Source organism: Tamandua tetradactyla, chromosome X (genome assembly GCF_023851605.1).
Source record: "Tamandua tetradactyla isolate mTamTet1 chromosome X, mTamTet1.pri, whole genome shotgun sequence".
NCBI lineage: Eukaryota > Metazoa > Chordata > Mammalia > Pilosa > Myrmecophagidae > Tamandua > Tamandua tetradactyla.
Window position 1 is genome coordinate 112,106,388 of NC_135353.1, and position 72,089 is coordinate 112,178,476.

At 37.3% G+C, this 72,089-nt stretch overlaps 1 protein-coding gene and 1 pseudogene across 6 annotated transcripts; one reads left to right on the plus strand and one right to left on the minus strand.

Annotated features, from left to right (window-relative positions):
- Positions 1-1,245: 1,245 nt before the first annotated feature.
- LOC143672013 (plasminogen receptor (KT) pseudogene) lies at positions 1,246-2,334 on the plus strand (annotated as a pseudogene).
- A 27,980-nt stretch (positions 2,335-30,314) lies between these two features.
- Positions 30,315-56,718, minus strand: NBDY (negative regulator of P-body association). Of its 6 annotated transcripts, XM_077146283.1 has the most exons (5): positions 56,394-56,718; positions 54,403-54,539; positions 43,717-43,785; positions 39,802-39,884; positions 30,315-30,556 (listed from the first exon to the last, which is right to left on the minus strand). In XM_077146283.1, exon 1 carries the CDS (start codon positions 56,627-56,629, stop codon positions 56,423-56,425), a length of 207 nt encoding a protein of 68 aa, XP_077002398.1. In that variant the 5' UTR covers positions 56,630-56,718; the 3' UTR covers positions 30,315-30,556; positions 39,802-39,884; positions 43,717-43,785; positions 54,403-54,539; positions 56,394-56,422. The 6 variants fall into 6 exon arrangements, with proteins under 6 accessions (XP_077002398.1, XP_077002401.1, XP_077002400.1 ...); XM_077146286.1 differs by lacking the exon at positions 39,802-39,884; XM_077146285.1 differs by lacking the exon at positions 39,802-39,884 and having other exon boundaries at positions 43,717-43,822.
- Between the last annotated feature and the right edge of the window lie 15,371 nt (positions 56,719-72,089).

The following is a 72,089-nucleotide window of genomic DNA, read 5'->3' on the forward strand; positions in this document are numbered from 1 at the left end:
TTAGATTCCTGTGGAACCACCACACTGCCGTCCAGAAGTGCTTCACCTCTCAGCTTCCCTGCCAACAGAGAATGGATATATCTTTCTGCACATTTTCTCTAGCATTTGTATCTCTCTGTTCATTGATAAACAGTTATACTCACACATCATACAACCCAACCTAAGTAAATAGACATGCCTTTAACACCATAATCTATATGAAGACATTTCCTATTCTTCCATAAAGATTCCATACCTCACTCCCATACCCCACCACTTGTAGACATTGAGTTTTGATATAATGCCTTTGAAATATTTAGTAGAATGTGACTATAGGCCTTATCTTGCATTTATTGTACTTTTACTATATAGCTTCCCATTTTCAACACCTTGCAATGTTGATATTCATTTGTTTTCCTTCATGTAGAAACATTTTTACATTTGTTCATTAAATCACCATCACTGTCCACTCGAAGCATTCTTAAGTTATACCATCTCAGTCTTTATCCCTTATCTTTCTTTCTGGTTTGGTACATCCCCCTAGTCTTTCTCCCTCAACCATACTCACGTTAAACTTCATTCAGTATGCTTCTATTATTGTACTACAATCAGGTAGCATTGTGCTATCCATTTCTGATTTTTACAATCAGTCCTATTGCACAGTCTGTATTCCTTCGGGACCAAATGCACTATATTTACTCTGTTTCTATATCCTGATAAACTATGTTCTTAATTTTAACTCTCAAATTTCTCTCATTATTGTCAGTTCACATTACTGAGACCATAAAGTATTTGTCCTTTTATTTCTAGCTAATTGCACTCGGCATAACATACTCAAGGTTCATCCATATTCTCACATGCTTCATGACTTTATTCCATTGTGTGTATATACCACAGCTTGTTTAGCCACTCATCAAATAATGGACATTTGGACTGTTTCCATCTCTTGGCAATTGTAATAATGCTGCTATGAACATCGGTGTGAAAATGTCAGTTTGGGTCCTTGCATTCAATTCCTATGAATATATGCTTAGTAATGGGATTGATGGATCTTATGGCAATTCTATACTTATCTTCGTGAGCAACCACCACCTGCCTTCCAGAGTGCAATTTGATAGAGTGCTGGTGTCCATCAGTAACCCTTGGAGCACCTTTTGACAAACATTGTCCATTTGACAGATAAAGTGGGAGAAAGAAATGAGAAGTCCATTTTTATGTTTGTTTGTTTGCATGGGCAGGCTCTGGAATCAAACCCGTTTTACCGGCATGGCAGGCAAGAATTCTGCTTGCTGAGCCACCATTGTACCACCTGAGAAGTCCATTTTTAAAACCATTTATTATAAACTCTATTATAGACTACTATACAGAGAAACAGAACCAACAGGACATATCGGTAAATATGAGATTTATAAAGATGTATCACACAGCCATGGGAAAGGAAGCGTCCAAAATCTGTAGGAAGCTGGCAGCGCCAATGAAGGGTCGCAACAAACTCCACAAGAGGCTCACTGGCTGAATAAACAGAAAAAAAGGACTCTCTTCTTTAATCATCTTCAACTGGTAGGATTATCTTGTTTTCAGGAGACACACCTGCCTGATCTAGGAAGGAATACTTCAAGCTTTCAACATTGAGTGAGATGCTAGTTGTGGATTTCTCATATATGCCCTTTATCATGTTCAGGAAATGTTTTTATGAGAAAATGATGCTGAATTTTGTCAAATGTCTGTATGTGTCAATTGAGATAACCATGTGGTTTTTTCCCCTTTGATATACTAATATGGTATATTACATTCATTGATTTTCTTGTGTTGAACTCCCCTTGCATACTGGGTTAAAACCCACTTGTAGCCATCCATGTAGCCATGGGCCTGGAAGACTCAGTCAAGATCATACCCCTTCACTTCCTCCACCCATTGCCCAGTCAAGATAGGTTTTATATTTTCAAAATCTATGAACAGAAACATGAAAATTAACAGGAGTTTATGCTTATGAATGCATGACTTCAGCTGGAAAGGCAGTTAATGATGCAAAATGAAATGAGGTAATGACAAATGGCCATGCGGATTGCTTGGCCTTGGGAATTCCTCAAATATTTTGGGACTTTCCTAGGCATTTCAGCCATCTCTTTAACAACTGGAGCAATAAAAAAGAATCCAATCTTCCTCATCCATATTGTTACCTTGGGCTATGGAACACTACTATAAAGATTGAAAGGTGAAGCAGATAATATATTGGAAACAGAAAAGAGTAAGTTGTGGCAGCCAAGAGGAATGATCAATTTTGAAAACCTTGAAATAGCCAGAGGGTAACAGGGTAAATTTTTCATAGAAATGAAAAATCACATTTATCCATAGAATCTCAAAACAATAAATTGTTGCCTTGAATCATGGTTTCTACAGTTTTTTAAAAGTGCAAGATTTTGATACAACAGATTTTATTTTGAAATATTTAAATACAAGGTGAGGTTGTTTTGGAGACAGTTCCAAGAAGATGGTGGAATAGGATAGGTTGAGTTCACACCTGTTCCGAGGAGCAGCTAGAGAAGTGACAGAAAAACTACCAGGAGAGTTATTGCAGGGTGTAAGTGACCTGGGAGGGTCTTCTACACCACATAAGGAGGCCTGTGTAAAAACAGAAGAATTCAGAGGCAGAGGACCAGAGACCATCCAGCTAGTGCAAACAGCCTAGCATGCCTATTTCCAAACACAGTCTTGGAGCCCTCAGGAGTGCAAGGACAGGGAGACAGAGACAAGGAAGTAAATCAAGCCATGTTCCTTGAATATGCTATCCACCCCATGACCACGACTTCCACACCATGCCACACACCTGAACCTCATCACCCAATTCCCACTGTGGTCTAAGCATCCTTATCCTGACACCCTTCCCCACAATACCCCAGCCCATACCCTTATCTCATGCATGAGCACAAGCCTGACCCAGCCAGCCCTATTTCTCCAACGCAAAAGCACAGTCTTACCTCACCCCTCCCAAGACCCACATAACATCGTCCAAGCCCTCCAAACCCCACCTCCCACTCCCAGCCCCCTGCAGGCAGTCACCTGTGCATCTGGGTTGCACCTTCATACCTGAGCCACACACACACCCATCTTGTACAGTTGCTCAACCCCACCCAACCCCCACAAGCCCTGCACATGCACACATCAGCATCTGGCCCACAGTTGAGTGAACACACATGCACCTACTCATGCCACACCTCCTCAGCTCTGGGAAGTGCTGACCTGCATATCCTGGCCACATCCACACCCAGTTGATGCAGGCACAATCCCATCTTACTGTCCCAGAGCTCTGTGTACATGCACACCAGGGACCTGTCCCCCAAGATCCACACACACCAGGGCCTTGCTCCCAGACCTATGCATTGGCACAACCACACCCTACCTGCTGGGTACCCACATATCTGTGCACTGACCTTTTGACCCCTGCACCCCACCACCCAGCCCCTCACATGTGCTCAACCTTTCCCCTACAGGGCACAAGAGTGCTTCTCCCAAACCCAGTAAGTGCTCTTGTGTACATCTGTGCCACATAGCATTTGCCATGCACAAATGGGCACCCCTACTCCATCTCCACATGTTAACACGTGTACCTGTGCCAGGGCACCACCCACCCATTATAAACCACAGCTGACTCACATTTCACAACCTCTGTGACCTGTGCCCAAACCTCACACACTTACTCATCTTCATCTTAGCACCCCTGGACACCAACCCCTGCACAAAAACTCACCTGCACCCTGCCCTCCATTGCCACAGATTATGTGCCCTGTACCCCTCACCCTGATATCCATGATCCACATGCATCAGGTATCCACCAACACCGTGCCAATGTGACAGCCTGTTTTAGTTAGCATTCTCTAGAGAAATATAATCAACAGGAAACACTGGCAAATATAAAATTCATAAAAATGTCTCAAGTAACGATGGGAATGCAGAGTCCAAAATCTGCAGGGCAGACCGTGAAGCTGACAATTCCAATGGACAGTTTGGACGAACTCCACAGGAGAGATTCACCAGCCAAAGCAGGAAGAAGAACCTGTCTCTTCTGAATCTTCCTTAAAAGGCTTCCAATGATTAGTTTAAGCATCACTCATTGCAGAAGAAACTCCCCTTGGCTGATCACAAATGGAATCAGCTAGGGATGCAGCTGACATGATCATGATTTAATTCCATGATATGTCCTCATTGCAACAGGCATACCAGCCCTTGCCCAAACAGACAAACAGGTACCACCACTTGGCCAAGTTGACACATGAACCTGACCATGACAGTTCACCCCTTGTCAACTTGGCAGCTATACATGTCACCTTAAACCATATATAATTTCTAAATAAAAAATAATAAAACACACATTTTTTTCTTTCACCTAACAATATTCAACTGTCCTGCACATAACTGGAAACACATTAAATCTCTCCAGAATAGGGTGAAAATCCTTGGGTGATACTCATTCTTAAGCTTGATATCTTACAACTTAAATAGTATAACAGGAACAGAACAGCATTACAGTCCTCGTTTCTGCAACTGATCATGTGGTCGAAGTTCATATTTATCACTACCTTCTTCCACTACCCATTCCATGTTCCCTTTACCCTCAGCAAGCACTTAAGCTGGTCATGGTTCCTTGCCTGGTGGAGTGATCCAAACCTTCATTCCTGAAGTTTCAGAGCCATTGGTTGTCCTGCCTGGATTTCGTTGTTGCAGTTTTCCATTGATTTTAATCACAGGGTATGGTAGTACTAAAAGGCACCCTAGGGGATCTCCTATATTCCAAGAAAACTCTTCTTTACCTCCATTGTGTAGTTGCAGTCCTATTTCCCCTTGAAAGTCAGGGTTAATCACCCCAGACAGTAACGCAATCCCTTTCTTGGTTTGTTGATCCAGGGGTATGAGTAGCCCAAAGTGACCAGGTGGCAGTCTTAGATTCCAGTTCAATGGAATCACTGTTTTTCTCCTGGAGGAAGCACTCCCCCTTTTGAAAATAAATCCTGTAGACTAGCAGAGCTCAAGGTCGCAGGGACAGGATGCAAAAATTTTCCTAGTGGATCACTAAGGATAATAGGGAGTGGTACCACTCCCATTTACACCCCTTGGTTCCTAGACCCATGGATCCTGGCTATGGGAGAAACAGCATCATACAGCAGATGCTAATTCAGAACATATACAGCTTCCTGGAGAACATTAACCCGGCCCTTCAAGGTATTGCCACCTAGTTGGCAACGTAATTGAGTTTTCAAAAGGCCATTTCACCTTTTTATCAATCCAGCTGCTTCTGAATGATGGAGAACATGGTAAGACCAGAGAATTCCATGAGCATGTACCCATCCCCGCACTTCATTTGCTGTGAAGTGTGTTCCTTGATCAGAAGCAATGCTGTGTGGGATACCATGACAATGGATAAGGCGTTCTGTAAGCCCACGGATGGTAGTTTTGGCAGAAGTATTGCATGCAGGGAAAGCAAACCCATATACAGACTATGTGTCTATTCCAGTTAGAACAATTCGCTGCCACTTCCATGAAGGGAGTGGTCCAATGTAATCAACCTGCCACCATGTAGTTGGCTGGTCACCTCAGGGAATGGTGCCATATTGAGAACTGAGTAGAGGTCTCTGCTGCTGGCAGATTGGGCACTCAGCAGTGGCTATAGCCAAGTCAGCCTTGGTAAGTGGAAGTCCATGTTGCTGAGTCCATGCATAACCTCCCTCACTACCACCATGACCACTTTGTTCATGAGCCCATTGGGCAATGACAGGAGTTGCTGGGGAAAGAGGCTGACTGTTATCCACAGAACGGGTCATCTTCTTCCCTTGATTATTAAAACCTTCCTCTGCTGAAGTCTCCTTCTGGTGTGTATTTACATGGGATGCAAATATGTTCACGTTTTTAGCCCATTCAGAAAGGTCTATCCACATACTTCTTCCCCAGACCTCTTTGTCATCAATTTTCCAATTATGGTATTTCCAAGTACTGACCATCCAGCCAAACCATTAGCAACAGCCCATGATTCAGTATACAAATGCACTTCTGGCCAGTTCTCCTTCCAAGCAAAATGAACAACCAGGTGCACTGCTCAAAGTTCTGCCCACTGGAAGGATTTCCCCTCACCACTGTTCGTCAAAGACACCCCAGAAAGGGATTGTAGTGTCCAGCTGTCCACTTGTGGGTGGTACCTGTATATCGTGTTAAACCATCTGTAAACCAAACCCGAGTTTTCACTTCCTCAGTCAATTCACTGTAAGTAACTCCCCAAGAGGTCACAGCTCTGGTCTGGGAAAAAGAAAGTAATGTGGCAGTACTGGAGACCATGGGTATTTGGGCCACTTCTTCCCATGTAACTTACTTGTGCCTCCAGGACCTGCTCTGGCCCTATCTCATATATACCATTTCCATTTTACAATAGAGTGCTGCTGCACATGCCCAACTTTATGGCTTGGTGGGTAAGACAACACCCAGCTCATGATAGGCAACTCAGGTCTCATGGTAACTTGGTGGCCCATGGTTAAGCGTTCAGTCTCTACTAAGGCCCAATCGCAGGCCAAAAGCTGTTTCTCAAAAGGAGAGTAGTTATCTGCAGCAGATTGTAAGACTTTGCTCCAAAATCTTAAGGGTCTATACTGTGATTATCATATAGGGGCCTGCCAGAGGCTCAAAACAGCATCTCTATTGCCACTGACACTTCCAGCACTATTGGGTCTGCTGGATCATACGGCCCAAGTGGCAAGCAGCTTGAACAGCATCCTGGACTTGCCGCAGAGCCTCCTCTTGTTCAGGTCGCCACTCAAAATTAGCAGCTTTTCTGGTCACTTGATAAATGGACAAGAGTAGCACACCTAAGTGACAAATATATTCTCACCAAAATCCAAAGAGACCAACTAGGCGTTATGCTTCTTTTTTGGTTGTAAGAAGGGCCAGATGCAGCAACTCATCCTTCACCTTAGGAGGGATATCTTGACATGCCCCACACCACTGGACACTTAGAAATTTCACTGAGGTGGAAGTCCTCTGTATTTTTGTTGGATTTATCTCCCATCCTCTGACATGCAAATGCCTTACCAGTAAGTCTAGAGTAGTTGCTATTTCTTGCTCACTAGGTCTAATCAATATGATATCAATATAATGGACCAGTGTGTTGTCTTGTGGAGGGAGAAACGATCAAGGTCCCTGCAGACAAGTTTATGGTATAGGGCTGGAGAGCTGATATACCCCTGAGGTAAGACAGTGAAAGCATATTGCTGACCATGCCAGATGAAATTGTTTCTGGTGGTCCTTACTAATAGGTATTGGGAAAAAAGCACTTGTGAAATCAACAGCAGCACACCAGGTACCAGAGGATGTATTGATTTGCTCAAGCAATGATACCACATCTGGAACAGCAGCTGCAGTTGGAGTTACCACCTGGTTGAGTTTATGATAATCCACTGTCATCCTCCAAGACCCATCCCTGTTTTCTGCACAGGCCAAAATAGGAGAGTTGAGTGGGGATGTGGTAGGAATCACCACCCCTGCATCTTTCATGTCCTTAAGAGTGGCAGTAATCTTTGCAATCCCTCCAGGAATCCGGTATTGCTTCTGATTTACTATTTTGCTAGGTAGGGGGAGATCTAGTGGCTTCCACTTGGTCTTTCCCACCATAATAGCCCTCACTGCATGAGTTAGAGAGCCAATATGGGGATTCTGACAGTTGCTCAGTATGTCTGTTCCACATATACATTTTGGAACTGGGGAAATAACTACAGAATAGGTCCAGGGACACAGTGGACCCACTTTGAGATGGACCTGAGCTAAAACTCCATTGATCACCTGGCCTACATAAGCCCCCACTCTGACTTGTGGACCAGAGTGATGTTTTAGATCCCCTGGAATTAATGTCACTTCTGAACCAGTGTCTAATAATTCCCAAAATATCTGATCATTTCCCTTTCCCCAATGCACAGTTACCCTGGTAAAAGGCTGTTGGTCTCTTTGTGGAAGGCTTGGGGGAAGATTAACAGTAAAAATTTGTGGCAGCGTAACAGGGTTCTCCCCCATAGGGACCTGGCCTCCCCTTCAGGGCCTCAGGGTCTGTAAACTGCCTCAAGTCTGGAAATTGATTAAGGGGCCATGACTCTGTGTTTTTGTAATTCAGGTTAGACTTCTATTTACTTGACCTAGAACTCTTTTGTTTATACAGCTCAAACAAGAATTTAGTAGACTCCCTTTCTATTGTATTTCTAGGTACCCCATGGTTTACTAGGTAATGCCACAAATCTCTGCGAGTCATATGATTTTGATGCTTGCTTTCAGTTTGCTGTCTATTATAATAGCCACGTTTACCTTGTCTTTGACAATCGCCAGTTGCCATCTGGCTTCTGCCAACTCAGGGTCCAGTCATTCCCATTGTGTTTAAGGATTCCAGCTCAGTGACATTAGTTCCCACAGTAATATCTGACCTACAGAGAAGTGCAACCACAAAGCTCTTCAGAGATGATGGTGCTAATCTCACGAAATTATTTCTCACTGTTCTGGTAAAAGGTGCATCCTCCGGACATTCTTGAAGTTTAACAGCAGGCTTTGCATGATAAATCCACCCTCACATTCCAATCTATCTAAGCCTCTGGATTCCCTTCTCTACATTATACCAGGGAAGTTCTGGCACTTCATCCTCAGGTAATGTCGGCCACCTTTTGATCCATGTTTCAGCCAATCATCCATACAAACTGTTAATGCCTTTTATAACCCCTGGAGCTATAACATTGAATGCAGCTATAACATCTCTGCTTAGTGGGCCCATATCAATAAATTCAGTCTGATCCAGCCTTATATTCCTCCCACCATTATCCTGCACCCTTAAAATTCATTGCCACACATATTTCCCTGATTTCTGTCTATATAAATTGGAAAACTCACTCAGTTCTCTTGGTGCATAATGTACTTCTTCATGTGTGATACTTTGTACCTCATCTTTAGGGGTTTGTTGGGACTTAGTCTAGTTATAGGTCTGGAAGAAATGAAGGGTGGTGGAGTGGGTCATGAAAAGAATTAGAAATATCTTCTAAGCCATTTGCTTCAGTGCATTCATTTGCAGTTTTGTCTGGTGAAAGAGGATTAATCACTCTAGGGTTAATCCTTTCAAGAGAAGGTTGGGTGGCCAACTCCTCAAAGCAGCCTGGAGGTGGGGTGGCTATGTCTTCAGGGAAGACTATTACATGGTTATCTAGAGAAGACTCAACATGACCTAGGTTTTCAACTTCACTCCCGACATCATTATGAATCCATATGTCACCATCCCATTTCTCAGGGTTCCACTTCTTTCCAATGAATGCCCTCACTTTAATGGCAGACACCATGCAGCATTGAGATTTCAGTTTACATTGTAAAGTTGCTACTCTAACAATAAGATTCTGAGTCTGATTTTCAGAGATCTCAAGTCCACGGCTACAGGAAATAAGATTTTCCTTCAGGGTATCAGAGAAACTTCTACATCTGTCAGACGGTGCTTAAGTTTCTCGTTTGAAGTCTTAAGCCCATCCCTTTCACTCCTTAATGTGGCCATGTATCTAACAACAACTAGCCAACATCTGTATACCTCTTATTTCCACAAAACTCCATAAAGATGTCAAAAACATTATCCCCCAGAGCCTGGCTTCATACAGTGAAGCATTAGGAGACTCGAATGGTGATATTTTGACTATCTCTTTTGCCAACTCACTCCATGAATTGGGATTGTCATTCTGATTATGGAAATCAGAGTCCTTAGTGCCTTTAAGTCCAGTCAGAGTAGAAAACCATTCATAAAAACCCACTTTTAAGATTATTTTTCTTAAGAACCACTCCTGGTACCAAGTTGTATTAGTTAGGGTTCTCTAGAGAAACAGAATCAACAGGAAACACTCACAAATATAAAATTTATAAAAATACCTCACATAAATGCAGAGTCCAAAATGTGCAGGGCAGGCTGTGAAGCTGAAGATTCCGATGGAGGGTCTGGATGAACTCCACAGGAGATTCTCACCAGCCAAAGCAGGAAGAAGAGCCTGTCTCTTCTGAGTCCTCTTTAAAAAGTTTCCAATGATTAGATTAAGCATCAGTCATTGCAGAAGACACTCCGCTTGTCTAATTACAGGTGGAATCAGCTGCGGATGCAGCTGACATGATCATGAATTAATTTTACAAAATGTCCTCATTTCAACAGACAGGCCAGCACTTGCCCAACCAGACAAACAGGTATCACCACTTGGCCAAGCTTACACAATGAACCTGACCATGACACAGCCCCAGCACATCTGCTAATCCCCCATCGGCATTTTGCCATACCCTACTTCTGTGGCCCCTCAGGCCACATCCTACTCCTGTACTCTAAGGCTTGCTTTAGCCACATGTCACGCACACAGCCGCCACACCCACCTCCATCATGCTGCAACACACACCCCACACTCATAGGGACCAACATAGAGTCCCCAAACCATGAATATACCTGCACTGCAACACATCAGGACACTGTTGTGCCACTTCCCACACTCTGCATCCTGCTCCACACCCATCCCACAAATACAAAGATTTAGACTACTGCAGGAAATCAACTTCCAAAGTAACATTATCAAGATATTTATATGCCATGAAGACAACAGAAGATCACTAAGTATATCAAGATGCACGCGGATATAGCCCAGTCTAATGACCAAACTAAAGCACCAGGGGAGACACAGACCTTGGAACAACTAATCAAAGATGTTCTTATAACTCTACTAAATAAAATCAGTGGAATGGTTAATGACATAAAGGAGATCAAGAAGACACTAGAAGAGCATAAAACAGAATTTGAAAGAATAGATAGAAAAATAGCAGATATTACAGACATCAAAGATGCTACAGACCAAATAAAAAATATACTCGACACACACAACAGCAGATTGAAGAGGCAGAAGAAAGAATAAGCAAACTAGTGGACAGGGCAGCTGATTTTGAACACAAAACAGCAAAGGAAAAAAATAGAAAAATTTGAATTGGACAAAACAAAGTGCAAAAATATAAGAATCACTGATGTCCCAGAAGGAAAAGAGAAGAGTAAAGGGATAGGAAGATTAGTGGAAAATATAATGGGGGGGAGGGAACTTCCAAACCTTTATAAAACACATAAATATGCAAATCAAAGAACCCAAAAAAACTCTAAAGAGAATAAATCCAAATAGTGTCTTTCCCAAGACACATACTAATCAGTCTGTCAATTAATCAAGAGAAGCAGAAAATCCTGAAAGTCGCAAGAGGAAAACACTATTCTACATACAAGGGAAACCACATAAGACTGAATTTGGACTACTCAACAGGCACAATGGAGATAAGAAGGCAGTGACATGATATATTTAAGATTCTGAAAGAGAAAGACTGCCAGCCAAGAATTCTGTACCAAGCCATATTGTCCCTCAAAACTGAGGGACAGATTAAAATTTTCATAGACAAACAAAGTGTGAGAGAATATGTCAACAAGAGATCGACCCTACAAAAAATACTAAAGAGGGAAAAAAATATATAGATCTCACAAATACAATCCAAAGAATAAGATGATGGATTCAAGAAATGCTGTTACAGTGATAATTTAGAATGTTAATGGACTAAACTTACTAATTGAAAGATACAGACTATATTAAGAAATATAATCCTGCTATATGCTACTTACAAGAGACTCCTCTTAGACACAAACATACAAATAGATTGAAGGTGAAAGGGTGGAAAAAGATGTTCCATGCAAGATGTAACAAAAGAAAGCAAGAGTAGCTATATTAAAATCAGACAAAATAGACTTTAAATGTAAAGACATCATAAGGAACAAAGAAGGACCCTATATACTAGTAAAAGAAACAATTAACCAAGAAGAAATAACAATTATAAATGTCTATGCACCCAACAAAGGTACTACAAAGTACATGAGACAGACATTGGCAAAACTGAAGGGAGCAATAGACATTTCAACAGTAACAGTAGGAGACTTCAACACACCACTCTCCTCTCCTCTAGAGGATCAACAAGGACATAGAAAACTTAATTTTATAAATGAATTAGACCTAACAGACATATATAGGTCTTTACACCCCAAAACACCAGGATATACATTCTTCTCTAGTGCTCATGGAAAATTCTCCAGGATAGCTCATAGGTGGGGATATGTTGTAGTTTGCTAGCTCCAAGAGTGAAATATACCAGAAACAGAATGGCTTTTAAAAGGGGGAATTTTACAGTTCTAAGGCTGTGAAATTGTTCAAATTAAAGCAAGTCTATAAAAATGTCCAAAATAAGGCACCAACAAGAGGTTACCTTCACTCAAGAAAAGTGGATGAAGTTCACGGTTTCTCTCAACTGAAAAGGCACAGGGCAGACATGGCAATGTAGCCTAACTGTCTCTCCAGGCTTCTTGTTTCATGAAGCTCCGCTGGGGACATTTTCCTTTTTCATCTCGAAAGTTCTCTGGCCAGTGGACTCTTGGTCTCATGACTCTGCTGTGGTTCTGAAGTTCTCTCATCATCCTCAAGCTTTCTACAAAATGCTTCCTTTTTTAAAGGATTCTCATAAATTGAGGAAGACCAACATGGAATGGGTGGAGTCATTTCTCACTCTTTTCAAAAGTTAATACCTATGATTGATGAAGTCACATCTCTGTGGAGATAATCTAATCAAGCTTCAAACATACAGTGCTGAATAAGGTTTAGAAGAAATGGGGATTCCCACAAGATTGGATTAGGATTAAGGCATGGATTTCTAGGGTGCATAAATACTTCCAAACCAGTACAGGGTAGGTACAAAACAGGTCTTTATAAATTTAAAAATATTAAAGTAATATTCAAACCACTTTTGCTGATCACAATGGAGTGAAGTTGGAAATCAATAATCACCAAAGAAAAAGAAGGTCCACAAATATATGGAGATTAAATAACAAACTGTTCAATGATGAGTGGGTCAAAGAAGAAATTACTAGAGAAATCAGACGCTATTTGGAGACAAATAGAAATGAGGTTACAACATATCAGAACTTATGGGATGTGGCAAAGGCTGCACAGAGATGGAAGTTTATATTGCCCTATATGCCTATATTAAAAAAGAAGAAAGAACAAAAATCAAAGAGGAATCACCTAGAGGAACTTGAGAATGAACAGCAAACTAACCCTAAAGCAAATAGAAGAAGACAAATAGCAAGGAATGAAATGTAGTTAAATGAATAGGAGAACAAAAAAACAATAGAAAGAATGAATAAAAACAAAAGTTGGTTCTTTTTGAGAAAATCAATAAAATCAATGTACCACTAGCAAGGATGACAAAGAAAAAAAGAGAGAGGATGCAAATAAACAAAATCAGAAATGAGATGGGGGTCATGACTACAGACCTTGAGGAAATAACAAAAAATCATAAGAGGATATTATGAACGACTATGCACCAAAAAAGCTAGACAACTTAGATTAAATGGACAAATTCCTAGAAATACAGGAACAAGTTGCACTGACTCAAGAAGAAATTGAAGATCTCAACAAACCAATCACAAGAAAGAGATTTAATCAGTCAACAGAAATCTGCCTACAAAGAAAAGCTTAGGTCCATATGGCTTTGCAGGGAAAATTATCAAACATTCCAAAAAGAGCTAACACCAGTCTTGCTCAAACATTTCTGAAAATTTGAGGAAAGTGGAACACTACCTAAAAATTTTTATAAGGTTAATGTCACTTTAATACCAAAACCAGGTAAAGATACTACAAGAAAGGAAACCACAGACCAATCTCCCTACTGAACATAGATGGAAAAATTCTCAGCAAAATACTAGCAAATTGAATTCAATGAAACATTAAAAGAATTATACACCAAGACAAAGTGGGGTTTATTCCAGGTATGCAAGGATGGCTCAACACAAGAAAATCAATTAATATAATACAGCACATTAACATTAAATATAGTTAAGATGTCAATTATATGCAAATTGATCTACAGATTCAATTCGGTACCAAACAAAATTCCAACAACCTACTTTGAAGACTTGGAAATGCCAGTTACCCAAATCACCTGGAAGGGAAAGAGACACCAAATAGTTAAAAGCATCCTAAAAAAGAAGAATAAAGTGGGAGGATTAACACTTCCTGATTTTGCAAGTTATTATAAAGCCACAGTGATCAAAACAGCTTGATACTGGCACAAAGATAGGTGTATTGACCAATGGAATCAAATAGATAATGAAATCTATGGTCAAATGATTTTTGACAAGGCCCCCAAATCCACTGAAGAGGGACAAAATAGTCTTCTTAATAAATGGGCATGGGAGAACTGGATATCAATAACCAAAAGAATGAAAGAGGACACTTACCTCACACCCTTGTACAAAAAATAACTCAAAGTTGGATCAAACACCTAAATATAAGAACTAGCACCATAAAGCTTCTAGAAGAAATGTAGGGAAACATCTTCAAGGCCTAGTAATAAGAGGTAGCTCCCTAAATTTACACCCAAAGAACAAGCAACAAAATTAAAAAATAGATAAATGGGAACTCCTCAAAATCAAATGCTTCTGTACCTCAAAAGACATTGTCAAAAAAGTAAAGTGGCAGTCAACTTAATAGGAGAAAATATTTGGAAATCACACATTCGGCAAAGGTTTGATATCCTGAATACATAATGAAATTGTATAACTCCACAACAAAAGAACAAACAACCCAATTATAAAATGGGCTAAAGGTATGAATAGACATTTTTCTAAACAGTAAATACAGATAGCTCAAAAGTGCATGAAGAGAAGTTCATTTTCCTTAGCTACAAGGGAAGTGTAGATCAAGACTACAATGAGATACTGCCTCACACCTATAAGAATGGCTGCTGTTAATGAAACAGAATACTATAAATGTTGGAGAGAATGTGGAAAAATTGGGGCACTTTTGCACTGCTGGTTAGAATGTACATTGGTACAGCTGCTATGGATGACAATTTGGCGGTTCCTCAGGAAACTGAATATTGAGTTGCCCTATGACCCAGCAATAGCACTACTTGGTATATCTCCAGAAAAGCTGAAAAGAGTGACACAAACAGACATTTGCACATCGATGTTCATAGCAGAATTATTCACTGTCACCAAAAGAGGGAAAAATCCAAATGCCCATCAACAGATGAGTTGATTAACAAAATGTGGTATATACATACTAGAGAATATTATGCAGCAGTGAGAAGAAATGACATCTTTAAGCAAATGACAAGATGGATGAACTTTGATGACACAATGCTGAGTGAAAAAAGCCAGGCACAAAAAAACAAAACAAACAAAACAAAATTTAATGTTAATGTCCCCACCCTTTTGCAGTGATTGCATCCTTGGTGATTGAGCCCATGGAAACAGAAGCAGTAGCATGTAAGAATATGTGTACCTGGGTGATGGTAGTGGAAGTGACATCATAAAGTGAAAGGCCATCCTACAGGAAGAGTGGCAGGCAATGCAGCCACATCATAGGCTCCTGTGTAACCACAAAGGAGAAGTAGGTTATTCAGTGACATGGAGAATTCCTGTGACACGTGACATGAGAATAGTCAAAAGCAGAGAAGTTTGCATGATATGCTTCCATTGTCAAAAAGACAACATTGTTGTGTGTGTGTGTGTGTTTGTTAAATCCGTATATGCATTTGTTAAAACAGTATATGCATGAGGACTTTGTCCATGATTGCAGGAGCCTGGAAAAATTTGGCTATCACTGATTACCTGGGAAGGAGGGAGGAGAGATGTAGGAAAAAATATACTAAAAAAGAAGAAGGTAAAGGAGCTCACAATAAAAAACAAGGTGTTTACGATGATTCCATTTATGTACTTGGGGGTAAACAGGGCCTAGAGGAATGTGTGAAAGAATGATTTCCAAAATGTGCATGGAGTGATGCTAAAGTAGTAAGATTTCATGCAATTTTATTTTTTTCTTTATACTTTTCTGTAATGTTTGAAATTTATACAATAACCATGTATTTGTAATAAGATAAAAAATAAAGCTAATTCATTGTGGAAAAGCCTTAAAAAAAAAAAAAAAAAAAAAAAAAAAGCCAGGCACAAAAGGATAAATATTGCATGATGCCACTTTTATGACCATGGTAAAGGTAAAATCAGGGGCTTATAGTACAGAATATAGGGGACTTAGAGATACATACAAAATAAATACTTAGAGATGGGTGGACTTTTAGCTAATGAGGTTAAACTTAAATTTAAGGGAACAGATAAAAGTGAAGGAGGTTCTTTAGTGGGTAGATAAATAATTTACCATACTGAAGGTGAACAAGATTGAAAGGGGTTGTATAGACCTATGTGCCCCAATGATTAACACTAGAAATATAAATTAGTACTTGCATTAACTACTTCAAAGTTATGATTCATGTACAAACACCGTTTAAGTCCAGGGCAAAGGGGGAAAACTTCTATTGCACTCTAAGAACTATGTTTAACAAGAGCTAAGGGAAGGTTTAGATTTCCTATTTTGTGAAGGTGTGTTTGTTGGTTATCTTTCTCTTGAGAACAATGAAATTATCTAAAATTGGAAGTGTTGATGGACTGTGGACTTTGGGTATTATATAAGCCGCCTAATGAATGAAGGTGGCTGAAGAATGCACTGACTGAGAAGTAGACTGGTGAAAGATGGTGGATACATATGATCAAATATTGTGCTTCTACAAAAAGGAATGAAGTTCTGAGGCATGCAACGATGTGAAAGAACCTGTGGGACTTTTGGTGAAGTAAAATAAGCCAGAAATGAACGAATAATTATTGCATGGTCTACTTTAGTAAATGTTTATAAGAAAATGGGAACCTAGGTTGTAATCCTTTATAGCAAACACATTTAGTCTGGAGTGGTAATTATTATTTCTGGATTTTGAGAGGCTGTTTTATATATCTATAACCTGGTATTCAAAGATAAGAATGAAGCTGATCAGGTTATGATTAAAGTAATTCAGAACACAGGAGTAATGAAGACATTGTTTATATTTTAGAACTGCACCTATTCTTTAAGACCAAAGGAAGAAAATTTTATTTTGTCAGGAACCTAAATTTTCCATAGCACATAATCTAACTCAACCTGTCTGTTTAGCTCATTTGAGTAAGTGAAACACAGGGAGCCCAGAATAAGAATGAAGGACTTTAATTCTGTATAGCTTAATGTAAAATGCCTGGATACATCTTACAATAGAGTAAGCAGATTATCAAATAGTATTGGCAAAGTCCCTTGAGGGATGGGAGAAAAAATATGGAACTATTAAACTTCACCATCAGGGAATACTCTGATAATGTGTCAAACATTAGGGACACCCAAATCAATAGGCCAAGCCCTTGATCTTGAGGCTTACTCTTGTGAAGCTTATGTAGGTAGCAGAGAAGCTTAGCTTACTTATAGGTGTGCCTAAGAATTACATCTGGAAGACCTCTTTTGTTACTCAGATGCGGTCTCACTCTCTCTAAGCCCAGCTCTGTAAGTGAAATCATGCTCCCCACCACCATATGGGACATGATTTCCATGGGTGAGTTTCCTTGGCGGCATGGGAGATGACTCTCAGGGATGAGTCTGGCCCTGGCACCATGGGATCAACAACTTCATCCTAACAAAAAGGGGCGGGGGAAGAAGTGTAACTAATCAGTGGCTGAGAGAGTTCAAATAGAGTCGAAAGACTACTCTGGAGGTCACTGTTACACAAGCTTCTGTTAGACATTGCTACTTACCATAACTTGCTAACCCCCAACCAAAACCATTCCAGCCAATTCTAAAGAATACCTCGGGCAATATGTAAGATTCCACAAAGGTTCCATGCCCTAGGGAAACTTTCCAGAAATCTATAACCTCCAATGGGTCCTAGACCAAATAATTCCTGAAACCAAGAGGACCCAGCCTCTCCAGATCATCAGCTAGTTCCATCTCCCTATTGCATATTATTGGCAGCTGCTTCCAGCATGAAAATGTTAGAATGGCCATAGCCCAAATACCCCTAAGGAGTGGGATAGAAAGATTGAAGGTGATGGTAGCATTATACAGAGAATGTAGGGTTTAACATATGAATGTGATTACTGAATCACTAAATTGATATTTCTCTTAGTCTCCAGTATTTTAGAGCAGAGAGAAGTAAGAATCTAAAATTGTGGAATTGTAACCCATGCCAAACTCTGAAATCTGTTCTACAAATAATTGCTGTCTTGTACTTTGAAATTTATTGTTTTTATGTATATATGTTATTTTTCACAAAAAAGTCAATTGTGATGATATAAGAATATTTTAGTATGAGACCTCCCACTTTATTTTTCTTTCTCAATATATTTTCAGCAAATTGGGGCACCTTATCCTTCCAAATAAATTTGATTATTGTTTTCTCTATGTCACCAAAATTAAGTTATTAGTGTATTAGTGGGTATTGCATTGAATCTATAAATAAATTTGAATTGAATTGACATCTTTACCATATGTAGTTTTCAAATCCATGATCATGGTATGTCCATCCATTTATTTAGGTCTTCCTTATTTCTTTCAGCATTTTTTGTGGTTTTCTGGTATATATATATATTTTTTTACATGGGCAGGCACCAGGAATCGAACCCGGGTCTTTGGGCATGGCAGGCAAACATTCTTACCTGCTGAGCCATCGTGGCCCGCCCTGGTATATGTTTTTAATGTCCTTGGTTAAATTTGTTCCTAAGAATTTAATTCTTTTAGTTGCTATTGTAAATACAATGTTTTCTTAATTTCATTCTCAGATTGCTCCTTACTGGTATATAGAAACATTACTGATTTCTGTGTATTGACCCTGTATCCTGTCACTTTCCTGTACATATTTATTAGCTCTAGGAACTGTGCCATAGATTTTTTTGGGATTTTCAACTTATATGTCATGTAATCTGCCTATAGTGAATATTTTACTTCTTCCTTTCCAACTGATACTTTTTTGTTTCTTTTTCTTGCCTAAATGCTCTAGCTAGAACTTCCAGCACAATGTTGAATAACAATGTTGACAGTGGACATCCTTATCTTGTTCCTGATCTTAGAAGTAAAATTTAAGTCTTTGCCCATTGAGTATAATGTTATCTGAGGGGTCTTCATATAGTCCCTTTATCATGTTGAGGAAGTTTCCTTTTATTGCTATCATTTGAAAGTGTTTTGATCAAGATAGGATGTTGAATTTCGTCAAATGCCTCTTCTGCACCAATTGTGACAATCATGTGTTCTTCCTTTTTGATTTATTGATGTGGTGTATCACATTAATTAATTTTCTTGTGTGAGCCAGGCTTTCATGCAAACTCACTTGGTCACAGTGTATAGTTCTTTTAATGTGTTGCTGTATTTGATTGCAGGTATTTTGTTGGGGATTTCTGCATCTCTATCATTAAAGTGATTGGCCTGTAATTTTTTTTCTTGTAGTATCTTTGTTAAGCTTTGTTCTTTTGGTGGTGTTGACTTCATAGACTGAGTTAGGTGGGTTTCCCTCCTCTTCAATTTATTTGAATAATTTGAGCAGGATTTCTACTACTTCCTTCTTGAGTGCTTGATAGAATTTATACGTGAAGGCAGCTGATCCTGGACTCTTATTTTTTGGTAGGTTTTTGATGACTGATTCAATGTCTGTACTTATTATTGTTTTTCTGAAGTCCCCTATTCCTTCCTAAGTTCATGTTTTGGTTCACACTTTTCTAAGAAGTTGTTCATCTCATCTAAGTTGTCTAGTTTGTTAGCATATTGTTGGACATAGCATCCTCAATTATCTCCTTAATTTCTGCTGGGTCAATAATTATGTTCCTCCTCTCATTTCCGATTTTATTTGCATCCTCTCTCTTTCTTGTTCAGCTTAGCTAAGAGTTCATCATTTTATTCATTTTCTCAAAGAACCAATTTCTAGTTTTGTGGATTCTCTCAAATGTTTTCATATCCTCAATTTCATTTATTTCTGCCCTAATTTTGTTATTGCTTTTCTTCTATTTGCTTCAGGGTTAGTTTGCTGTTCTTTCTCTAGTTCCTCCAAGTGAACCATTATTTCCTCAATTTTTGCTCTTTCTTCTTTAATATAGGTGTTTAGGGCAATAAATTTCCCTCTCACCACTGTCTTTCCTGCATCCAAAAAGGTTTTATATGTTGTATTTTCATTTTTATTGTCCTCCAGATATTTACTGATTTCTCTTGCAATTTCTTCCTTGACCTACTGGTTGTTTGAGGGTATTCTTTCATCCTTCCCTTATTTGTAAATTTTCCAGCCATCCACCTGTTATTGATTTCCAACTTAATTTCATTATGATCCATGAAAGTGTTTTCTATACTTTCAATCTTTTTAAAATTATTGAGACCTAATTTATGACCCAAAATGTGGTCTATCCTGGAGAAAGGTCCATGAGTACTTGGGAAAAATGTGTATCCTGCTGATGTGGGTTGCAATGTTCTATAAATGTTTGTTAAGTCTAGTTCACTTGCCATACTATTCAAAATCCATGTTTCCTTATCAGTCTTCTGTCTAGATGCTCTATCCATTGATGAGAGTGTTGTATAGAAGTATCCAACTTTATTGTAGATGTATCTACTTCTCCCTTCAGTGTTGTCAGTGTTTGCCTCATGTATTTTGGGCACACCAGCTCAGTGCATAAATATTCATCATTGTTTTGTCTTTTTTGATGAATTTTGCCTTTTATTAATACATAGTTTCTTTTTCTCTATTAATTCTTTTACATTTGAAGTCTACTATTTCTGGTATTTGTATAACTATGAATGCTCTTTTATGGTTGTTGTTTGCATGAAATATCTTTTTCCAACCTTTCACTTCACACCTATTTTTGTCCTTAGGTCTAAAGTGAGTCATTTTTAGACTGCAGTTAGATTATACCTGCTTTCTAATCCATTCTGCTCATCTATATACTTAGTTTGAGGAGTTTTAATCATTAACATCAGTGTTATTACTCTCAAGGCAATACTTTCTTCTACCATTTTTCTTTTGGATTTTATATGTCAAATCTTACATTTTTTTCACTCTTTTAATCCTTACCAATAATCTTCATTTCTATGCTCTTCTCAAGACCTCCCTCTCCCGTCTTTTCCTATCTGCCTGTAGCACTTCCTTTAATATTTCTTTTAGAGCAGATCTCTTGTTCACAAATTCTCTCAGTGTCTGTTAGTCTGAAAATATGCTAACTTTCCCTCATTTGTTAAAGACAATTTTCCAGATGTAGAGTTCTTCATTGGCAGTTTTTCTTTCTCAATATCTTAAATATATATCCTCCATAGTTTATGCTGAGAAATCTACGCATAGTCTTATTGAGCTTCCCTTCTATGTAATGGATGGCTTTTCTCTTGCTGCCTTCAGAATTCTGTTTTTGACACTTGACAATCTGATTAGTAGTGTCTAGGGGTAGGTCTATTTGGATCTAGGGAGTAGGCTGCACTACTTGAACCTGTAAATTTATGTCTTTCATAAGAATTGGGAATTTTTTAGTAATTATTTACTCCATTATTTTTTCTGCCTTTTCTTTTTTTCACTTTTCCTCTTCTTCTGGGACACCCTTAACACATACATTCATGCACTTCACGTGCACTGGCTTACCTAGAGGACTAACTAGATTTCACACCTCCCTATGCTGCCATCTTACCCTGGCCACCCTATGGCATTTAAGAAGCCTTTTTTTTTCTTGATTCAGCTATTGGTCTGTTATTGCAGTCCCTTAAATGTTTTCTGGAGCTTTTACAAGAATATTTCTTCCAGTTCTTGCTACTTGTTCAAAGCTCTTGTGGTGGTATGGAACCCTTTGGCATTTCGCTCCCTCATTTTATCTTTCTGTATATAATAAATATGCCTACTTTTTGGTACATCATCTTTATCAATAATTTACTAATTTGAAAGGATACCAACCTAGCTGCAATAGCATACAAGTTCTCGGTTCCTATATTCTTCTGTTTTCCCTTTTTATGTCATTTTTGTTCCACTTTACCTCTTTGTATTTTGCATGTCCACTATCAGGAAATATGTCTTCTACTTATTTAATTATATTCTGACTCATAGGAATAGAGTAGAGCTGTATGTTAAGGATAGAGTACTACTGGGTTTTGCATTTCCCTTTTAGTTGCCCTTACTGATAGTCTTCATTTCTAAACACTGCTCCAAGCCACCTTCTCTTGTCTTTTCCTTTCAACCTACAGACCTCTCCTTAATAATTCCTGTAGGGCAGTTCTCTTGTTAATGAACTCTCTCTGTTTCTGTTTATTTGTGAATATTTTAAACTCTCCCTCATTTTTGAAGGACAGTTTTTCTAGGTAAAGACTTTTGGCTTGCAGTCTTTCTCTCTCAATACTTTAAATTTAAATACCTTATTATCTTTCTCGTTTAATAAATACCTTAAATATCATTGCCTTCTCACCTCCAGGGTTTCTGATGAGAAATCAGCACTTGGTCTTATTGAGAATCCCTTGTATGTGGTGAATTGCTTTCCTCTTGGTGCTTTCGGGATTCTCCCACTGTCTTTGAATTGATTAGATTTGCTCGTACTTCTTTGTTTAGTTGTTCCAAATTCTGTGTCTCCTATGAAGTTTTCATTTGTGCCCTTGTCTGAGCCATATCTTCTTGTTTCTTAAGTATGCCTTGCAATTTTTGCTGATGTCTAAGTATTCAAATGTCTTAATGAGTTAACTCTGAATGTCAGTTTCTCCCTATTGTCTCAGGTTTTATTGTTGATTGGCTTTTTGTTAACGGTCTTCTTTGATGTTTGGTCCAACTTATTCTAGACCTTTATAATAGCCTGTGTCTCAACTCTTCTTCATCTGATTCTTGCCCTGGATATGTGGTAAAATTTTTATAATTGTACTTTTTGAGGAATTATTTCACATAGATGAGAAACTTCATTTACTCTGCCCCTTCTCTAGGAAGGAGCAGAGGAAATATTTTCTTTTGGTTTCATGCAGATTTTTATCCCCAGCCCCTATAATTTGTTTAATATCTCCCTCACTCAGTGTCCTGGTTTTGCACTCTTTTCAGTAAAGGACCCTCCTGTCTTACTGCAGTTCTGTTTAACCCCTGTCCCTGTTTTCTCTCTGTGAGGCTTTTCTTCCTCCAGTTTCTTTCCCATTAAGCTATCCTGACCTAGAAGCCAGATAAAGTTAATCAAGAAAGGGGAGTCATTCCAGAAAAGTTTGCTTTGCATTTAGGTGATCCTGTCAACAAAAGCCGTATTGAGTGGGTGCACCACTTTCCAGTCACGTTTTCTTTTTTTTTCTTTGGGGTGCGCAGGCACTGGGATTCAAACCCATGAACCCAGGTCTCCAGCGTGGCAGGCAAGAACCCTGCCTGCTGAGCCACCGTGGCCCACCTTTCAGCTGTGTTTACCATCATCTTGCTCTCTCTCTTTTTTTGTCTTTCTCAGGACCCTTTTGCATGCAGCACTCCACAGAGGCTCGTGCTCCTCCCCAGATTTCTGTGGACTTGGGCTCAGGTGCTTGCATATGCATGGGATTGTATCCCTGCTCTCCCTAATGCCAGGTTGAAGGGTTCTGGGCCACTTCCTCTGAGCAACTCCCAAGCCGTGTGAGGCTAAGTGAGGGAAAGAGAATGGGCTGTTGATTCTGAGATGGAAGTTTCTTACCTATTTTCCTTTTTCTTCCATTCAGTATTTGTGGAATCCTTCTCCAATCTCTACCATCCTCCAGAGTTCTAAGCAGCTTAGATTTGTCTTTTTAATCACTGAATCTCAGGGGAGGTTTCTTCAAGGGATGTCTTATGTCACCATGTTCACGACATTACCTGGGTCATGCTTTTTTAACCATTATGCTAATCTCTGCCTGTTGACTGGTGAGTAGAATCCTTTTACATTTAAGTAAATGTATGCAGGATTTTCTTCTGTCATTTTTCTATTTAGCTGTTGTAACTCATACCTTTTTGTCCTTCTATTCTTCTGTTAATGCTTGCTTATAAATTTATTTGAATTTTCAGTGCTGTACTATATTAAATACCTTCTCTTTTCTATCTGGGGATATTTTTCAAATACTTTCCTTGTGAATACCAAGATGTTCTAGTTTGCTAACTGCCAGAATGGATATACTAGAAATGGAATGGCTTTTAAAAGGGGGAATTTATTAAGTTGCTAGTTTACAGTTCTAAGGCCATGAAAATGTCCCAATTAAAGTAAATGTGTAAAAATGTCCAAGTTAAGACCCCAACAAGAGGTTACCTTCACTCAAGAAAGGCTGATGAATTTCAGGGTTTCTCTCTCAGCTGGAAAGGCATCTGGCAAACATGGCGACATCTACTAGCTTTCTCTCCAGGCATCTTGTTTCATGAAGCTCTCGCAGGGGCATATTTTTTCTTCATCTCCAAAGTCTCTGGCTGTGTGGGCTCTCTGCTTCTCATGGCTTGTCATTCTCATGGCTATCTCATCATTCTAAAAAGGGCCTCTCTCCAAAATGCTTCCTCTTAGAAAGGATTTCAGTAAACTAATCAAGACCCACCTGGAATGGATGGATTCACAACTCCATGGAAGCCATCTATTCAAAAGTTACCACCCACAGTTGGGTGGATCACATCTCCACAGGAACAATCAAAAAACTCCCAGCTAGCAATATTGAATGAAGATTAAAGGACATGGCATTTCTGGGGTCCACCACTGACTCAAACCAGCACATTACATCCTTTGGACCCCCAAAGGGTTCTTTCCAAATGCAAAATACATTCATTCCATCACAATATCAGAAAGCCTTAAACAATTTCTGTAACAATACAAATAAATACAAGGTTAAAACAGTACAAAACCTCATCAAAATCAGCTATAAGCATGGATGGTCCTAAGGCAAAATTCTCTTCTGGCTCTGGACCTGTAAAACTCAGAACAAGCTATTTGTTGCCAACATACAAAGGAGGAACAGTCATAGGATAAATACCCCCATTTCCATAGGGAGAAATTAGAAGGAACACAGGGGTCACCAGACCCAAGCAGTTTTGAAAATCTGGAGAGCAAACTCCATTACATTTAAGAGTATGGGAGTCATTTATCCTTGGGGTTTTATAAAGCAGCAGTCCCACCTTTTCCAAAGACCTATGCAGTGGCCCACCTCTCTCTGAATGCAACCTTTAGGGGCAATGGGGAGGGGGAGACCACCTTTTTCTTGGCTCCACCCTCTCCAAGCATCGGGGTCACACCTGGGCTCTCTTCCATCTGTGGGGCACATGTTCAACCCCTCCATGTCGTGGCAGCCAGATTCTCCCAAATCCCCAAAGAATGTGCTGCACCATCTCCAAGGCCTGAGGCAGTATGACTCTTCTGCTGCAATGAGGTGGAAGGCCCATTCTCTGCCTTTGGGGCAAACTCATCTTCTCCAAGTACTTGTGTGGGTCCCCTCTCCTGGTCTGAGGTTTCTTGACTTTAGACTTCAGCTTCCATATTTCTACCTCTGAAGTTATTTTTCCTCCAATGTGTCCCTTTTCTAAGCCCCCCAGCCCAGAATGGCAGTGGCTCTGTTTATACAGAGCCCACAGTATCTTGTTGGCTTTCTTTGCAGTAAGCAAGGATTGTGCCCATCAGACAACAGGAATTTCCACAAATCCTTCCTGGATAACACTATTTCCAATGCTGGCTTTCTCTGAAATAGTTTACTGGTTCCACATTTGGCCAAATCCTCATGTGGGGCACTATTCTCTGGAGTCTCCTTTCCTGGAAGCTCAGAATTTTCCAGAATATCAATTTCTGATTTCTTTGTACCCAAGAGTTCAGTTCTCAGATTATTTCTTTCCTGTCGCATTTCACTATAAGCTGTGAGGAGAAACCAGGTTGCACTTTCCACATTTAATTTGGAAATCTCTTGTACTAAATATGCAAGTTTATGGCTTTTAAAATCTGCCTTCCAGTCAAAGCCACTAGTCAATTTTTCCAGGTTATCTGCCATTTTATTTTATGTTATTTATTTTTGCATGGGCAGGCACCAGGAATTGAAACCAGGTCTTCAGCATGGCAGATGAGAACTTTGCCCACCCTATCTGCCATTTTAAAACAAGGATCACCTTCCTTCCACTTTGGCTGTGTGGGCTCTCTGCTTCAACAGTCTCTTCAAAGCATTTTAGGCTTTCTCTATCAAGCTCCTCACCATTCTTCTAGAATCTTCCCCTCTTCATTTAAAAAGCCATTCCAACATGTTTGGTATTTGCAAACTGCAGCAGCACCTCACTTCTCCAGTGCCAAAATCTGTTCTACTTTGCTAGCTGCTATAATACAATATACAAGAAATAGAATAGCTTTTAAAAAGCAGACCTTATTAAGTTTCAAATTTACAGTTCTAGGGCTGTGAAACTGTCCAAATTAAAGCAATCTATAGAAATGTCCAATCTAAAGTATCCAGGAAAAGATAACTTGGTTCAAGAAGGCTGAGGACATCAGGCGTTTCTCTCTCAGCTGGAACAGACACATGGTGAAGTCTGCTAGCTTTCTCTTCCAGCTTCTTGTTTCATGAAGCTCCTCCAGAAGCATTTTCCTTCTTCATCTCCGAAGGTCTCTGGCAATGTGGGCTCTGTAGCTCTTTCAAAAACGATTCCCTCTTTTAGGGTTCTAGTAAGTAAGCCAACCTTGAATGGGTGGAGACACACTTCCATGGAAATCATCTAATCAAAAGTTACCATCCACAATTAGGTGAGTCACATCTTCATGGGAACAATCAAAAAGCTCGCAGGCAGCAATATGAGGATTAAAGGACATGGCTTTTCTGGGGTCCACCACAGATTCAAAATGGCTCACAGGGGTTAACATTTAATGTACTAAATACATCACAATCTTATTTGATTTGATACCAACTTGACTTCAATGTCATACACATGTACTTTTCATATATTCCTTCTTCCCTTCACCTTTTGTTGTACTTGTTACCACTTATAACTTTATACATTGTATTCATTAATTGTTACTAATTTACATTTTAGCATCTGTAAGAAGTAAGAAGTGAAGTTACATACCAAACACCACAACACAATATTGGCATTTATAATTACCCAAATGATTACCTTTACCAGAGGTGTTTATTTTTATTTAACTAAAGAAGTTGTGTGTTTACAGAACAATCGTGAATAAAATACAGGATTCTCATATAGCACCCCACCAACAACTTTTATTAATGTAGAACAGTGTAACAATTTGTGATAGCACATTTTCATAATTGCACGATGCTGCTTTGAGCCATTTAGTGTCCTTTCCTTTCAGGTCAAAGAACTCACTTTAGCATTGCTTGTAGGGCAGATCTAGTGGTGATGTGCTCCTCCAGCTTTTCTTTATCTGGGAAGACAATATCTGTCCCATTGTTGAAAGAAAGTCTCATTGGATATAAAATTCTCAGTTGGCAGCTGTTTTCTCTCAAAACTTTAACTATTTCAACCCACTGCCTTCCTCTCTTCATGGTTTCTGATGAGAAATTGTTACTCCATCTAATTGGGGCTCCCTTGTACATAACATGTTGCTTTTCTCTTACATCTTTCAGAACACTCTCCTTGTCATTGAATTTGACAGTGTGATCAATATATTATGTGGTACATTTTTCTTCATGTTCATCCTTTTGATATTCTCTGGGCTTCTTAGATGTGCATATTTACATGTTTTGCTGTATTTGGGAAGTTTTTCTGTAATGATTCCTTTGATTATCCCTCTGGCCCTTTCATGTTTTCTTCTTCTGGCATTTCCATAATGCATATATTGGTATGCTTGATGGTGTCCCAGAAGTGCCTTAGGCTATTTTTGCTTCTTATAACTATTTTCCTTTCTTATTCTCAGTTTATCTCATTTCAAGTGCCATGTCATCGAGATTACTGATTATCTTTCTTCGGCCACTTCAATCCTTCAATCTACTCTTAAAACACTCCTGGAAATTTTTCAATTCAGTTAATTTTCAACTCCAGTAGTTCTGTTTGATTCCTTTTTAAAATTTCAATCTCTTTACTAAGATTTTATTACTTATTTGTTATTTAAAATTATAAAGTGCAAAATTTTATGACTTTTGGTACATTCTCAAAATAGTGCATCTATAACAATCAATTCTAGAACATTTTCATCACCCCAAAAATAAATCCCACACTTCTTAGACATCAATCCCCAATTCCTCCATTTACCCAATCCCTATGCAACTGCTAATCTTTCTGCTTCTAATTTGTCTATTCTGAATATTTCATTTAAATGATCATATATGTCACCTTTTGTGACTGGCTTTTTTCTTCACAGCATAAAGCTTTCAAGATTTAACTATGTTGTAGTATCTATGAATATTTCATTTTTATGGTGAAATAATATCCCATTGTATGAATATACCACATTTTGTTTATTCATTCATCAACTGATGGATATTTGGGTTGTTTCTACCTTTCATCTATTATAGCTAGTGCTGCTATGAATATTTGGGTATAATTATTTGTTGTGATGTTTTCAACTGGGGTGTGTCTGTATATATCTAGTAGTGGAATTGTAGGGTCATATGTTAATTTTGTTTAACTTATTGAGGGAGTGCCAGACCTGTTTTTCACAATGGTAGAGCCATTTTACATTCCTGCCAGCAATTTATGAAAGGTTTATAATTTGTACACATCTTCATCAATGCTTGTTATTTTCTATTTTTTTTTAATAGCCATCCTAGTTGGTGTGAAGTGGTTTCTCATTGTGGTTTTGATATGCATTTCCTTAATGACTAATGATTTTAAACATGTTTTCAGGTGCTTGTTGACCATATGCATGTCTTCTTTGGTGAAATGTTGATACAAGTCTTTTACCAATTTTTCAATTGTGTTACCTGTTCACAAACAAACACACACATACATATGTATATTCTGAACACTAGTCCCTTATCATACATACAATTTTTTTCTCATCTCTGGGCTGTCTTTTCACTTTCCTGATTGTATCCTTTGAAGCTAAAATAAATTAATTTTGATAACGCCAATTTCTGTTTTTCCCTTTGTTGCTTATGCTTTTGGTGTTATATCTAAGAAACCATTGCTTAACCCAAGATCACAAAGATTTACACTTATGTTTTATAGTTTTAGCTCTTACATTTAGATCTTTGATATAGTTTGAGTTAATATTTCTGCATGATATGAGGAAGGGGCATAACTTCATTTTTTACATGTGGAAGCCTAATTATTCTAGCACCATTTGTTGAAAACACTATTATTGCTTACCCATTTGTCTTGGCACCATTGTAGAAAATGAATTAACTGTATGTATGAGGCTTTATTCCTGGAGTCTCAATTATTTTTCATCTATCTAAATGTCTATCCTTATGCCACACATTCTTGATTATTGTTGCTTTTTAGCACTTTTTAGTATTCAATACTAAAATTGGGAAGTGTGAGTCCTGCAGCCTTTTTTTTTCCATTTCATGACTGCTTTGGCTATTCTGGGTCCATTGCATTTCCATATGAATTTGAGGATCAACTTGTTAATTTCTGCAAAGTCAGCTTGCATTTTGATAGGGATTATCAAAATTGCATTTGACATGTGATGTTTGGGTTGGCTCAGAAACTTTAAAACCCTAAAGTGCAAGTAAAGATATTACACTATCTTTAAAACAATTATTTTAGAATGTTTTAAGTGTGCATGACAACATTGGAAGATCCTTGAATATCACAACACTTCCATTTGTGATTTTCTTCAGATCCTTTACTTGTGAGACCAAGGACTAATTTTATTAAGCTGCATACACATCAGATTTAATTATTTATTTCAACAAATTTTATGATTATTTCATATTTTAGTAGATGAGCCATGTTTACCTCACATTTTCATATATGTTATATGCTTAGAAATAAATATTTTTCTTTTATTGTAACTCAAAAGATAAAAGTTCTTTTCTACATCCCTTGCAGTTATTATAAGCCATAAACAATTTTCATTTAAACCTCTAATTTGTGAACATTTCCTGAACTATGTGAAATATTGAAAACTGCTTATGAAGTTTTCCCTTCCTCATTGCATTTTTTCCATTTGATATTTATAAATACTTTAAACTAAGGTACCCTATTTAATGTATAGATTATTTTAGAAAGAAAGTAGAAGATTGCAAATAATAAATACAACCATTTTGACTAGGAAGCATTAAGATGTAAAAGAATATGGGATGAGAATTAATGATAGGATTCTGATACCACAGAAAAATTGACAGTAAAATTAAAAAATGGTGCTGAGAACTTAATTCTTTTCCTGATTTTAACTTCTCCACTTTTGTGATATTTTCAGTGTAATGAATGAGTGGGTGGCTATTTATAGAAAGAAGGTAATATTTTGACACCAACTTTAGTAATATTTTATATTTAGGGTTCTTATGTAACATTCACTAAAAGTTCATAATTTACCAAATAATAATCATATAAATCTAACACAGCAATGAGAGACAAAATTTATTGGGACCTTAATGGATTTATAGGAATTTAAAGATATGCAGTAAAGAATGGGTGTCACCAAAAGCGTGTCAGTTGACTGCTGCATGACCATCTCACAGGCATTATTTGCTCTGGTGAATTCACCATGATTCAGGCTATGATCTTCAGTCTCACAGATCTATAACTTGATCTTGCCAATAGATCTTGCCAATTTCAGTAAGTGGAATTATGTTGACTACAGCATAAACTGAAAGATATAAAAAGAGATGGACTATTTGTTAATTTATAATGCAAAATGCAATTATACAGATCAAATATGTCTATTAAGCAGATAATCCCCCAAATACTCTTCTAAGAAGACAGATCACAAGGGGAAGCAAAACTATTGTTTCTTGATAAACATGAAAGTAGGAGTTAGAAATATGAGTCAAATGATTAATGGCATCTTGATTTCCTACGTGATGTATTTCACTGCACATTGACGATATATCTGCCAGGTGGACCAGATGCTTCTGTCACCTTGTACCTCTGTGATTTTTCTTTTTATACACTCCCATAATTAATCAAGCTGGAACATTCAGCCCTCATTTCCCCTCAACATATTCTTACATTGATTAGAAAATTCATATTCATTTATTTACAAAAATACATAAATATAATCTAATTGTATAGAACTCAAGCAACCTCAACAAAAGTATCCCGTCACCACACTTCTGCCTTTCCTCGGACCTGCTATCTCCAGGGGAAAACACAAGTGTGATTTCTTTCTGGACCTTTTTCTGTGCATTTAAGTGTAAATATGGATAGAGCTTATGGTAATATAAATTTTAGGCTTTGGAGTTTTAATATAAATATGATCATATCATATATACCATTCTGCAATATAATTACCTCTACCTAATATGTAATGAAGATTTTTCTATATCAGCAAAATAGATCTATTTCAACAGTTGCATGCTACGAAAACATAATTTGTGTAATCATTCCTTTGTTGAAAGGCTTTTACTCTGCAAACCTTTTTTTAAATGCAATTTTACTGAGATATATTTATACACCATACAAATAATCTGTTCTAGTTTGCTAGCTGCTGGAATGCAGCACACCAGAGACAGATTGGCTTTCAATAAAAGGGGATTTATTGTAAAGTTCGTCAGAGGAAAAGCAGCTAATTTTCAACTGAGGTTCTTACGTGAGAAGGCACAGGGCAATCTCTGCTGGCCTTCTCTCCAAGCCTCTGGGTTCCAACAACTTTCCCCGGGGTGATTCCTTTCTGCATCTCCAAAGCCCTGGGATGAGCTGTTTGGGTTTTGCTATGTTGAGCTCTCTCATTTACGCACCAGCCAATTAAATCAAACATCATTAATTGCAGCAGGTACACCTCCTAGCCAACTGCAGATGTAATCAACAACAGATGAAGTTCACATGCCATTGGCTCATGTCCACAGCAATAGAGCTAGGCACCTTCACCTAGCCAAGTTGACAACTGAATCTAACTACCACATTATCTGAAGTGTACCATCATTGGCTCACAGTATCATCACAGTTGTGCATACATTCCCATGATCAATTTCAGAATACTTCATAACTCCAAAAAATAAATAAAAATAAAAATAAAAAAGAACGCAAATCCTCCCATTCCCCTTATCTCTCTTACTATACTTGTATGGTACATTTGTTATCGTTGATGAAAGAATATTAACAATCACTAATAACTACAATCCATAGTTTGCAATAGGTACATTTTTCTCATATATTCCTCTATTGTTAACTCCTTCGAATAGTGCTATACATTTGTTCTAGTTTATGAAATAATTTCTTATATTTATACAGTTAATCACAGACGTTGTCCACCGCACGATTTCCTGTGTTATACATTCCCATGTTTTAACTTCCAATTTTCTTTCTGTTAACATACATGACTCTAAACTTCTTCTTTTCACCACATTCACACATCATTCAGTACTGTTAATTAATGTCCCAATCTAGCACTATTGATTATATACTCACAATAATGTGCTAACGTCATATCTATCCATTTCCAAAGGTTTAAGTTCAACTTCATTAAATATTCTGCATATATTAAACAATTGCTCCCCCTTCCTTAGCCTCATTTCATATCCTGGTAAATTACATTCTATATTTAATGTCTATAAGTGTACATATTATACACTCAATGAAATCATACAATGTCTGTCCTTTTGTGTCTGACTTCACTTAACATAATATCCACAAGGTTCATCCATGTTGTTGCATACATTAGAATTTCATTTCTTCTTACTATGAAATAATATTTCCTCCTATGCATAATACGACACTTTATTTCTCCATTTGTTGATGGACCCTTGGGTTATTTCCATCTTTTGGCAATTGTGAATAATGCTGCAATGAACATCGACGTGCAACATCTGTTTGTGTCCCTGCTTTCAGATCTTCTGGGTAAATCCCGGGTAACAGGATTGTCAGATCATAAGGTAAATTTATAATTAACTTCCTGAGGATCTGCCAAAACATCTGCTACAGCAGATGTACAATTTTACATTCCCACCAGCAGTGAATAACTGTTCCTATTTCTACACATCCTCTCCAACACTTATATCTTCTTGTTTGTTTAATAGTGGCCATTCTAGTAAGTGTAAGATGATATCTCATTATGTTTGATTTGCATTTCCCTAATAGCCAGTGAACCTCAGCATATTTTCATGTGCTTTTTAGCCACCTGTATTTCCTCTTTGGAAAATGTCTATTCATATCTTTTGCCCATTTTTAAATTAGGTTGTTTGTCTTTTTATTCTTCGGTTGTAGTATTTCTTCATATATTCTGTATATCAAACTCTTATCAGATGTGGTTTCCAAATATTTTCTCCCTTTGCAACGGTTGTCTTTTCACCTTTTGACAAAGTCCTTTGGAGCACTGAAGTATTTAATTTTGAGGAGATCCCATTTATCTATTTTTTTCTTTTGTTGTTTGTGCTTTGGGTGTAAAGTATAAGAAAATACAGCCTATCACGTTTGAAGATGTTTCCCTACATTTTCTTTGAGGTACTTTATGGTACTGGTTCTTATATCTAGATCTTTGATCCAGTCTGAGTTAATTTTTGTATAAAGTGTGAGATAAGGGTCATCTTTCGTTCTTTTGGTTATGGTTATCCAGTTCTCCCAACACCATTTATTAAAGAGACTGTGCTGTCCCAATTGAGTAAGCTTGGGCACCTTGTAAGAAATCAATTAATCATAGATCTGAAGGTCTATTTCTGAACTCTCAATTCAATTCCATTGATTGACATGTCTTTCTTTATGTCAGTTCCATGCTGTATTGACCATGGTGGCTTTATAATAAGCTTTAAAATCAAGAAGTGTGATACCTCCCACTTCATTCCTCTTTTTCAAGACGTTTTTGGCTATTCAAGGCCTCTTATCCTTCTGCGCTGGTTTGAAAAGGTTTATGTACCCTAGAAAAGCCATGTTTTAATCCTAATCAACTTTGTGGTAGCAGCGGTTTCTTCTAATCCTTATTCAGTACTGTATGTTGGGAACTTTAATTCGCTTATCTCCATGGAGATGTGACTCAACCAAATATGGGTATTAAACTTGATTAGGTGGAGAAGTGTCTCCATCCATTCCAGGTAGGTCTGGATTGGTTTTATTGGAATCCTTTAAAAGAAGAAGCACTTTGAGAAAAGGTAGAGAATGAGAGAAAGCCATGAGATTCAGAGAGAGCAGAGGATGACAGAACACTGCAGAACCACGAAGCACAATTCACCACCCAGCAACTTTTGGAGATGAAGAAGAAAAACGCTTCCTGGAGAGCTGAAGAGGAAGCTAGCAGATGATCCCATGATCACTATGTGCCTTTCCAAATGAGCGAGAAACCTGTGTTCACTATGTGCCTTTTCGCTTGAGAAAGAAACCCTGAACTTCATTGGCCTTCTTGAATCAAGGTATCTTTCCCTGGATGCCTTAGGGAAAAGGCATTTTTCTAAGGGACATTTCTACAGACTTGCTTTTATTGGGACATTTCCCCAGCCTAAAAACTGTTAACTTGCAACTTATTAAATTCCCCTTTTAAAAGCCATTGGATTCTTGGTATATTGCATTCTGGCAGCTAACAAACTAGAACACCTTCCAAAGAAGAATAATAATTAGTTTTCCATTTTTGCAAATTAGTCTGTTGGAATTTTAAATGGTATTGCATTGACTCTGTAAGTCAATTTCAGTAGAACTGTGCAATATTTTTTATTGTAAATAAAAGCCTATTTATTTGTATGGAGAAGTATTTCCATAGATTCCACAAATAGAATGAATCACAGTGTATGCATATTAAAATTTTATACTGCTAAAAAAGTTATAAAAATTTGCATTCCCGTAGGCAGTATGTGTTTCCCCATATCCATCCTAACACTACCAATGTGATGATCTGTAAAATGTATCTCCTTGTATTGAGCTATTTTCCATTATTAATAGTGAAGTCAACTACATTTAATACAATTACTAGCCATCTATATTTTGTCTTCTGTGAAATATCTTTTCTTTAGTCAATTTTTATGGGTTGTTTATAATTTTTGAATTTTTGTTTTTGTATTAATAGAAATTACTGACTTATCAATTGCATACACTTTAAATGTTTTCACACTGTATAATCAATTGACCTCTAAGTTTGTCTTTTTTCTTAAAAAAAGTTTTAATTATTTTACAAAAAATGTTTTATTTGTGAAGGAACAAGCAAGAAACAAGTGAAAAATATAAAACTTATAAATACAAGCTTAGTAATCAATAATCATTGATGGTGGAGTTATACAGTGACGGTCAGGATTCACAAATGAGTACGAATGCTGAATCATTATACTGATATTTCTTTTAGCCACCAGTGTCTTAAAGCAGCTAGAAATAAAAACCTAAAATTGTGGAATTGTAGCCCATACCAAACTCTGAAATCTGTTCTACAACTAATTGTTGCAATGTACTTTGAAATGTATTGCTTTTTTGTATATATATTTCACAATTAAAAGAGTTAAAAAATGAATAAAAATTTTACTGAGCTAAAAAAAACCCATAAACATAAGACTGTATAATATAGTGTACCATGATATAAACCATGGACTACAGTTAATAGTACAATTACACAAAAGTTCTTTCATCAATTGTATCAAATGTACTACACTAATGTAAAATGTTTATAGTAAGGTGGTATATTTCATGCATGATTTTTTGTAAACCTTTAACTTCTTTAAAAAGAAAAAAGTTCATCAAGCTATGCATTTATGATTTGTATACTTTAATGAATGTATATTATCATTCAATTAAAAGTTGCATTAAAAAATAACAACAATCAATAGACACCTTTATTCCATATCTCTTCAGACATTAACAAATGATAAAAGTCTAAGGTGTAACGTTTCACAATTCTCTCCATAATTGTGCAAATATATATATTAACATATAAACAAGACTTTTGTATGCTGTTACAAAAGTGGGCTCTAACTATACACATTATCCAAAAAAACAGGTGTTACCCATTGAACGATATTTCATAGTCAGTAGGCAGATAGAACTAACATATTTTTAAACTAGCTATATAATATTTTATATTATGAGACCACTACAATTTACTCAACAATTCTCCAAATGAAGACAATTAGGCTTGCTTCCAATTGTTTTGAAAATATCCTAATATAGCTTAATCATGTTGGAAAAGGAGGTATTTTAATTAAAAGAATTAATAAACATTTTCCAGATTATACTCTAAAAGATTACAGTAAATCATTCTGTTACTCTCAATATATTAGAGAGATCAACAATATCAAATAGAAAAGAATGATCTGCTTTAAATTTCTTATCTGTTAGGTCAAACATGGTATATTTTGCTTTGTTAATGCATTAACCTAATTATAACAGTGGCTGCAAAATATCATATTAGAAATTGGTTATCTGTAATTACCGTTTTGTGATGGCCTGCTAATATCATAACTATGTTGAAAAACAGTTTTGTCTTTGAAATGATCTTTCATAGGGGTTCACTGTATATAACATTAATCGTTGCTATATAAGTGGTATGTCTCTAGACTTAGTAGTGTTTTGAATTAATATGCTCTTTTCTACCCTATTGATAATATAGGAGAGTCAATATTAGGCTTTTAGATTATCATGATTTCTGAAGAAGGTAAGCCAAACATAAGTAACATTTAAAAATACTGACTTTATCAAAACATATTTTGATATAATGCATGTAGAATATACTTTTATATTTAGACAAATTTGTTTTAGATATGAAAAACAAACAATAAAAATATATAGGCTTCCAGTAAACCAAGAACTCAGAATGAGACACTCCAGGGAGCTGTCCCATCACAGAATCTTAGAACAACTAACCAATACTGGCAGAGCTATCACCCTCTGACCCAGAAAACAGTTAAAGAGTTGCAGTAATTGGGCAAGAACTGAGGCAAGAAAACGCAGATTTAAAAACAGTAGACGCCTGTGGTTCACTTACTGGACATTTCCCCAGTACTTTCTTGGACCCTCTGTGGTCCCTGGCCGTGATCCACAGGTAGCAGAGTAACTATTACAAACAGATCAGTAGTGGCCTGAAGAACTGAACCAAGAAACATATCAATGGCTTTCAGAATTTGCCTTGCAGGCAGAGGTGGGTTGCTAACAGCACTTAACATTCAACATAAGATAAACTCTGAAGCAGAATGCTGGATAATAAGGGCCAATGTTATTTTACATTGGTTTGCTTTTTTGTTAGGTTCTGGTACTCAGGAAACTCTTACTCATGTCACAGACTGGATAAAAATAGAAGGAAAAAATTCAGAGATGGCATCCCAGAATGAACACATTAAGATATTAAAATGTACAGTGTTCAACAAAGATTACAAAACAAACAAATATACACAGAATGATGACAAGTTCTACAAATGATGGTGGCACCTATGATGTTAGTTTCCATAATGTGAGCATAGATACTTCCAAAAACAAACGGAAGAAATAGGTAGATTTAAAAAAAGAAAAATACGAGAAGATAAATTTTCTAGAAATCATATAAAAGTTAGAAATATTTACGACACAGCCCACAAGTTCCTGACCGAATGGGTACGATTTTATAATTATTTGCAGTACAAAGAGTATACTGAGTACTTTCAAAGCAGAAAGAGAGACAAAGTTCTGAGGAGCCTGTGAAGCCTTGCATTTATTCACCACTGGGCTCTAGAGGTACTGAAAGGAAAGGGCAGGGTTTTTTCCAGGCCTCTCCAACGTGGCCAGTCTCACCTGCAAGTCTGTTATACCTTATGGCCCAGACACACACTGGATTGTCTGCAGGGCAACCCTGTGAAGGTGGACAGTGGTTCCTTGGGAGTGCTGATGGAGAAGGGGTCCATAACTTGGCCTGCCCAATTTCCCTCTCTGTCTGGGTGAAAGGCCCACTGGTCACTCCCCTCTCCAAACATCATGCCCTTCCCAAGGGTAAAACTACAAGGATGAGCTTACAAAGTATAAGATGAGAAAACGGAGTGCCTTCTAGTTGTGTGCCTGAAGCCTGCAAGCCTGGTTGGCAAAGAACTTCGGATAGGACACTATATATTCTAGCATGAGTGTACACACACTCCATGTGAGATGAGGCCTGGCCTTCCCAGAGACCCAATGTGAAACCCATTCCTACATGCCTACAGCAGGGCACAGGCCAGAGCCAGGATTCCTTCGAGGAAGATGGGCCATGGCCGCCAGAAGTCCTTGCTCCTTCAGTGTGCGCGGTCTGTTGATGGGTCAACAATTTCTGCTTCCCTATGGGACATGGCCTCCTGGTCCTGCATACCCTCTAAAGCATGCAGTTGCAGCTCCAGTGAGGTTGCTCCCCAGGAAAGTGAAGGGCAGACATATACTGAGTTGGTATTGCTTGATGTTGTCCATACTGTCCAGGAGAGAATGTCCAAGAGGTATCTGAAGATCTGAATGGGCATTGGCAAACTATACTATGAAAACTATACCCAACCTTGCATCCAGAGCAGCAGGAAGGAAAAGCCCAGCTTCCCAAGCAGCTTTATCCCAATATGGCCAAGATGGGGAGAGGACATGCTTCAGTGGGACCCGGAGGCTGGATTGGCTCCCTGGGTATGTCTTTTCAGACAGCAAAAGGAGGGAGTGGAAAGATGATGATGATGGGGGTGGGGATGAGTAGAGAGAGAGGTGATTGGCATGTCTGGAATCACAATGCCACCCAGGGGAAGCTGCCTCTGGAAAGCCCAGGCAGCCCTGACTAGGCCTAGATCAGGACCGTGGTGGAGGGGGTGGGCCAGCAAGGATCTACTAGGCTGAGGTCCTTGGCTGTCCCAAACACTGGTCGTGAATGTGCCCGCTTGGGGGCCCCAATGAGAAAGCAGGACCCTAGGGGACCGGGGACTAAGCAGGCAGCCCCATGGACCTTGATTTCAGGAGGTACACCACTGTCAGCCATTTGGGGGTGGGTCTAGAAGGGACTCACCATTGACTACAAGGGTGGTGGGGAGGGCATTTTCTCTGTCTTCCTTGTCCGGGAAGAACCTGAGTGACCTATCCAGGACCACCCTGCTGTAAGGAGAACCTCCCTGCCCCTTTCCTCCCTGACCACATAAAGGATTAGGAAGATGAGATGTCCAGGTTATTTGACACCTGGCCCACTCCTGGCCCACTGCACGTGGCAGTCATTAGGGGTAACCTAAAAGCGCTGACTCTGGGGTTTCTGGTTCAGGTATCTGCTCCCAGACTAGGGAGCCAGGCTGCCAAGACCAGGGATGAGCACAGGTGGAGCAACAGCCCAGAGTTCTCTCTCTGGGTGCACATTCAGGACCCCAGCCAACACCTCCTTCCCTCTCTTCCTTGGCTTTCCCTACCAGTGGTCCCCGCCTGCTTCCCCATGGCAGAAACAGCTTCCGCTTGGTGGCACTGTGGCTCCACAAAAGCCAAAGCACACTGTTCTCCCTGCCCAAGTCCCAACCCTCCAGCGAGGAAAAAAAAATTTTAAATAGAGTAAATTAATCACCAAAGGTCCTACCCAAGCGGGTCACAGACCTGGACCCCTGCAGGAATCTCTGTCGGGCAGCCAGGGGGCCTCTCCCCTTCACTCTGCCATCTTCATCTGTGTGGCCTCCTGCTCTTCCAAGAAAAGTAAATAATATGTGCTCTTGACACCCCAGTCCAAATTATTTTCTAAATAACATGACTGCTCCCAAATGTGGTGGCTTTAATGGGTCCGGAGCAACCTCCCAAGGCCTTGAGCTTCTGGTTGGGGTCCCTGCCACAAGACAGGCCAAACAAAGCAGTTGCAAATGGGTGTACCCACACCGCCGCCACAAGCACAGCTTCTGGACAACCCACAAACGGACTCCCAAATGCTCCCCCAGACCTCCAACAGAATAGGATGGCCAGCCTTGGCTGCCTCTCTCACCGGGGACCAGGGAAAGCCACAAATCAGCGGAGTCACAGGCCTCACGCAGTTTCAGGGCTCCACAGAAGACTTACCAAGTTGATTCTGGGGCCCAGGGTCCGCATCCATCCCGAGCACCCAGGACACTCCGAATCACACACCTGCTGCTTGGGCCTACCTATGAACAGAGTTGCCTGTCAGATTCTTAAGCTGGGTCCCGGATAGCCCCCATCAAGGGCATGATGACCTGACTCATGGAACATGGATGGTGGAGTGTCCAGGTCTGAGAGCACGTGCCTGTGTGGCAGTGCGTGCATGTTTGCACATGCTTGCGCTATGTGTGTTCTATGGGTGGACACGTGTTGGTGTGCATGTATGCCCAGATAATGCCTTGAAGTGTCCCCCAAATGTTCAATTTCAGACACTAAACACTTCACTGTAAGAAATGAAAACCTTTCAAATATTTATTTAATGTCCTTTCATTCTGATTATTGTAAAAACTTAAGTCCTTGATCTAATGAAGTCCCTCAGTGTAAATTTTTTATTGTTGGGCCTAAAGTTTGGAAGATAAAAAAAAAATCAACCTTCTCTACTACCTCTCTTCAACCTCTGGGCCTATTCATTCCCATAGTGTATTTGGAAGGGCAGCTGCCGAATAGGTAGCATAAGAAAATGGAAGGAAAAGAGAGAATCAGAATGTCATTCAACTGCAAGCCCCCATGTTCTCACGGATATAGAGACAAGGTGTTTGTATGGGTGGGAACCACTAATTGTCACAAAGAGACATCTCCCTTCCTGGATGATCGAGCATACCACCATATACCCTCTGTCAGAGGAATCATACCCAGAGGGAGATTAATCCAACAGGCGATATGCAAGACATTGAGAGGATAAAAAGGAAGACTGAACAATACCCTGAGTGCATAATCAGCAAACTCCAAAAGGCCCATACCGTCCTGTATGGAAGGAAAAGGTAGCAGTGGAACAAGGCCTGGAAGTTACAGGTGTACGTTAGGTATGTATATGATTTCTTTTATGCACTGCTTTCTGTGCATCTTGTAAGTTTCAGTAGGCTGTGTTTTTGTTTTCATTCATCTCGAAATATTATCCGAATCTCGTGATTTCTTCTTTTGTTCCAGAATCTGAGTGCATTATTCAATTTCCACATATTTAAAAAATATTTATATTGTCCTTTTCCCCATTATTTTGTCATTTCATTCTTTTGTGCCTTCAGAATGATTCTTATGATTTCAATTTGTTTAAATTTAGAAGTCTTTTCGAACTAGCGCATGGTGCATACTAGAGAATTTTCCAAGTGTAGATGAAAAAGAATGGAGATTCCAGTTTTTTTGTGTAATGTGCTGTGAAATATTTTTCGAGTGTTAATATTTTTAGTGTAAGTTCTGGTTGGTGGCTAGGGTGCTTCAAATCCTCTATTTCTTTAATGTTCTTCTTTCTATATGTTCTACCCATATTGAAATCTGAATGTTGGCATCCTCAGCATCACAACTTTACTTCTTGAAAGCACTGTCAGCACTCTTTTTGCCCACTTCCTCACACTTCCCCCACATGTTCAACTCACTAAAATGTTGTTTCACATCCCTCTATCACAATATATCTGTTCTTACCAAAGTCACCAACCAACCATCTCCTTTCAGATTTAATGGTTCTTCTCTTCTGTTAGCCTGCCACCAATGACCATTTTTATTTCTGTTTCTTACAAAACTGTTTTGATACTGTTGACCATTCCACCACCCGTTCTTTCTTAAGGCATTTTCTTCCTTTAGATTCTAAGACATCTTATACTCTAGTTTCTTTTCTTACTTTTCTCTTTCAGTTTTCTTTATAAGCCTCTGTTCCCCTGCCTGCCGTTTCCTGGCTACTTATCTTCTCACAATATACATTCTTCCCAGGTTCAACTTTCATATACATGCTGACAACTCCCATCTAAATGCTGTTAACATCCAAGAGTCTATTTGCTACCTACATTATGATAATGGAGTATCTAAAATTCACTATGGTTGAAATACAAATATCTTGTCTACTTTCTTCATCTGTCTCTCTCTGACTTATCATTTTAAGTTTAACTTGAACATTATTTCTTCCAAGCCTTCTCTGCCTGGGCTAACCATCTCTCCTTTGTGTTCTCTAGCACTATATGCTTGCTTTTATGTTCTCCCTTACAGGATATTTTGTCTCCAGCACTAGACTTTATGGTCTTCAAGCCTAGGTACATGGTTTAATAATCACTTTTGTCTCCTTTGTCTAGATTAGTGCCTGACACACAGTGAGTGCAGACAGAAGAGAACTGAGTTAATTTCAAATAAACATCTCTTCTTTCTTAGAAACTTTTTAGGATATTCTTCTTCTACAGTTTCTTCAAAATATTGACTATTTCATTTGTCTGGTGGTAGATAAAATATATGCTACATTTGATTTCTCTAGAAAGATCTCCATCTACATGCTCATAGACTTTCTGATTTTTGTGACTGGGGAGTTGCTGAAGGCTTCCTTTCTTGGAGCAACCGCTCATGGGTTTCAACATTACTGAGTTTCCTGGGGTTACTGGACATGTTCCATATTTTGACGGAGGTGTTGGTTATACTGGCATTTAATATATATACAAATTTATCAAGCTGTATTTTAACATTTTTGTACTTTACTAACAATTATAAGATATAAACCAATGAATGTCTGTTATGCACTTAATTTCTCTTTTACATTCCTAGTCAACCAGATGTGGAGAGACTGCTACACTCGGAATTCACTTCCAGTCAACATCTACCTACTGTCTACTTTATCAGAGATAACAAGAAGTCACTAAGGATTTTAAGGAGGTTAACTGTCTCTATTTGATATATCCAATAGTGTACAAATACCAGATAAGAAATAGCAAAGAAGAAGTAATTATTTTTATGAGGCAGAAGACAGGGAATAGGGAAAATTTTCCTGAGATTATGACACCTGAGCAGAACTTTGATGAATGAAGTTCATTATGTAGACAGGGGTGTAAAGATGTTAGAGGGAGCCAACTGTACAAAGACATAGAGCATGAAAATACATAGTAGGTTCAGAGAAACCTTACTAGAACATAAAATACAAGGAATGAGTTGTGTAAGGTTGGGATGCAGTGTAAAAATTAGTAGCAATAGATAAAGCTTGTGTAGGACACTGGTTATAGAGAAGTTTTTAGAATATTCTCAGACTTGAGATTTTATCATAGATAGCAAGAAGCTACTAAGGATTTTAAGGAAGGTAACCATATGTATAGATACCTATTTTAGAGAAGTTATTCTAGAGGCTGTCTAAAGTCAGTAGGCAGTAGTGGAGGCAAGAAATCAATTAGAAAACCATACTATTAGATTAATTTAGGAGAAAAAGAATGATGGTCCAAAGCAGGGTAAGGAAATTGAGTTTTGGGAACAGAGAACAAAGGACATATTCTTGAGATATTTTGAAAGAATAAGAATTATAACTTGGAGACTGAAGAGTAGAGGTAAATGAGAGGAGAAATATGATACGATACTTTAAATTTTGCCTTGGGAGTACCAACAAGAATAAGGAAGATGTTTTTGTTGCTAGGATTGGGGTGAGAGTTCAATTTAGTCAGTTGCCTATATAAGTCTAAAGCCTGGCACAGAGGCCTGTGTTGAGATATAAATTTAGGAATCGTCAGTGTATTTATGTTAATTAAATTCAGGGCAGTGGATGAGACTACCAAGCACAAGTGAGGTCTGAGACAGGATCCAGGCAGAGAAGAAGTATGTGGAGAAAGAAAGTGAGAAAGACTGGCCAGGACAACTAGTAGAGAAAGATGTCATGCACAGAGAAGGAAGGGAAGAGAGAATTTTAAATATTACAGAAGGGTCAAGATAAGGACTGAAAATTGTTCACTGGATTGGACAATCAGGGCTACGGTAGCCTCTACTACAAAGCATAATGTATTCCCCAAAAATCCCTCATCTCTACATAAAACTTAACAATATTCTCATCCATTCTTATCTTCTTACCTCTGGGGCAGTGTTTCTCAATCTTGTCTGGTCCCCTTTGTTAAATGTATTAATACCCATTTTACTATCCTGAAAGAAAAGTCATGAAACTTCAAAAAACTGGTATCTGTAATATGAAAGAGAAATACAAAGGAACTAATTTATAATGAAATAAACATATTTCCGTTATGTAACTGCTGGGATATGACAACACTAGAAGACATAACGAAATCTTCAGCGAAGTACAGATAACGCCCGTAAATGTGGTAGCTACAAATAATGACTGTTACAGTCATGATGTTCATGATATTTCAAACATCAAGAACAGAATTTGAGTAGGTGACCTGGTGTTCCAAAATGATGAACTTTCTCGGTAAAATTTTGAACAACAGAAAGCTTACTTTACTAGTAGTTTCACTTCTGGAAACAACAGTGTATATTAAAACTGTGTAAAAAAAGTTGCTTGTTTGCTTTGTTTGTATACAAAATGCAGTATGATTCAAGGCAAAGATCAATATAAACAGAATTTTCAAAATATATGAACATCAAAAGTTGTAAGGAGGGTGGGCCACAGTGGTTCAGTGGCAGAGCTCTCGGCTGCCATGCCGGAGACCCGGGTTCAATTCCCAGTGCCTAGCCGTGCAAAAATAAAAAAAGTTGTAAGGAATATAGAAGAATTCTCGTCTGTGCAGGATTGTCCTGAATATTGCAGGACATCTAGCAACCCTAACTTTGCTCACAATATGCCAGGATGCCCTCCGTTCATTATAATGATCAAAAACACTTTTTCACTAAATTTTCAAACCACCCCCCAGGATTGTACTTTTCCCCCTGAGAACCACTACAATAATTCCATACAAGGAAGAAAACAAGCCCTTCTCTTGGCTCTGCTGCCAGTTATACCAAACAACCAGGGCGTTTCTTTCTCAGTTATTATTAATTCTCTTCTTTCCTCTATATCCAGTCTCACCCTCTTTCCTTGTTGCTTTTTTTTTGGGGGGGGGGGGGTTGTGCATGGTCCAGGAATCGAACCTGAGTATCCCACATGAAGGCAAGCATTCTACCACTGAACCACCTTCCCTTAATCCTTAGTCTCCTCATAGTGATCCAATATTTTTATACTATCCCATTTTTTTTAACTTTTCTTTATTGTATAGTGTAGCATATATACAAAACAAAGAAATAAAAAAACAATAGTTTTCAAAACACTCTTCAACAAGTAGTTACAGGACAGATCCCAGAGTTTGTCATGGGCTACCATACCATCCTCTCATATTTTTCCTTCAAGCTGCTCCAGAATATAGGAAGCTAGAGGGCTTAAATATTTTTTTATCATCACAAAATGATGTTAAAATGATGTTTCTTTTTTGTGAAAAATAACATATATACAGAAAAGCTATAAATTTCAAAGCACAACACCATAATTAGTTATAGAACATACTTCAGAGTTTGACATGGGTTATAATTTCACAATTTTAGGTTTTTACTTCTAACTGCTCTAAAATACTGGAGCCTAAAAGAGATATCAATTTAATGATTAACCATTCATATTCATTTGTTAAATACTATCTTCTTTGTATAACTCACCTTTGATCTTTCCATCCCTCTCTTTAGGGCTGTTTGGGCTACGGCAATTTTAAATTTCTCATATTGGAAGAGTCTGTCATTAATATGGGGTAGGGAGATGAAACTATCTATGTTCTGAAGAGGTTGGGCTACGTTTCAGGACTTATCTGGACCAGGGACCCATCTGGAGGTTGTAGGCTTCTGGAAAGTTACTCTAGTGAATGGAACCCCTGTGGAATCTTATTTATTGCCCTAGGTGTTCTTTAGGATTGGCTGGAATGGTCCTGGTTGGGGCTTGGCAGATTATGATAGGTAGCAAGGTCTACCTGAAGCTTATGTAAGAGCAACCTCCAGAGTAACCTCTTGACTCTACTTGAACTCTCTCTGCCATGGACACTTTATTAATTACACTTCTTTTCCCCTTTTTGGTAAAGATGGAATTGTTCATTCCACAGTGCCAGGTCAGGATTCATCCCTGGAAGTCATCTCCTACGTCATCAAGGAGACTTTCACCCCTGGATGTCATGTCCTACATAGGGGAGAAGGCAATGATTGCAGAGTTGGGCTTAGAGAGACTGAGACCACAGCTGAGCACCAAAAGAGGTCCTCCAGAAATAATTCTTAGGCATGCCTATAGGAAGATCAAGTTTCTCCACTACCTGCATAAGCTTCAGAAGAGTAAGCTCATAATCGAAGGCATGGCCTATTGGTTTGGGTGTCCCTAAAGTCTGAAACAGTATCAGGGGATTTCCTGATGTATACCATCCAATTTTTATCCTTTTTTTACCTAAAAATCTCCTATGAGTGGACTATGTCAGTAGTCTCAATTTGGTCACTCTTAAAGATCACTGCCTTCTCACTTCTGCTATCAGAATAACACTGAAACTCTTAATGCTAAATTCGCCTATAAAATTCATTCACAATTTAATGGATGTTTTCCAGTACTTAACTTATTGGGCCCTCTACTAAACATGTGTTGTTTTAAGCCGCTAAATTTGTGAGAAAATTGTTACAGCAGAAATAGAAAGCTAATAAAGAATCCATGCAAAAATTCTGGCCTACTTCCTAAAAGAAACAAACGCCCTAGATGAAATAACAAGTCAGGAAGTAAGATTACCAAGAAAGAAACTTGGTCATATCATATTTCCTCTTTACAACTTAATCTAATGTAGTATGGGAAGGTTCTCATATAATGAGAGGGAAAACAAGTGGTCAAGAGAAAGGTGCCTAAGAAGACTCTGCACATGAAGCTGCTGTAAAACTTTTCTGGCAGAGAGACAGAAGATCAACAACTAGCCAAGCTAGGGAGAAGTATACACTGCTAAAGGCTCTAAGGCAGAAGAATATGGCAGAGCAGATTCAAGAACTCCTGTAATGCTGAGCATGTCTGCAACCAGGTAACCTAGCCAGAGAATAGGGTGCTAATTATAAATTATAATTCCACCTCTATCTAAAAATATGACTATTCCGTAAAGGGAAAGTAAAAGTATATGCGCAGCTATCCAATAAATCCTTAAAGGGTATCAAAGCCTTGTATTCTGAAATCTCCTGAACAGCATTCTGTGACAAGTAATTATAAGATAAAGCTACAGAACAAAGGGACACTATGTGCCTCCTGATATAATACATGGAGAAAAGCAAAATATTTAATGGTGTTCATGCCAAAAGTATGTGGGCTGAATCTAATCATGAGGAAACATCAGAAAACCAAAATTGAAAGACATTCTATAAAATAATTGTCTTATCTCCAAAAATATCAAGGTCATGAAAAACAAAGAAAGACTAAGAAACTCAGATTAAAGCAAACTAAACAGACATAGCAGCTATGAAGTATTTAAGGGTCCTGAGGCAACTTATTTTCAAATGGTTCAGAAAAATATGTATGTAGGTATATATATATATGTGTGTAGGTATGTGTATATATATATATATGTATATCTATCTATCTAATCTATTTAGAGACTGAGAAACAGAGAGAATTATAAAGAAAGTATGGTAAAATATTAAGAAATCTAAATGAAGAGTACATGGGAATTCTTTTTATAATTCTTGCAACTTTTCTGTAAGTCTGAAAGTATGCTAAAATTTTAAAATTACCAAAAAACAAAGATAAAGATACATGAGTTATTGGGATCCAGGAGTAACTACAGTACCCAGAAGACTCTTGTATTCAACTGGCTTGAAATAATCAAGAGATGGATATTTGGACAGTTCTGTATTTACACAGGGAACTACTCAACCCTGGCTCCTTTCCAGTGTCTGATTAATAACTTGCTGCATTCTGACCAAAAGGGGAAAAATAAATGCAACAAAATAAAGTATCAGTGGCTAAGAGAGTTCAAATAGAGTCGAGAGGCTATTCTGGAGGCTACTCTTATGCAAGCTTCAGCAAGATATTGCTAATTGCCATGGTTTGCCAAACCCCAACCAACACCATTCCTATCAACCCTAGGGACACCCAGGGATCTATGTGAGATCCTACAAAAATTGCTCATACTAATTTTACTGTTCAGAAACTTAAAACTTTCAGATGGTTCCTAAGCCAGATAAATCCTGAAACCCAGGGGTGCCGGTCTCTCCAAGAACATCAACCAGTTCCATCCCCCATACTATACTGTCAACACCCCTTTTCAACATGAAAAAAGTTAGAATGGGCATAACTCAATATCCCTAAAGATTGGGAGAAGGACCAAAGGAAAAGGAGGAGTTATAACAGAAAAGTTAGGATTTAACAAATGAGTATGAATGCTGAATCATTATATTGATATTTCTTTTTAGTCTCCAGTGTCTTAGAGCAGCTGGAAGGAATAACGTGAAATTTTGGAACTACAACCCATACCAAACTTTGAAATCTGTTAAGTACTTGTTAAAATATACTTTGAAATTTATTGCTTTTTTGTATATGTATTTCAAAACAAAAAATGTTTAAAAAATCAATTGACAAAAAAATAACTAAATAATAACCTGCTTAAGTGAATCGGACAGTTTGCTCAACCTACAGTGTGTAATAAATATCTCAACATTAACATGCAAGATATTATGCACTCCATGAGAACAAGGACTTTGTCTGAGTCCCTAGCTTAAATACTTAAGTAATAAAGTCCCTGTCAGAGTGGTATTCAAAAAATATTTGATGAATGGACAAATGAGTGAGGGTAACTGTTATATTGGATCCAAGTCTGTAATCACATCTGGGTTAGTTGCAACCTGCTCTCAGAGATAATCAAGGCCGTTTGAAGTCAGTCTGACCATTTACATGGATAATATTGTAGGCAAATGGAAACAATACTAACTGGGACAAAATTGGGTTAAAAGAAATGAGAAATTACTTGTATCAATATACAGAAGTCTACATGGTCTTAGCATAGCAATGTAAGGATTTGTGTCTCAATTTGGCACCTTAGTTCCTTCTTCAGCTGTCCTCTTTGCAAATAAATAAATAACTCATATATCTTACTAAACTCCAAAATGTCAGAATATCTCAAATAACTGAACAGTTATGATTTTCTTGCATCATCATTTAAGTCTGCATTTTGGTGACCTTGAATTTGGTATATTACTCATACAAATAAGGGAGTGGGAAGGGAGAAGACAAAATGCTGAGTACCTTTCGTAAACAAGTATTGTCCATTCTGGAGGCACATTATTAAGATGGTGAAGATATACAGATCTGCCACTATGTGAACCTTGGGTAGTTTCTGATCCTTTTTTTTTTTTTTTGCCTTCTCATTTCTATCTGGATATAATTTTCTTCCATTTTCCTTGTCATTACCATAGGATTAAAATTTAACATACTAAATATACAGCAGTCATGTTTGGTTTGATACCAACTTAACTTCAACAGCATGAATATGTACTTTTCCTATACCTCTTTGTCACCCGCACCATTTTTTGCACTTGTTACCACTTAAATCTTTGGGCATAGTATGTCCCAAAACATAGATTAATCATTACTTTTTATACATTTTCATTGTAGCACCTATAGGAAATAAGAAATGGAGTTACATACCAAAAAATACAATAATATTGGCATTTATAATTACCGAAAAGGTCACCTTTACCATAGGTCTTTATTTCTTCATGCTGCTTTGAACCACTGTCTAGTACCCTTTCCTTTCAGTCTGAAGAACTTCTTTTGACATAGCTTGTAGGACAGATCTAGTGGTTTAGCTTGTAGGACACATCTGATCCTCTCTTTCTGAACAGATTCCCACAATGCACTGAACTGAAATGATTAGGACCAAGAGCAATTAAAATTTCATCCAATGGCAGCAGGTCCTGAAATGCCTAGATTTGTCTTTCTTAAGACATAGACAACCTTGCTGGGGATTCTTTTTGTAATTTTTATGTTGATTTTTACCAAATAAATATGTACATATTTCAAAAATCAGGTAATTCTTCTCAGCTTATAGCAAAAAACAGCAGTCTCCAGCACCATTCACTCCACTTCCATAGAATTCATCTCCCAAGGACAACCATTTTCAATTCTCTTAACAGTTCCCTCTGATGCTTGTCTCTCTATTTCCACAGCCAGGAATCCTTAAGGACTCAAACAGCTACTGAATTACGCATGATAAATGTGGATTCTTTGTTTTGGTAAATAGCCAGGCACTAAGGAGATAAAATGGACTGAACGTTACACTTAAAAAAAAGAGTTCGCCAGAATGGTTTTTAAAACTTTAGCTATGTATCCTTTATAAGATTATAAAGATGAAGAAAATTTGAAAGTAAAAGGATGAAGCCACCTTTAAAAAATGAACAAGCTTAGCATTAGCAGTAAGGATTGGGACAAACTGACATCATGTGCCTCCTAACGTGATACGATAGGAAGAACAAAGCATCACTTACCTAGTCCTCTTTTTAAAATATATCTAACCTAAACACAGGAAAACACTGAGACAAGTTCAGACTGTGGGACATCTACAGAACAATTGTCTAGACTCATCAGAAATGTCAATGTTAATGTAAACAACTGATGAATCTATGTGGAGAATCTTTTAACTTTTCTGTAAGCTTGAAAATTTATGAAATAAAAAAGCTGGTGAAGAAACATAGTTTATCCTTATTGCTAATTGTAAATCTTACTAGTAAATTCAAAGGCAATCAATACATTCACTTCTTTTGGTAGAACATTTCTTGGGAAAAAAAGAGAAACATAAAGTAAGTAAAAGGACGGAAAAAGAAATACTATCCAAACAAAGGAAAGCTAGTAGAGCTATATTAATTTCAAAGAAAACGATTTTAAATACAAAAAGATAAAAAGGGTCATTAAAAATGAAAACGATGCATCTATTCTTTTTTGCACATAATAATAACAAAGCCCCAAACATATAAAACAAAATGTGACAGAACTACAAGAATTTCATAAATTCATAATCGTAGCAGGAAATATTTAATCTACCTCTCTTAGTAATTGATAGATCTAGTAAACAAACAAAAAATAAGAAGAATATAGAAGACTTAAACAAGATTAACAAGTTTAATGGACATATATAGAACTCTGCATGCAACAATTAAAGAGTACAAAATCTTTTAATAAAACACATTACAATTTATCATGATCTCTAGGACATAAAGCAAGCCTCAACAAATACTTAATAACCAGTATCTTATAAACCATATTCTCTGACTTCAATATAATTAAATGTTAAACAATAACAAAATGTTCAGCTAAAAAAGATTCGTGTATCTATTTATTGGTTCCTAAATATCATTTTCCACTAAAAGTATTAAGGCTCCATAGAAGAAATGGTCAATGGGGCAGGAGAAGTACAAGAGGAGCCTGAAAGTAAGGAAGTAAGGGAGTGTCAAAGAAGGTCAAAGTGTCAAAGTAGCAAAGATTCATGACGATATGTGAAAGGGACACAGGATCTAGCCCTAATGGGCTACCACTAGTTAAAGTTGGGACAACTTGAGCATTAAAATAAATAATGATAGCAACAGGATATTCATTAAATAAAATAAAAATCTATATGTTCATACTAATACAAATAGATAAATAATTGAAGGAAAGCTCTTCCTTAAAGTGGAATACAAACTGATGAATGTAGAAAAAAACAATGGAGTTTGAAAATTAGCATTTTGCAGTCATCATGGTGATAACTCATTCAGTGAAGAACCATCAATGGATTTTTTTTTTTTGCATGAGCAGACACCAGGAATCAAACTCGGGTCTCCAGCCTGGCAGGCAAGAACTCTGCCTGCTGAGCCATCATGGCCGTCCATCGTCAATGGATTTTAAAACTAGTGGATGATAGCTTGATGAAGGACAGGATATTTACAAAGACTCAAAGTATCCCACACACAATTGTTTATTGACTACAAAGAGCAAAATGGTACTTTACCCTGGATTAATCTAGCAAATATAGTCTTAACCAAATAATCAAAGTTAACATCAGCTCTAAGGGGGCAAATCTGCATCATGTTTCCCTGTGATAATACCCTGAATACAATACATTATTTGGGAGGTATTCAAGCCAAAATGCATAATTTAAACCTAATCATAAGGAAATGAACCACAAACCTGAAGTAAGAGATATTCTATAAAATAACTGTCTTATATTCTTTAAAATTAACAGTCATGAACAACAAAGAAAGTCTGAGTAACTCATCCAGATTAAAGAAAACTGAAGAGACCGGACAACTAAATAGTACGTTTTCTTGGACTGCATCTCTGACCAGAAAAAGGTAATAGCTATAAAAGACTTCTTGGGACAACTGGTGAAATTGGAATATGACTTAGATAAAAATATTGGAACAATGTTAAATTTCTTGATATTGACATTTGTACTCAGGCTATATAATAGAACGTTATCATTCTGAAGAGACACACACTGAAGTATTTAGGGTCATGGTATCTGCAAATTAATCTCAAATAGTTTAGAGGGGAGAAAGGGCAGAGAAAGAAAGACAGAAAAAGAAAATAATAAAGCAAATGTAGTAATATGTTAATTGGTGAATCTAGGTAAAGTATATTATTGGAATTATTTTTCTCCTCCATTTCATTGATTCTATCATTACCATTTGTCCTTACCACTTGCTTTATCACAAGTACATTATTATGTATACATACTCCTAGCCAGAGAAACCCATCTTACATTTTACCCATTTCAATGAACATTATAGATATCAGTATTTGCCATAAATTATTCAGAATGCATATAACTAGAGTTCAACATTTTTACAACTTATTAATTTTTAGTTTAAATTCATATACAACAATGCACATAATTTAAGTGATGAGTTTTAACAAATACATACGTCTATATAACCCAAACCACTATCAAGTTGTAGAACATTAATCTTCAACCCACAAAGTTTCTTGATGCCATTTCCCAGTCAATTTCCACCATTATTTCTACAACTTATGACCTTATCCACCATGGGTAAGTTTTGCCTGTTCTAGAGCTTTTTAGTAATAGAATCCTACAGTATGTACTCTGCTTCTTTCACTCAGCCTATTATTGTCATGTGCTTTTAAAATTGTTTTAATTTTTTAAATGAAAATTAAATTTTAAAATTAATTTTTAAATTATTTTTTAATTTAAGATATTTTTTAATTTCAAAAAATTTTATTATAGTAACATATGCATAACTTAAAATTTCCCAATTTAATCACTTTCAAGTATACAATTCAATTCTGTTAATTACATGCTATTGTCACCAATATTATATGGCAATGTTATATTACTAAATTGTAATATTCTTACAATTTTTCTTTAACTGTAGAATTAAATCAAAATTAAAACTTTAAAAAGCACAAGTATAAAATCAACAATAACTTCAACATTGTATATTAAAATCGCACTTTTCCAATGTATTTAATGAAAGACAAAGCTATATATTGCCAAAATCTATTGAGATGAGCAGCTTGCATATACTTTGACTTATTATAAGAAGGTACAAAAGCATTAAACATTTTTAAAGTAGAAAATAAGATGAAGTTTCTGATTGAAAATAAGATGAATAATGATTTCACAATATGATTTTTAAATGTTTGGAAATTAAAAATATAACTCATGGGTCAAAGAAGCAATCATAATAAAAATTAGGTATGAATAAAAATTGAGTGATAATAATACAACATAGGAAAACCTGTGGAGATTTCTTCTAAGAAAATTCATAGTACTGAATTCTTAGTTTAGAAAATTAGATGGAAAATTATTGACCTTAAAGATCCAATTTATTAAATTAGAAAAAGAGTAAATCAAAAGAAAGAAGAAAAATAAAGATAAAAGCAAAAAGTATTAAAATAGATAAAACATTCCATAGAGAAGCTTGATGAAATCGGTAGCAGGAAAATAAATATATACACACACACACACACACACTCACACATTTACATACACACACACACATAATCACCATCAACAAATAGGAATTAGCCCTGGAATATATTAGAAAATTGGTTATTGTAATTTACCACACTGCCACACTATCATAATAATGGAGAAAAAAGTATATAGTCATAGATACAAACAAAGAAAATGCTCTATACTCATTTATAATAAAACTAAGCAACTAGAAATAGAAGGTACTTCCTTAACCTGAAAAATAATATCTACCAAAAATGGTGAAACTTTTGTAGAATTCCCTTGTAAATTCAGGCACAAGATAAGGAAGTCCTCTACCACTGCTACTATTTCTCTTTGCACTGAAGATCCTAGAAAGCACTGTAAGACAAGGTTAAAAAACAAAACAAAACAGCTATATATATTGGAAAAGAGGAAAGTGCCATTATTCACAGATATAATAACATAGATAATCCAAAAGAATATATAAGGCATTAGAGCAAATACAGCTGAGAAAGGCTACAGAATTTAAAACACAAAATATATCAATACGAAACTTGCGAAAATATCAGTCATGTCCCCAGCAACAATTAGAGAGACTGTAATCAAAGATACATTTCACAACAATAAGGTAATTAAGAGTGAACCTAACAGCATCTTGCATATTATATATATTATATGGATTCATATAATATAGAAAATGACTTCAATTTTGTCATTTAGTGCTCGTTTTGTGTGTATGTGTGTGTGCACATAATTTTGGGGGGGATGGCTAGTTATTTCTTAATGTATCAAAATCAACTCTAATACCTCCTCCTCTTCTTTAATAAGTTTTTGGAAAAGAGATTACCTTAAAAGTCACAACTTCTGGGTGCAGGAAATCAGAAAAAGCAGGGTGGCACTGTCAATAATACTCATCGTCTTCATTGGGTGAATTACTTTACAAATGCACCAAGGAAATGGAGTCATACTGCAATCTCTCAAAGACTGAAAAATAGTAAAATAAGGTGAAATCATTTCTTCTGTTATCGGCCATCTCTTTCCCTGGTCTCCTTAAGTTTTTATGTTCTACCCTGCCTCCATTTCAATGATATGTTCCTGTAAAACAGTTGTATACACACTACTGGAGTTGTTGTATGGCATTAGTAATCCAGACTTTCCGGGTTCAAAGCCCAGCTCAGCCACTCACTGCCATATAACTTTAGGCAAGCTATGCAAATTCCCTTGGTTTTAGTGTCTTAGTTTCTTTCCTGTGCTAATACAAACCTACTTGATAGAATTGCTGTAATGATTAAATAAATTCATACATGTAAAGCCCTTTAGAAGAGTGTCTGGTAATAAAAAGTGGTCAGTAAATATTGGTAATTATTACAAATATCAACGGCTTGAATCACTGTGGGAAAATTATGTAGCTTCTGCATTTCTTGCCCTAGGAGTCCTTTGTTTTCTATCTGAGCATGGCTACGTCTACACCTACCCTACCCCCCACTAACCCTTTGGACAGAGATAAAGATGAGGGGATTAAAGCTGTATGGAAAGACAGAGAAGTGTAAATCATATATAGATGCTTTCAAGTCAAATAGAGCGCATTCTTTTTTCTAAGCACTACTCCCCAAGCCCTAACTCCAGCTGCCAGTTATCCCATCATTTATTCATTTATTTATCCAAACATCTGTTTCACTCCTACTATATATCTACCGCATACTACGAATTATGCCTTGATCATTCATCCCGTAGAGCTCTCAGCACAATGCCTCGCCATTACAAAGTGGTGTCAAGTAATATTGCATGAATGAAAAATGGGATACCCTCTCTCCTTTCTATTGCAAACATCTGTCTGTGAGGCTTGAGTCAAGTTTGGTTTAATTTTTTCCATTCTATAAAGCTCATTTAAATAGAAGCTTCTCTAATAATAAAAATTGGACTCCTAAACAAATAGCATCACTTGTATGAAAAACTGCAGAATCCTTAGCATGACATTCAAGGTCTACTAGCCTCATCTTCTAGTCCTTTTCAAAGATTCATTTATAACCATGATGTTCAAAACAGGCTTGCCTTGAGGCCTTTGTTCTGGAAACCCAAGGCCTGGAAAGCCTTCCTACCCCTTCCTCTTTAAGGCCCACCCAAAGATCCCCCTTCCTCTTTGATGGCTCATGATTACTACCAGGCACGAATGGCTTGGTCCATCCTCCATGCTTCATGAAAACCTTCAACAAGCAAACATGGCACTTGGGTTCAGCATACCATATTGTAACTTTTTATTCGCTTATTTTACTGGCCAGGCCTTACACACACTCCTCACCTTACAACCCCTTCCTGTAGCACAGTGCTGGGCCCAGGCATTAGGTCTTCAATACATTGTTGCCATTGATCTTGAACCAGACATTTTTCTTAATGGAAAATTTTCAAAATACTCAGAAGTACAGAGAATAATATATCAAATCCCTAGGTATACACCACTGAGCTTAATTATACGCCCTCCCCCCCATGCCCAACCACCCCCATACCTGCCTTCACCCCCCTGAATTACTTCCAAGCAAATCAAAAGACAACATATCATTTTGTTCTTAAATACTTCAGAATATATTTATGAGATAAAATCTATTTCTTAAAAATCATAGCCACAATACATTTATCACATCTAAAATATTAAAAATAATTCCTTAATATCATAAATATCCATTATTTCATCCAAGTATATTTTGTGAAAAAGTTGATTAGCGTATGCTTTCTTCTGTTCTGAAATCGTGGAGAAGAACAGGGAAAGGGAGGAGATCTGGGAAAATGCGTAATGAAGTTTCCGAGAGGTGGTTATCCCCGATTTGAAAGAAAGACTCTGACCTGGTTTGGGGTGGGAGAAGAATACTCTACTACTTCTCCGGAGGAGGAGGGTGCGACTTCAGGCCGGGTGATGCAGGAGGAGGTGCGGAGGGGAGAGGGGTACTACCTCCGTTGGGAGTTCCTTCTGGATAATCCCACCGCGGAGCGAGGAGGCAGCGTTTTTTTGGAGGCTTGGTTTCCCGCGTGTTTCCAGGTGGGAGCGTAGATCTCCCCGAGGCACAAGGTTGGTCCCCCATAAGGATTGTAGAACCCGGTGGGCCCTCGCACGGCCAAGACCTGAGATGGCGGCGGGTCCCCTCCAGGCACGCAGCTGACTTCCTCCGGGTTTCCTTCATACCGTATTTCCTGTATCCTGAGACGTATATCCCCTCTCCGCCCCCAAAATGCTCCCTATCCCACCCCATTTTAGCGTTTCTACAGGGATGGATTTTTTAAAAACATGCGTATTTTATTATTATTCCCCATCACGATCCCCTCTCAGCAAACGTAACTAAATCTCGGGAAAGTTTTTACAATCTATGCAATTTTATGATGGGAAAAAATTCAGGGTTACCCCTGAGTGGTGAACTCCGCATAGCTTTTGAATATATGTACGAATGTGACGGAGGCTGGTAGTGAAGGAACCAAATAAATTATTGAGAAACCAAAAGGTTTTCATTCAGCTGCAGATGCATGTTACAGAACCATGAAAACAATCCACGACCATGAAAAAAAAAAAAAGCAATATACAATTGTCGACTGACTAGAGTGCAGAAGAGCACTTTAAAACAGACCATGGAAATTGAATGTGAAGAATAAATTCTTCGTATGTCACAGAATCTAAGATCACTTTCTTTTTAAAAATTTTAACAAGTTTGAAAACTTAATATATTTTTTTCACATTTCAACACTCAGGAAATCTTTAAACGTGATAATTGAAGGTGTGTTGTACTTTGACAAAGATTTTATTTTGTTTTCTTTCTTGGTACATAAAATAATGACTCACTTTACTATTTCTGGTGTGTTATATTCTACGATATATGGTAAATAACCACAGCAGGGTGTGATGTGGATTACAGAACAAGGCTTCTGGAATTTCTCAGACTCTTCTCATTCATATGGCTTGATTTTCATCTCCCTTTGGCTTCAAACTAGATCACACTTTAGAACTTGATGTTTTTCCAGCACTTTCCTCAGTGTTTTTTTAATGGAGAGAGTTCAATCCTTAATGTCAAAATAGAGCTGGCATTTAATAAAATCTGCTATATACAACCTCTATGATCATGCTGTAGTTAATTAAATGTTTGGAAATTTGGTTTTCAGAGAACAATAATTCCTTTATGCAAAACTGTTGCCATAATCAGGTAATGCATTTTAAAGCTTTGAAATGAATACCTATCACCCCCACCTTCCTCCAATTATCCAGCACAGCCCTTTACATAAACTAGGTACTCAGTAAATGTTTGAGAAGTAAGTGATCCTGTAGGTTTGTACCAAATATTAATAAATACTACTATTAAAGATAGAATATTTAGGTGTAGGAGGAAATTAATGGAAAGATGTGAATGAATATAAAGAGAGAAAATGCTTCAAAACTAGAGGAGCAGTTGCGACTAGATATACTGATATGGAAGTTAACAACATAAAGGTGATAGTTTAAGTTATGGGCATAGAGAATATTCCCAAGAGAAAATGTAGAGAAAAGACAAGTGGGCTAAAGGCAGAATCTTGAGAAATATCTATATTTAGGGACAGGTAGAAGAAGAGAAGCCTGCTGCAAGGACTGAAAAAGAGAAACCAAAGTCAGAGATCACTCTAACCCAGGATTGTTTCTCATCCTTGGCACTACTGATGTTTCTATCCTGTGCATTGTAGGATATTAAGCAGTATTTCAGGCCATTATACGCTAGAAGCAACCCCTAACCCCACCAGTCCTGACAACCAAAAATGTCTTCGGCTATTGCTAAATGTACCTGGGGAGCAAAATCAACACCTATTGAGAACCACTGATCTATTCCTGATACTACAAACTTACTCCTCTCCTAGTTCTCTTCATCTTATTCAATAGCATATCCTCTATGCAGCTGTGTAAGGCAAATCTTTGAGGCACTCTTTGTTTCAAAACTGAAGAATATTTTATTATTTCTAAAAGTAAATGAGGTAGCATTTTTACATTTTAACATTTTTACATTTTAAAGACATGGGTCTTTAAATCTGCAAGACTGAAAACTTCAAAGTAAAGGTTGAAATTAATTGTTTTATAGCAACGGTTTTATTAAATTAAGAAAAATATATGCCTATTTAAGTAATATGATGAGAAATAAAAATTGTATCAAACCCATGTAGATTTGATTTATGATAAACATTTGACTTGACGTGAAAACACTTACTTAGAACTGCTACCATCAAGCTGGACTATTTCATACTGCAACTAGATTTCTGTTTTGCTTATTTTAGATTTTTTTAAACATTTTTATTACTTACTATAACACATGTACAAAGCAAACAAAGAAAAAAGCAATAATTTTCAAAGCACTCTTCAACAAGTAGATATAAGACAAATCCCAAAATTTGTCATGGGCTACCATGCCATCATCTCAGATTTTTCATTCTAGTTGCTCCAGAACATTGGAGGCTGGAAGGAATTTATATTGTTTATCATCATAACTGAATTTTTTGTTCTTTTTTCTGGAAAATAACATATATAGATGAAGCAATACATTTCAAAGCACATCGAAACAATTAGCTGTAGAACAGATTTCAGAGTTTGATATAGTTTACAGACCCACAACTTTAGATTTTTACTTCTAGCTGGTCTAAGACACTGGAGACTAAATAAAATATCAACATAATGATTCAGCAATCATATTCATTTGTTAAATTTTACCTTCTCTGTTTCACTCCACCATCAGCTTTGATCTTTCTCCCACACTTTAAGGGTATTTGGGCTATGCCCATTCTAGCTTTTTCTTGTTGGAAGGGGCTGTCATTATCTGGGATAGGGAGATGGAACTAGTTGATATTCTGGAGAGCCTGGGCCGTCTGTATTTCAGGACTTATCTGGTCCAGGAACCCATCTGGAGGTTGTAGCTTCTGGAAAGTTGCTCTAGTGTATGGAACCTTTGTAGAATCTTATATATTGCCCTAGGTGTTCTTTAGGATTAGTGGAGTGGTTCAGGTTGGGTTTGGGCAAGTTATGGTAGGTAGCAACATCTAACTGAAGCTTATAAGTGGCCTCCAGAGTAGCCTCTCGACTCTATCTGTAGTGTCTCAGCCACTGATGCCTTATCTATTTCACTTATTTTCCCCTTTTGGTCAGTATGGTATTGTTGATTGTAGAAGCCAAGAGTTTAAAGCAAGACCTACAGAATTTGTTGCAAGCTGCTGGCCTCAGGATGGCAGCGCTAAACTGTGGAGATTGTTATATAGAGCAGTCTAGGAGGAATAAAATGTTTACCCCAAACAGTTATGTTAAATATGAAGAACACTGTGAGATAAGAATCTTGCTCCCTCAGGAAATGCCTGCATCTCTATTGACATCCTGTGGTATATAACAAGGATCTGGTTGAGAATAAAGTTGTCTGAAGTCTGTCTGAAGTAAACTCAAGCTTCAGACCCCCTGAGCCCGTCTGTGTCTTTCTTTCTTTCTTCCTTTCTTTTTTTTCTAATCATTCCTTAATATTCTTCGAGCTCCGTTTCAATAGAAAACAACATTTGGTGCCCAACGTGGGGCTCAAAGAAGAAGACTCCAAATCAATATTAAGGAACCAAGGAAAAGTCTCATTAGAGGCACGTGTGTCCAGCCGATAGAAGAGGACTCGAGTCATATTGGTAAAGTAAGCATTTTCCTTGGATCATCAGGGTAACGGGTAATCATAATAGGCAGCTGGAGGAGTGTGTGTGTGTGTTAAAGCTACTGGGGTGCCTGTTAAAACATCTGAATTAGTAAGCTTATTTGAGCTCATTCAAAAACATTGTTGTTGGTTTCAGCCTTAAGGCCATAATGTTTTAAATCTTAAGTAATGGAAATTCGTTATGAAGGCTTTGCAGTGAATATAAGACGGGGAAAATATTCCTGTTTCTATTTGGTTATTGTGTTCAGTCAGGCAATGAAGTACCTGGCTCATGCTTTGTCTTAAACTCTAAGTTGTGTTTCTTCTCAATCTCCCACTACCACTTCTTACCCTGTTTCGACAGTTGCTTGAGCCGGACTCGGCAATTGGTGCCCAAACAGGGATCTAATAAGGGAACTCTTAAAGCATAAAGTGAGGAGATGCTCCAGGGACATCCACTACAAATACTACAGGTGGGCCTTTTTGGGTTGATCAGTGGCCCTTCTCTGTAAAGAGGTTTGAGGCTCTGACTCAGTTGATTTGGGAACAGTTTGGAGCAGGACGTTTAGAGAAGTCTCATGGTTCTTGGAATTCTCCAATATTTATTGTAGGAGGGAGGTCAGGAAAATAGACAATGTTGACTGGTTTGATAAAAGTTGATACTGTGGTTCAGCCTATGAAGTCATTGCAGCCTGGCTTGCCTGCACCAGTTGTAATTTCTAAGAACTGCTTTATTATGATAGATTTTAAAAATTGCTTCTTTGCCATGTCTTTGGCAGAGCAGGATAAAGAAAGATTGGTTTCTGGGCTTGTTCTTGATGGGCTGCCTTTATATAGGGATTCATGTACACCTGAGTCAGAAAGTATTCAGTGAGAAAGGTGCCATACCAAACGGGGGTCAGTGCTCATTGATGGTTCCTGTGGCAGGTTGGTCCCCAAGGGGGTATGCAGTTCGGGATTGTAGTTCTGACTCAAGGTATTCTGTTAGGTTACCTTTGTTTAGTCTAAATAATTATTCTATGAAATTTATACCAATACTAAAAGTAAAGTCTTGTGATGGAGAGTGGGAATGGTAGCCCCATCTTCTTTTGTTGGCTTAAATTCTCGACAGGCAGTGGTTTGGAAACTGGCCATGAGTTTAGCTCCTATTCATATTTTAAAAAGAAATATATTTTAAGAACTTTAAAACTAAAAATTCTTGTTAAAAACTATATATTGATAGTTAATGCATATTTGAAACATTAACTAAAGTATTTTAAATATTTAACATTATTCTAACAAATTTAATTTTGATGGTAATTATATGTGGTAAAATATTTGTTCAGAATAATGATTTAAGTATGAAAAATATGAAAGATGTATTTTTATTAATAGGAAAACAGAATAGTTTTATCCTAAAACGAATAACTGTTACTAAGTGAGAAAAATATGGGACAAAGCCTAAACTAATATAATAAGTGCTGAGGGTTTGTAAAAATAGAAATTATGGTTAAAATCAAGGAAGATTTAATGAGTCTAAAATGACAATGTTTTCTTGGACTTTCAGCCTGTTCTAATGAAAAGATATAAAAAAAATTCTAAATAATTAGTTAGAAAGCAAAGAGTCTGTGTTTTATCAAAATAACTTATGTTAAGTTTTATCATGTTGTTATCTGTATAAAAAATACTGATTTTCTCCTGGGTATCATTATACTGGCAAAAAGTGCTTCTTTTCTTGCCCTAAACCAGGTGGCTTAATCTATTAATCTAAGTACTATTACTATAAATGAATCTATTACTGACTAAATAATATTCAAATCATTTAAATACCTAAATTCCTTTAAGCCAAAATACTTTAATGCTTTCTCCAGTGTTTATATAAACTATATATATATAAACAAAATTTATCCCAAAATAACCATGGCTTATATTGGAAGCAGATCAGATCTGAGGGTTAAATGCAAGGAAAAAATATACTTGTGGAGTCTTTTTTGTTCACCTGATGTTGCCATTACATGCAACTGATATTGCTATCACATAAACTTGGTAAGAAATAGTTAAAATGTACACTCTAGCTGGGAGGACTGGCTATCCCCCCAGAAGGAGGTGTACTTTAATAAAGATATCTAGGTCCCAGGAAGCTCCTCTTGGTCCCTAGCCAGTTCCCAGAGGACCCAACTGGGCCTGGTCATATAAGCAAATCAGAATTTGGCCACTATTGTGAAAAAATATCATAAAAACTGCATGAAATAAATTTAAAATTAGCAAAAATGCACAACCAATTATAAAGAATCCACATTCTTGCATTCCTTTTTTAATCAATCCAATGAATTCAATTTTAAAAATCTGGTCAATTACTATGGGTACACGTCACTATTGACACTCTGCTTTCATTTTTGCTACCTGCCACTTTAGGAATTCCTAATTATATGTTACAAAACTTGTTTAATATTTTACAAGGAAATTCTAATTTATTAAGCAAAAGGCAGTTAACAGCTGCAGCTGAATGAGAGTTACAATTAATTGAACAATGCATTCAAAAAGGACAGCTTGTTCAAATAAATCTAAAAAAGCCTGTTGATTTTATTATTTTCTTTACCTTGCAATCTCCCACAGGCCTATTTTAGCAAGACGGTGTTTTAAAATGGATTTTTTTACCAAACAATTGACAAAAATGTTTAAATACATACTTGTAAAAGATTATTTCTTTAATAATCAAAGGTCACCAAAGATATTATCAATTAAGAGGTCATGATCCCTAATTGCATAATGTGTGATCTCACAAAGGAAACGGTTCAAAGTCTATATATTTTCAATACCTCTTGGCAAATAGCATTAAATGACTTTAAAGGACAAATGAATAATCATTTGCTATATCAAAACTTTTACAATTTTTAAAAATAAACGCAATGGATTTTGCCTAAAATAGTTCCGGCTTCCCCCCTAGCTATTACTGTCTTTATTGATGATAATATTAATGGGAAGCCTGCATATGTCACCCCAGTGGAAAACAAGTTAAAAAATGCCTTATACCTCAGCCCAGCTTACTGAATTAGCAGCTGTAATTCAAGTATTGCAAAGTTTTCCACAATCTCTTAATATTGTTTCTGATTTTGAATATGTTTACCAAACAGTTACTCACATTGAGACGGCTTCTTTGTTTAAAAGAAATGAATTGTCCTGAATGTTTTTACATTCACAAACATTAATCAAAAGCTGAATTACTCCCCTTTTTATCATGCATATAAGAGCTCATACCAATCTTCCGGGTCCTTTGTCATTACAAAATCAGCAAGCAGATAGTCTTGTAAGTTTAATTCAAGATCCCACAACACTTCACAAATTGACATCAATAGCAAAGGGCTGGGAAAAAAAGTTCCATCTTTATCTAAACAGCAAGCTCAGGACATTGTCAGGACTTGTCCAACCTGTGGAACTTCGAATGCACTCCCATTTGCATCAGGGGTTAATCCTAGAAATCAAAAAGCAAATGAATTATAGCAAATGGATGTTACTCATATTTCACATTTTAATAAAATACAATATGTACATGTTATCATAGACACTTGTTCTCATTTCATCTGGGCTACCGCACAATCTGAAAATCGTTTTTGCCATGTTCAATCACATTTACTTAATGCTTTTGCTGTTGTGGGATGCCCTCAATCTATTAAAACGAACAATGGTCCTGTTTATACAGGAAAACAATTTCATAAATTTTGTACTACTTTTAATATTACTCATATTACAGGAATTCCACACAATCCCTCAGGGCAAGGAATTATTAAACGAGCAAACCGGACGCTAAAGTCTATGCTTTTAAAACAAAAAGGAGGAGACGATGATCAGGAGGATGATGTTATGAAAATAAGTACTCCTAAAGATCAATTAGCAAAGGCATTGTTTACTCTAAATTTTTTAAACATTTATGATAATTCATCACAGACTCCAGCAGAACAACATTTTAGCAATTTGGAAAAGAAAAATGATATATCCCAAACAGAACTGCAGCTGCAGCCAATCTATTGGAAAGATGTTAAAGATGATTTATGGAAACCAGGAATGGTAAAGGTGTGGGGTAGGGGATTTGCTCTTGTCATTGCAGATGACGGAACTTCAGTTTGGATTCCCTCGAAGAGAATAAAACCCAGACATATCGACCTGGACAAAAAATAACTAAATGGGTAATGTATACTATAGGACATACAATTTTGATTGCTGAAGGACAGGGACATATTTATACTTACTGGGATTATCTGTGAGCCCTAACATGGGCCAATCCAACTTTACCAAAATAACCTAAATACAAGTTTAGGATTCCCAGGTCCAGTAAAAAGAAAACTAGTGTCAAATTTAATTCCATTTTTAAAAAGACCTATATGCTTAACTCTATGGATACAAAGGATACTTGCCTGTTAGGTGGGAAAGAAAGTTGGAATGGATGGCAGTCATGTCATATGGATCGAGCAGTTATCATAATTAATGATTCCTATGGAATTGTAAGATTCCCCTGTGGGGTTGAAGATAACTGAGACTATATGGATAGGCAAGCTAAACCAGAGTTATTACATAGAGGATGATTTGTGCCATGATTTGGGATGATAAATACATTATTCAGAGAAATTTATGGGGAATTTTCCTAGAACTAGGACCAATTTTCATAGTGAATTCTAGTAACTATAATTTCTCTTTAGCAGCCATAAACACTATATACAAATATGTATTAGAAATCCATATATACTTGTTAAAGTTCATATGCATATAAGAAATCAAACTTATAATTGTGAAAATTATTCTCTATTCACTTGTCCCCAAGCATTTATGTTGCAGGAAAATGAGACGATTATAGCAGCAAGGAGAAGAGGTATTTGGCTGCCGGTGCAGATATCAAGATCTTTGCAATCCTCTCCAGAAACACATATACTGATCCATTTGACAAAAGAATATCTAAAAAGGACTAATAGACTAATTGGATTCATTATTGCATCTGTCATTGGAATCACTGGAAGCATCACAGTGGCTGCAGTCACTGGAACAGCATTGCAACAAACTATACAGATGCAGCATTGTTAGAAAAACACCAGTGAACTGTGGCATAGACAATCTCATTGATGAGCAAACTAATAATAGACTAAATGATATAGAAATGACATTGGTTCATATTGAAGATCAAATGTATAATTTAAATTTTTTACAAAGTTTAAAGTGTAAAAGGAATGAGAGCAGTTTTTATATTACCCTCTTTTAACATATAACCTGTCTGAAATAGAATGGGAAAAGGGAAAAGGCATCTTTTAAGGCTTTCAGATAGTTTAAGTCCTGATATCTTAAAATTACAAAAAAGGGGTATTAGAATGTAAATTAGAATAATCTACATGTAGCCTATGGAGGTAATATTACACAATCACTTACCCAAAAGCTAAAAAATCTTAGGTTTGGGGCTGTTTATACTTCGCTTCCTCCTCAGCTGTTGTTTAACAACAAAGAAAAAGGTGATTCTTGCAAAAACTCTTGGCTCCCTCCTGAGTCAGGGTCGGAGAGCTTGACTGGCAGCCAATGACCCTTCAGAGCCTAAGGGCAATCTAAGACAGGTGCAGTCACCTCTGCTTATAGTCAACCTAAAAAGGTGATTCTTGTTTTCCTCGGCTAATAAAATAAAAAGGGGGAAATGTAGAAGCCAAGAGTTTAAAGCAAGAATTTGTTGCAAGCTGCTGGCCTCAGGATGGTGGCGCTAAATTGTGGAGATTGTTATATAGAGCAGTCTAGGAGGAAGAAAATGTTTACCCCAAACAGTTATGTTAAATATGAAGAACACTGTGAGATAAGAATCTTGCTCCCTCAGGAACTGCCTGCATATCTATTGACATCCTGTGGTATATAACTAGGATCTGGTTAAGAATAAAATTGTCTGAAGTCTGTCTGAAGTAAACTCAAGCTTCAGACCCCCTGAGCCTGTCTGTGTCTTTCTTTCTTTCTTCCTTTCTTTTTTTTCTAATCATTCCTTAATATCCTTCAAGCTCCGTTTCAATAGCAAACAACAGTTGATCCCATGGTGCCTGACTCATACCTGGGAGTCATCCCTCATGCTGCCAGGGAGACTTTCACACCTGGATGTCATGTCCCGTGTAGGGAGGAAGGCAATGATTTCACTTGTACATATGTACAAAGCAAACAAAGAAAAAAGCAATAATTTTCAAAGCACTCTTCAACAAGTACATATAGGACAAATCCCAGAATTTGAAATTAATTGTTGTGGGGGCAACTGATTCTTCGAATCATGAAGAACCTTAGAGAACCTTCACAAATATATGGAGATTAAATAATACACTCTTTAACAACCAGTGGATCAAAGAAGAAATTGCTAGAGAAATCGGTCATTATCTGGAGATGAATGAAAATGAGAATACAACATATCAGAACTTATGGGATGCAGCAAAGACTGTGCTGAGAGGGAAATTTATTGTCCTAAATGCCTGTATTAAAGAAGAAGAAAGAGCAAAAATCAATAACATCCTGAACCACATGACAACAGTGTTGGGGACCCTACACTTGTGCCTGTGAGCAAGGCATGTGGTGTGCAGGGTTGTGGAGGTGAGTTTTGGGGGCCATGGAGATGGGGTGCAGCTCAGACAGGCCTTGGAGCTCAGGAGCTGGATACTGCGTGGGACACATAGAGGTAGGGTGTGGCGGGAGGTAGATGGGGATGCTGTATGAATGCACAGGGGTTATTATACAGGCAGAATGTGGGTTGGCATGTGCAACGTGGGGGTTGTGGGTATTAAGATGCAGGGTAGGTGGTACAGAGGTTGGGGCACAAGGGGTGCAGGGTGCAGGTGTGCCCTTGAGCAAGGAGAGGTTTCATGTGTCAGCTCTGCTGTCATTTCTGAACTCTCTCCAAAATGTTTCCTCTTTTAAAGGACTCCAGTAAACTAAATCAAGATCCACCTGGAATGGGTGGAGTCACATCTCCATCTAATCAAAAATCACACCCGCAATTAGATTACCAAGCAGAAAATCTAATCAAATGTTTCTGCACTACAATATTGAATCATGATTAGAAGAATCAGCTGCCCCCACAAGATTGGAACAGGATTAAAATACGGCTTTTCTGGGGTACATAATATATATATAGTTTTGTGTGCTGTATGGCAGGGGTCACATTTCATTCTTTTTCCATGTGAGTTTCCCTTTATTGCAGCAGCATTTGTTGAATTTTGGTTTGTTTGTTTTGCTTTGTTTTGTTTTTGGAAGTGCATGGGCCAAGAATCAAACCCTTGTCTCGTGCATGGCAAGCAGGAATTCTACCACTGAACTACCCTTGCATCCCCTGGGGTACATAATATTTTCAAACCAGCACAATATGCTAGAAAGGGAAACTAAAACTCTACTTCCAGCTTTCAAAGGAATATTCTCCCATCATCTCCAATTTAAGTTTTTTTTCATATGTCTCTGAACTATCTGATTGTGAATGCTGGAACCAAAGAGGAAACTATTAGATTAAATGATTGTTGAGTGAGACTTGAAAACCTCTATAGATCCAAATATCCTCCATAATTTAAAGCACTCAGAGGATGACAACAAAGAAAAAAATTGAATCCACCTCTGTGTAACCTGTTTTCATTTAGATTTTTTTTTCACTTGAGAAGCAGATGATTCATTGTAGTTTATTTCAGAAATTAGCTTTTCATCTATAGAGAAAGAATTTTTCTCTTACATAAACACATATCAAGGATGCTTCATTTAACTGTTTTTAAGTCCAAATCTGAAGGCAAGAACCACAGAGTTTCTGTAAGATTCCTGTGAAATAAAAAATAAGAATGATTTGAAGGTAGACTGTACATATGATTTTTTTTTGTTTAGTTTTTGTTTTTCTAACTTTTTATTTTGATGTAATTTCAAAAGTAATATAAAAGCCATGGAAAGAACTGCAACATACTCTCAATCCAGATACCCAGATCCACCAACTTACAATATTCTTCACACGTGTCTGTCTGTCTTTCTGTCTGTCTGTCTGTCTGTCTATCTATCTATCTATCTATCTATTGGTTTATCTCTTTATCTATTGGTTTATCCTTTTATCTATTTCCCAAACATTTGAGAGTAGGTTTTATACATCATGCTTCTTGAACACTTAATACTTCCATGTAAATTTCCTAAATACAGGGATATTCACTTGTATAACCACCTAAAGCACAGAAATTCAAAGTGAAATTGAAGAAATTTAACATTGATATAAAGCTTACAATCTATATTCCAAATTTTTTATATGCCCCAATAATGTCCTTTAGGGACTGTCATGGTCAGGTTCATGTGTCAGCTTGGCCAAGTGGTGGTACCTGTTTGTCTGGTTGGGCAAGTGCTGACCTGTCCGTTGCAATGAGGACATTTCACAGAATTAGATCATGATTACATTGGCTGCATCCACAGCAGATTCCATTTGTAATCAGCCAAGAAGAGTATCTTCTGCGATGAGTGATGCTCAATCTAATCACTGGAAGCCTTTTAAGGAGGATTCAGAAGAGACAGGCTCTATTCCTGCTTCGGCCAGTGAGCCTCTCCTGTGGAGTTCATCCAGACCCTCCATCAGAATCGTCAGCTTCATAGCCTGCCCTGAAGATTTTGGACTCTGCATTCCCACGGTTATGTGAGACACTTTTATAAATTTTGTATTTGCGAGTGTTTCCTGTTGATTCTGTTTCTCGAGAGTACCCTAACTAATACAAGGACTTTTCCCTTCCATTATCAGATCCGATCCAAAATCCTTTATTGAATTTAATTCCCATTATATTTTCATCACTCTTTTTTTTAATTCTGGAAACATATATACAACATAAATTTTCCAATTTCAGCCACTCCCAAGCAAACACTTCAGTAGAATTAATCACATTCACAAGGTTCCCTTACCATCACTACCATCCATTAACAGAATTTTCCCATCAACCCAAGCAGAAACTCTGCATTATCTTTCTCCCCCACATCCACCCATGTTAACCTCTATTCTACTTTCTGTATCTATATATTTTCATATACTATATAATTCATATAAGTAGAATCATACAATATCTATCTTTTTGCACCAACATTTCACTTAGCATGCTGTCTTAGAGGCTTATCCAAATTATAGCGTGTATCAAAACTTCATTCCTTTTTAAGGATAATATTCCATTGCATGCATGATTCTGTTTTGTTTATCCATTCATCTATTGATGTATACTTAGTTTGTTTCCACCTTTTCGCTATTGTGAATAATGCTGCTATGAACATCAGTGTTAAAATATCTGTTTGAGTCTCTCTAAGCCCAACCCTGCAGGTGAAATCATTGTCCTCCCCACTACGTGGGACATGACATCCAAAGGTAAAAGTCGCCCTGGCGACGTGGGAGAGGATTCACAGGGATGAATCCAGACCTGGCACCGAGGGATCAACAATTACATACTGACAAAATGGGGGGAAAGAAGTGTAATTACTAAAGTATCAGTGGCAGAGAGTTCAATAGAGTCAAGAGGCTACTCTGGAGGTTGTTCTTATACAAGCTTCAGGTAGAACTTGCTACCTATCATAACCTGCCAAGCCCCAACCAGGACCATTCCAGCCAATCCTAAAGAACACCTAGGACAATTTATAAGATTCCACAAGGGTTCCAAGCACTAGAATAACTTTCCAGAAATATTCAACCTCCAGATGGGTCCCTGATCCAGATAAGTCCTGACACCTAGCCCAGCCTCTCCAGAACATTAGATAGTTCCATCTTCCTACCCTGTATTAGTGTCAGACCCTTCCAATATAAAAAATTTAGAAGTGCCAAAGCCCCATCAACCCCAATTAGAAGTAAGGAAAGATCAAAGGTGATGGTGGAATTACACATAGAAGATAGGACTTAACAAATGAATATGAATGCTGGATCACTAAATTGATATCTCTTTTAGTCTCCAGCATTTTAGAGCAGCAGGAAGTAAAAACCTAAAATTGTGAAATGGTAACCCATGTCAAAGTCTGAAATACAATCTACAACTAATTGTGCTTCTGTGTTTGGAAATTTATAGCTTTTCTTGGTATATATCTTAATGTTCACAAAAAAAGAAGGGAAAAAAGTTGATTGTGATGATAAAAAAGTATGTAAGCCCTCTAGCCTCCTATATTCTGGAGCAGCTAGAAGGAAAAATATGAGAGAATCATATGGTAGCCCATGACAAACTCTGGGATCTATCCTGTAACCACTTTTTGAAGAGTGCTTTGAAAACTATTGCTTTTCTATTCCTTTGCTTTGTATATATGTTATACTATACAATAAAAAAAAGTTAAAAAAAATCTGAGTCCCTGTTTTCAATTCTTTGAGAGATATACTGAGAAATGGGATTGACAGGTCATATGGAAGTTCTGAATTTAACTTTCTGAGGAACAACCAAAATGTCTTCCACAGTGGCTGCACTATTTTACATTTCCACTAATAATGCACAAGGGTTGGTATCTCTGCACATCCTTACCAATATTTGTTATTTTCCATTTTATAAATTGTAGCCTTTCCAGTGGGTTTGAAGTGGTATTTCAGTGTAGCTTTGATTTCTATTTCCCTAACGGCTAAGGGATTTGCATCTTTTTATATGATTATTGGTCATTTGTATATCTTCTTTGAAGAAATGTCTATTTAAGTCTTCTGCCCATTTTTTAATTGGGTTGTTGTAGTAGTTAGGTTCAGGTGTCAACTTGGCCAGGTGATGGTGCCCAGTTGTTCTTTTGCTGTGGACTTAAATCATCAGCATGTGAACTCTGTCTTTGGCTGATTACATCTGGGGTTGGCTAAGAGGAGTGCCTTCTGCAATGAGTGCTGTTTAATTTAATTAGCTGGAGGCTTAAAAGAGAGAGGTCAAAAGAGAGCTCAGCAGCTCAGCAGAGCTCACCAGCCCCAGCACACCTCAGCTCAGCACCCAGAGCCAGCTCAGACCCAGACATTTGGAGATGCAGAAAGGACACACCTGGGGAAAGCTGTTTGAATCCAGAAGCCAGGATAGAAGGCCAGCAGATGTCTCCATATGCCTTCCCTAATTAGTCAATTTTTAATAAAGTAAATCTCCTTTATAAAAGCCAATCCATCTCTGGTGTATTGCATTCCTTCAGCCTTAGCAAACTAAAGTAATTGTCTTTTTGTTTTTGAGTTGTAGGGGATCATTATACATTCTAGACATTAAATCTTTATAAGATATATGTTTTCCAAATATTTTCTTCCATTGTGTAGGTTGTCTTTTTACTTTCTTGAAAATGTCCTTTGATGCACAGAAGTTTTTAATTTTGGCAAACTCCAATCTATCAATTTTCCTTTTATCCCTCTTGCTTTTGTTGTAAATTCTATTGCCTAATACAAAGTCCTGAAGATGTTCCCCTTTGTTTTCTTCCTGGAGTTCTATAGTTATTTGCTGTCCTCTTCTAAGGACTCTTTTAACTGGTATTATTATAAATGCCCCAGTTCTCTTTTGGTTGCTATTTGCATGGGATATTTATTTCTGTCCTTTCACTTTCAACTTATTTGTGTCTTTGAACTTAAGGTGAGTCTCTTTGGAATAGTATATCATTGGGTCTTTTTTAAAAATCCATCCTGCCAAGCTCTTCTTTTTTATTAGAGAGGTTAATACATTTATATTTAAAGCAATTACTGATAATTCAGAACTTCTGCCATTTTTCTAATAGGTTTCTGTAAGTCTTAAACCTTTTTTGTCTCTCATTTCTTCCTTCACTGCCTGTTTTTGTGTTTTGTTCATCTTTTGTAGTGTATCATTTAGAATCCTTATACATTTATTTTTCTGTATATATTTTAAAATATATTTTCTTTGTGATTACGATGGGGTTGAATTTAATATCCTATATCTATAATAATCTTTATTAATTTGAATATACATTAACTTAACTATCA

What these genes read in the sequence shown, in the direction of transcription:
- NBDY (XM_077146282.1), bottom strand. Translation starts at nt 56,629, where the DNA reads ATGGGGGACCAACCTTGTGCCTCGGGGAGATCTACGCTCCCACCTGGA.